Genomic DNA, 72,089 nt, shown 5'->3' with positions numbered 1-72,089 from the left:
AAATCAAAACACCATCTCAGCTAAGAGTGAAGAATCTAAACACCATCCCACCTAAGTGTAAGGAATCAAAACACCATCTAAGCTATGAGTCAGGAATCTAAACACCATCCCAACTAAGAGTCAGGAATCAAAACACCATTCCAACTAAGAGTCAGGAATCTAAACACCATCTCAGCTAAGTGTCAGGAATCTAAACACCATCCCAAGTAAGAGTAAGAAATCAAAACACCATTTCAGCTAGGAGTCAGGAATCAAAACACCATTCCAACTAAGATTAAGAATGCAAATCACCATCCCAACTAAGAGTAAGGACTCAAACACTATCTTTATTCCTAACTAAGCACTTTCTTTAGCAGTGGAGGACTTAGAGGACTTTGCATGCTTCTCTGACTACACTGTAATCATCGTAAAATGTGCACTGACAATCTTCTAAAAGTGAAAACTAAAAATATTTTAAACCTAATGTTTTTCAACAGTACCATAAAAAGTTTGTAGATTTCATCCTCGGCTATCAGAATATCAAAGGGAAATTGATGATACTCTCCAGGACGATTCAGACAATGATGGGGCTCAAGTGTTAGGCCACCAGAAGCTGGGTAGAGTGGAAACTCATCATCAAAAAAGAGGGCATGAACCTGTAAAATAAACATAACAATAAATTGAGGAAAAAAAATGTAAAAGGTGTTGGCTTTGATTTTATAAACAGTTCTCAAAGAGTCAGTGAATTCTGTCATTTAGTAATAAATGTGCAGGTCATTACAGAATTCTTTGTTCAGGTAGGAAATGTACTTTCTGTGAGGAGCCACTTTTGCTAAGAGCTAAATGATGTGTTGCTCACGATGACGACGACTCGACAAAATAAAAAATAAATAGAAATAATAATAAAAAAACAACTGCCGTCCCATCCACTTTCGACGAACATAATGGCATTTTGACAGATGGCGGCGTTGACAGCTAGCTAGCTTGGCAGCTGTGTACAGTTTTACGTCATCTGACAGGTGAGCCATGATTAGTGTAAGGGGATCTCTCGTGCACGTCGGGTTGCAACGCGGGCCGGCCTCCCAAAGCAGCGGCGTGACGTCGCTAGGAGACCAAGGCGTCGGCCGGCGCTCTTGACTCCTCCCACTCCGGGATCTCCGCCTCCTTAAAATGACTCGAGTTGCATTTGCTCGGCGTTCTAGTGTTGCGAACGTCGAGCCAGTGCAACTCGCCCACGAACCGGACACAACAGGAACCGACCTGCTTTGAGGTCAGAACCTCAGAACCACAGCACTCAGCCACCGCTGCTGCAGCACATTGCACAGTCAGGGATCCTTCCCTGCACCCCCCTATCTACATCTCTAATCTCCTGGGCACTGTGAAACCTCCTGGATGCTTGCAGTCTTCCCTGGAAATTCCAGGAGCAGCTGAGCTGGTACCAGCCATTGGACTTAACCATCTCAACCGCAAGTAACCTTACCTCAGCTGAGGCTATTCAAAATAAGTGTCAGTTGGGGGTGTGTTGAAGTTGCTGCACATATTTCTACCATTGCTAAAGTACTCACGTGTATATGTACCCTTAAATAGCATAGTACGATTCATTCCATACAGTAGGCCCTATCCCCCTGCAGTTAGTGGGGTTAATCAAGTTGTCTATCCTAGGAATACTCTTAATACCATCCTGTGAAGCGGTTACATTATCCTTGTGTGAAGGAACACTCCTGTGGTTGGCATATGATGTTATAGAGGGTTCCACCATCACTCCTAACATACAGAGTGTAAAAGTGAACCCTCGCCCTGAGCCAACTCAAACACAGGTGTTAGGCTAATATCCGCAGCTGTGATCCTATCACAACTCCTGGGCTGGACGTTACATTACACTAGAAGCCGTAATGGATCCAGCGGAATTAGCCGCTCACCTGTTCAATGTTAATACACGCCTGGAAGACCTCACTACTAAGGTGGCAGATCTACAAATCGAGAATCATAGATTGCGCACTCGCCTAGATGAACAGAGGGCTGGTGCAGGAAGGCCCAGAGATAACCCTGAACCCACGGTTTGTGCCCCAGACATATTTACAGGAGATAGGGCACAATACCGGGATTTCATCAACGCCTGCAAACTTATGTTTGAACTTAAACCCAGAACTTACATTAATGATCGTATAAAAGTAAAGACCCTCATCTCCTACTTGAGGGGAGAACCTAGATCCTGGGCTAATACGTATCTGGAAGCTGACGACCCCATCCTCGAGTCCCTTGAGGAGTTTCTAATGGCCATGGATTTGCTTTACGAAGACACAGGTAAGCAACTTACTGCCCAAAGTGCTATTAGAAATTTGAAACAAGGACGTCGACCCGTCGAAGATTATATAGCGGAATTCAAAAGATGGTCAAGAGAGACGGAATGGAATGAGGTCGGGTTAAGGAACCAATTCCGCCTAGGCCTCTCCGACTCTCTTAAAGACGAGCTGGCAAGAGCAGACCTACCCGCTACTCTAGACGACCTCATCCACCGTGCGGTCACCATCGATAGATGACTGCGTGAACGATGGGGCGAAAGAGCTTCCAGTTATACCAGCATACCTCGTAGAGGTATGCACCCAGGGATGAACCTATGGAGATCGGCACCATCAGGGGTCCCTTATCGCAAGATGAGAAACAAAGACGGCGATCAAACAAGCTCTGCTTCTATTGCGCGGGGCCCGACCACACGGTGAACGACTGCCCTCTCATTCGAAGAAAGACTGAGGGTAAGAATTAATATATATGTAACCTCCTCCCTGATCATGCTAACTCCACCAACTATATCTACATCCCTTTAATCTTACAGTGGGACCAGCAACTTCTACACGTTGAGGCCATGGTCGATTCCGGCGCCTGTGGGAATTTTATGGATATGTCCTTAGTAAGACAAAATAAAATACCCACTCAACGAAAGCATAACCCTTTGTCTGTCAGCTTTATTGATGGCACTACACTATCCTCAGGTCCCATAGCATTTGAGACGCTACATTTGATGGTAACGTCACCGCACCACCATGTGGAGTGTCTGTCTTTTGACGTGATTCCATCTCCCCTCTTCCCTATCATACTAGGACTACCCTGGTTGAGGTTACATCAACCCATACTAGACTGGTCCACAAATGAAGTGAACCTTGATTCCACGTATTGCAAACAAACGTGCTATACCTCCACTCCCATACTACAGGTGAGTACAGGACTACTTCCGCCCCAGTACCAAGAGTTCTCAGAAGTCTTTTGCAAGAAAAAGGCGGAAAGTCTGCCCCCTCATAGGGCATATGATTGCCCTATAGAGTTATTGCCCGTTAGCCCCATCCCAGTGGGTCGAGTTTACCCCTTATCTGAACCCGAACTCAAACATCTTCGGGAGTACCTAGACGAAAACCTCAGAAAAGGGTTTATTAGAACATCTACTTCCCCAGCCGCGGCCGGGATGTTCTTCGTTAGGAACAAAGACCAAAGTTTACGCCCATCATCGACTACCGTGCATTAAACAAAATGACACGGAAGAATCGATATCCGCTACCGCTAATCCCTGAACTCCTTGAAAGGTTCCAAACAGCTCACATTTTCACTAAATTAGATCTCAAGGGGGCCTATAATCTGATTCGTATCCGGTCCGGAGACGAGTGGAAAACAGCCTTCCGTACAAGGTACGGTCTATTAGAGTATACCGTGATGCCCTTTTGGCTGTGCAATGCGCCAGCCACGTTCCAAGCTTTCATTAATGATATTTTCCGAGATTTACTAGACATATGTGTCGTCGTTTATTTGGACGACATTTTGATTTACTCCACCAACCTCCCTGAACACAGGAAACACGTACGTTGGGTGCTATCACGACTCCGAGTACACAAGCTCTACGCTAAGTTAGAGAAGTGTACCTTCGAGGTCGACACTATTCCATTCCTGGGGTACATAGTCTCCCCCAAGGGTATTGAAAGGGATCAGGCTAAAGTAGAATGTATCCTTAAATGGCCTAATCCCAAAAATAGAAAGGCACTACAACGGTTTCTGGGATTCCCCAACTTCTACAGAAAGTTTGTGAAGAACTTCTCTTTAGTAGTCAAACTTCTTTCCTCTTTAACCAGTACCAAGACTCCCTATCTCTGGACCCGGCAAGCTCAAGAAGCCTTTGACCATCTGAAATACTTGTTCACTTCCGCACCCATACTCCGTCTCCCTGATCCAGCACTGCCATATATTCTCGAAGTTGACGCCTCTCAGTAGCGGTCGGGGCTATACTCTCCCAAAGGGAATCCTTACTCACCCCGATACATCCTGTGGCGTTTTTTTCCCGTACCCTATCTCCAGCGGAGGTGAATTACCCCGTGGGTGAAAAGGAACTACTGGCCATCAAATGTGGCCTAGAAACATGGCGCCACCTTCTTGAGGGTACCTTAATCCCTATCACCATCTACACCGATCCTATCACAACTCCTGGGCTGGACGTTACAATTAGTCATCATGACTTTGCCCAATCATGGCTCTTACAGAGTACTAAGCCCTGATCGGGCAAAGTCTTGCACCTGAACTGTGGTCAGGTGCAAGCCTTTAGCCAATTAGGGCTTCACAAGGAGCATTGCCTTGTAGGGCGTTCAGCGGTCAAACAGACCGCCGAACGCCCTTATAGTTCTTGTGTTCGGCGAACTCCCGTTCAACTCGAACATCCAGCCCATCCCTACTTGCCACTACATGATTACTGTGCTAACTGGAACCACAGTGCCCCAGCAGTGGAGTGAAGAGTGTAGGACAGTGAAAATTCTGCTTGTGGCTTTGCTGTGCAAGAGACTGAGGATTCAAGGGATGAAAAGCAAGACAGTTAAGTATAGTCTTCATCTGCAAGGTGTTTTGTAAATAATATTTAAATCAGTAATACTTTAAGCTCTTGCTAGCAGTGGTGGAATGAATTGCCAATCTTATAGCAAAACCTAGTAACTACAACATGAGTTCTATATACCAGCTTTTCAAATGTTTACTAAGTAATACTGCCTGGTATGCTTTCATTGGATTTAGTGTAAGCTAAAGAAGTATGAAAATTGTGTAGCAGTCATCACTGGCATTAGATAAAATAGGGTATACATGAATGTTACTTTTTCGACAGTCAGCTCCTTGTCTGGTTTCAACAACACGACACTCTGATCCACCACCCTGACACCACAGAGAGAGCCAGGAGCAGCCTGAACCTGGAGAGACACATCCGATCCTGGGAGGACCTCATCTGGAGAAAAGCCGACTTTCACCTGAATACATTCACCAAAGATTATTTGTTATTTATCAATTATTATTTTTCCCTTGTGCCCCAGTTCCCAGACCATGACAACTAATTTCTCATTGGCAGACATTTAACAGGCTTGGGGTAAACCTAGATCTATACTCAGTCTAAAAGATTAAAACAATCAACAAAAAATAAAAAGAATAGAAAGACTCGATGGACCACTTGGTCTTTTTCTCTCCTCTGTTTCTATGCAATGAAGAGAGTTCTTCAGTTCCAATGACAACTGTCTAAAAGAGTATTTCCCTGTACTTTGTAAAGGTTTCCACTCACGTCTTGTGTTTCTGAGACAAGAAGTGAGGACATTCAAAAAAAAGTGGTTCAAATTTTTGTGGGGTTGGGGTCATGTTCTGTGGGGTTCTAATTTTTCCCCACTATATATAAAAAAAGTTTTGATGAGAGATTTACTTTAAAACCCAACTAAAGCCAGCACTTTTTTCTAGTGCTAAATAAAAAGGGGAAGGGCTAGAGCCCATGTTAGGTTTTTACTGCTGTCTGTGCCCCTACTAAGCAGATTTCCCTTCATATTTTATCTTTGTGATGCTAAGAAAAGAAATGTGGGGTAAATGAGAATGCACAGACATCAGTAAAAATTTTGCAGAGGTTTCAACCTTCCCCACTCTGCTGAAAATGCTGTTGTCTATGTCCCCCTTCAATTCCTGTCAATGTGATTTGTTGTCAATTAAAATGGACCCAGAAGATCTATCTATCTATCTATCTATCTATCTATCTATCTATCTATCTATCTATCTATCTATCTATCTATCTATCTATCTATCTATCTATCTATCCATCTATCTATCTATCTATCTACGTAACCAAAACAGCCTTTCTTCTGCCATCATCTGATGTGTAGTAACAAAGAAATATAAACTCACTGATCAGGCCATTTCTCAAACAAAGTTACTGCTCACTCAAAAACAAGGTATATTTGCCAGAAATGTACTCGTATGGTGTATTGTACACATACAGAACATACCTGATTTTTGAAGCATTTCTTGTCCCTGATTTTTACTGAATCGGCTATTATCTCTCCATTGGGGAGTAAAATAAACACAAGGGCATTAAAGGTGGAAGAGTCTGTGGCTCCTACAGGAAGCTTGAAGGTCACTTCCCCATGCAGGTCTACAAGAGAAACAGCATCATAGAAGAATAGAGCTGTGTACAATGGAGGTCTTTATAAGACTGGTCAAGAAGAAGGCAATGTCAGCGCTTTGCTTATTTTTTTTCCCCCCTAGAGCATGCATATGGTTTTTTTAAAGTGTTTATCATTTTCATCATGCGTAGCCATACTTTTCATTCTTTGCCCCTTTTTGTACTCTACTCATATCATACTGTAAATCAGTGATGTTGGGCCAACTCACAGACTGTAAGTATATACAATATTTTAATTAAAGTCTATATAGCAAGTACTAGAGGTCTGAACTTCAATAACAGAAGGCAGGGATATCAATTTTTATCACAAACGTGCCTGTTGTTTTGGGGCATTTGCTGTGTCTTCTTCATTAGGGTTATTTGTTTGGAATCCTTGTTCCGGAGTCAAAATAAAGTGGTTCAAATCCTGCCTTATACAGAAAGTCTATATGTACAGTATCAGATTTACACAAAGGATTTGGACCATGAAGGATCCAAATCCTTTGTGTAAATCTGTTACCTATACAAATTCTTTTTATATACGGTGGGTTTTGAATCACTTTATCTTGCTGGATAAATAATGGTTTCATCCAAAGAGCCATGATAAAGGGGAAACTGTAATTGGCCTGTAACATGTTCACTATAAACAGAAAACAATCCTTTTGATTAAGATCGATCTGGCTTCCTTTTGTCACAGAGGTGATCGCTAGATTGACCTTTAATTCAGTTTCTTCTCACATAACACAGTCTATGTATTGGCATGCTATGGTATGAAGCACACTACCTTGTTTTTTACTGCTACCTGATGGGCCTTTTGTTGCACCTAATTACATCTTTACTGATATATATGTATATATACAGTACACATACAGTATAGAGTCCCAGAGGTAGCCACTCCACATTGTTTGTAAGGTAAATTCCGGGTGCTCATCCACAAAAATTTCCATACAAATCCAAAGTAGATATAGAGGAATTCAAGGGTCTTGTGGTGGAGATAAGTCAAAGCGTCAGTATTTTATTGCCAACGTTTTGATATAATTTGCAGAAGACTTTCTTATGTTTCATACATGGACATTTTCAGAGGGAATTTACTGAATGTGAGATAAGCTCTAAACAAAAACAAGTATAAATGTATGCATGGTTGCAATCCATCTCAAATTTCTTGGGCCAGTTCGGAAAATGGGAATTATTCTTTCCAATTTATCCTATAGCATTTATTTATTACCCTTTATTATGGACGCACCAATACCGTTTTTTCGGTATCGAGTATAAGTACTGATATTTTTTTTGGTACTCGCAGATACCTGTGCTGTGTGCCCCGATTATCAGGAACCCGGGTGGCAGATTATAATCATGTATAGTGAAAGAATACTGGATTCACTTCCCGAGGCTGCCTGGCTTCCTGGCCAATCAGGAAGCTGTGTGGCGAGTCATGAGGTTGCAGCCTGGCTTCCTGACCAATCAGGATGCCGGGAGGCAGGTCATGACGTGCCGCCCGGCTTTCTGATTGGCTAGGCAGCCTGGCTTCCTAACCAATCAGGAACCCGGGAGGCGGGTCATAACCCACCACCCGGCTTCCTAATTGGAAAGGATGCTGGCTCCACGCTCCCCCAGCACTGCCGGTCACAGAGAGATCTCCCTCTGACCAGCTGTTCCGGTATCGGGGGTAAGTTTCGGAGCATTTGGGCGAGTACGAGTTCAGCGCTATCCTTTATGAGCTGAAGTTTAACTGTAATCTATTTTTTTTAAATGGCTACAGCAGGAAAAGGGTTTTATTGACATCTCTGTCACTGTAACAAGAGCTCAGGGGAAACTTCCCAAAGGGGAACTATTTCAATGACAGCTCTTTAAGGTGAGATTGTCATCTACTTCCTGTCTCTTGATGGACACACAGCAATAAAAACCTGACAAAAATTGTAATCCGTACCCACTTTATCAGAAACCAAAACTGGTTGGCCAGAGTAAAAGTTTGAAATTTGTTAACAGGTGAAATCTTTCAATCTTTTGAAATGCATTATATTCTGAATAGTTAGAGCTAACCCCAACCATAACTGATATTGTAGCCAAGTGGCTGCCTACAAGTTAATTTATACTCAGGCTTCTTCTCTCAGGAACCCCAGTAAAGAGACTTTTCTACCAAAAATGCCACCAACTGCCCCAAACACTACGATCTCTGTAATGGTAAAACGAATGATGGTACGTCCAGCTGCAAAAGCAACATCTAGTCATGCCCTTGTGGAAGAGAGTGAAGAGACACAACTATTATTAGGAAATCTCACCACAGGGGTCTAAGGGACATATAGGAGAGCAGGTGATTCAACACGCATGCCACTACCCAATACTGAAATATAATTGTTGTGTGGAGTTGACTTTAGTTTTTTAGTTTGAATGTGACTTCTGTAGACCAAAGTCACAGCATTGGGGAGCTTTTTACCTTAAATTCATGCTTAGGCAAGTGGGGCATATACGATAACAGATATGCTTTAAAGGGACAGCCCTCAGCCTCTTTGCGAGTTTTTGCAGTACACATGAAGGTTGAAGCAGAAAGACTTCGATATCAACAAATTGGTGTGGCGTGTTTGTGGGACAAAAGAGTATTTTGGAGATCTTGGAAGACCTTTTAGAACAGATAGGCTTTGGCAGATGATCTCTAGTAAAAATGTACAATCTACACATGCCTCTGTTAGCAGCTAATTTAAGCAGGATGGCACTGCCAGCATTGCGTAGTGTAGATTTGCCAATCGGCTGTGTTAATTCGTATTTAAACTTCTTACCATATGTTTGCAACTGGACTTGATTATAACGACCAAACAGTTATATATGGATTTTGCTGTGATGCACAAGGTTCAGTATATGTTTATTAATTTCCCTACCACCTCTGGTATTTCATTCTGATACAAAGCAACAACCAACTTTTGTTATCCAGCTTAAATTTCAGTATGGCAGGATTAAATACACTTACAATAAGTGCACACATATAGTAAGTATGAAAATGATTAGTGCAAAACAAATGCTGGTCAGCTACAATACTATATTCTCTCACCTTTATTAGGACCAATTATCGGTATATCATGAGAACCGGAGGTCAGTATGGTGTTCTTAGAAGTGACCTATAGAAAATATGTTCAATTGGTATTGTAATATTAATAATAGTGATTAATAAAAATTCAACCATGAAGAAGAAAGAGCATTTTGTAGTTTCCAGACACCCCTGTGCCTCTCTACTAGTACTCTCCACTTTAGGTGGATAAAATACTGACATCCTGGGAACTCAATACTTCTTGGAATGCATGGGGGAATGTAATGACCCGGTTATTAATGGTTAATGGGGTAGTGCTCTATGTTACAGTGCCAAAACAAGATCTGACACCCAAAGTGAAGATGTCAAAGTGTGCCCCTGCCTTGAGCTGAGGTGGATGGGGCCTGCACATTTAAAAATAAGGTACCTGGGCAGATACAGGTACAGAAATAAAAGCTGCTGCCCATCATTCCTAAGGGAGGTTTGAACAAGAACGATTACTGTTATTTAAGGGTCTATTCACGAAGCAGCCGAAGGATCTAGCAGTAGGATCTAGCAGTAGCTTCGGCCTGCTCCGGTCACTATTAGAGAGATCAGCGTCCCTGGTTACCAGCTAACCAGGGACACTGATCTCCAGACAGCAAACTCTCCCGGGCACTCCGTAATTCTCCCGCTGCCGGCCGCCAAAGAGAGAAACACTGCTTCTTCTTTTTTTTCTTTATTCTGACACGGAGCCGTGTCAGAATAGAAAAAAATAAATACATTTTTGCCCATAGGAATGCATTGCTAGATTCCTATTGGCTATTTCAATTTCCAATAGCCAATAGTAAACTAGCATTGCACCCGCCCTCTGCTGATGGAGAACTGCAGTAGAGAGTGGGTGCAGTGCTAGTTTACTATTGGCTATTGCAAATTGAAATAGCCAATAGGAATCTAGCAATGCATTCCCATGGGCAACATTTATTTTTTCTATAAAACTAAAAAAAACAAAAAACAGTGTTTCTCTCCTGGGCAGCCGGGAGCGGGAGACTCCCAGAGCGCCCGGGAGAGTTTTTTTTCTTCTTTTTTTTTGACGGCAGCAGAACCACCGGCCAATAGAAAACTATTGGGCGGAGCTAGCTGTCATTACTAGCTCCGCATAATCGTTTTCTATTTATTTTTTTGTACTTTTTAAACTATTTTTCTGTTCTGCTCGGTACCTCTGAGGGACCGAGCAGAACAGCCGAGCCGAATGCTGCTCATCGGCATTCGGCTATTCACTCACTGCTGTTCGGCATCTATAAGAATAGACCGAACAGCAGTGAGAAGCCTGCCGGTGGTTCGGCTTAGCCGATCCAGATGTTGGATCGGCTGAGTCGAACTCCTCCTGCACTTCGGCCGACCCAAAGCCACATGAAGCCACCCGATGTACGGCTGATTTGAGCCGATATACGGATGAAATCAGCCATAAAAAGCCTGAAGTGAATAGCCGAACAGCGTTCGGCTCACTTCGCTTTAGGTCGGTCATTCACGCGGCTGCATACTGCAGCTTAGTGAATAGACCCCTTAGTCATAATGAGCTTGGCCAAACAGAAGCAGGATCTCATTAACATTATGGTAACCAACATTTTTCCATCTGGGAAGTAAGATTGCTTATAATTAAAAGTAAATTTTTTTCTGTGATTTGTTTCTTTTATAGGGGTACTATTATTAGGATTCTGGTACTAAGAATTTTTTTATTGTGTTGTTATAAAAATGCACAAAATGTACAAATTACCAATAAAAAAGCAAATGGAAAAAAAAACAAATGAAACAAATGATCATGTTCACAAGCTCCTGAAGGTTAGTAATCTCACCAGGTAATGTAGAATCAATGGACTGGTATTCTCCTCCAGTGCTATGCGTCTGATGATGTATTCCACATGGGCTTCCTCTTCTGGGTCACATGACAGAATGTCTCCTGCAGGTTGCAGGCTGAGGTAACTCTTGCTATCAGAATACAGGGGCAAGAGAGTCAAATGCCCATTCATATCATGTGGGGTATTTAAATCATAGAAGTATGGTAAGTGTGGGGTACTCTCTGCCATGGTGGATGCCTGCAACAGATGAACATTGTTCATAGCAAAATACAAAATGCAGAGGCTGCTTCATCCCTTAAAACATTGTCTTCTTTCAAATGTGATAAGGGGTAATTATGAATGATTTCTTGTTAATATTATAAATAATAATAAATAACTAAACATAGTGTTTAGCATTCAAATTTGTGCTTTTAATCAACATCTGTACTTACTGTTAAGTCAACTTTGTCCACCCAATTTTCTGTATTGTTCAGCATAAAAGCAGCACGTCCATTGCCATCTGTTAACAGAGTGTGTTTAGAGGTCGCATTTCCATCTTGGCAGGTTAAAAAAACTTCCTGGCCTGGGACAGGGACTCCCTCATCATTGAGCACCTTTACCTGCAGCAATACACAATTTATCCATTATATACATCTTCCATCAAGGTTAGTAGCATGAAAGTGTTCTGTGACTCACCAAGGGTAGCTAATAGGCAATAGACTGCCAAACACTGAGTACTGCTGTACACCTCGTCCCTGGTTTTCATGACTTTACATTCAGTTTGTGGCAGTGATAGGATCAAAGATTGGTGGTGTAGCGCCATAGTGTTCCATAGTGAACAATGGTGTTTACATTCTTCATTTCAATAGGTTTTTTTTGGAGCGATATTACAAGAAATATCTGCGATTCAGCATAATGTTCAATAGAAGACAATTTCATGTTTTTGTACCAGTTATTGAATAACAAATACGCAGCTAAGGCAAACAGGTGTCTTTGTTGCTTCCACCCCCGGAGTCCTGTGACACAATGGGGCCCATTTCTGATTATATGTAGGAGTCCATATTCTGAACAAACAGTAAATAAGCTTTAAACCAAGCCCTCACTGACCTGTAGCAGTGGCCAATTCATCCTCAGAGTTTACAGCGGAAGGCACCTTCACTTTCATCTCAGCTGCTAAGCTCACCCCTTCCAGGCAGGCTGTCAAGTCACTGCTTGGAAGGGGTGAGCTTAGCAGCTGAGATGAAAGTGAAGGTGTCTTCCGCTGTAAACTCTGAGCCTTCTAATATCTGCTGTAAATGCAGAGCAGAAGCTCTGGGAGGGAGATCAGTGTTCTGAGAACTGACTTGATCAACTTTACAGCAACTGTTACCAACTTTGGGACAAATTGCTTGTGTCTATAGCTACAGAGGTGGGTAAGGGTTTGTTTAACAGCTTGTTAACTGCTTGTAAATATTAAAATTCCCATAGTTTGGCCATAGTTCTACTTGAAGGGTTCCATATTAGAGGGGTGCTTTATTGTAGGGGAAATGTTGTTAAGGAAACACTGGGCTACCACACTATGCACATCAGTTCTTACTGGGAGGCTTGCAACAAAAACTACCTGCACCAGAATTCTACCACTATGAAAAAATAAATGTAGTGCAAGACTTAACTGTTCCAGTGTACGGAATCCCAGGCCTGTACATTTTCTTGGCATTAAGAAAAGATAGTATATTATTTCTGCTTGTGATTCTGGATGCTCCACGTGCGGATAATTCTATTCCTAAAAAGAAACAGTGTGAAGACAAAACATGTAACTCTTGCAAAGAAGGTGGGTGTTTTTCGAGGATCCAAATTACATTTTTTATAAATGGTTTTCAAAGCCTCACCTGTCCCCTCCTCTGTGACAGTGGCCTTTCCCTGTATTGACATTTGCATGTTGTATGTTGAGTGTTGAAGGTAAAAATTATAAGACTTCATGGTTAACTTGGCACAACCCTGCTTGTCCAGCTAAGGAGAACAAACACAAATCAAAACAGATATAGAAAGAATGGTACTCTGCAAATGATATATCAATTTTATGTATTCTAAAGGGAAATATAATAAATGTGTGCCACTTAAATATTCTACTAGATGTTTTTTGTTTATGACAGTAAAAGCATTTAAATATAATTTCTAAAGGCAATTCAAAGAAACAGGCGCACACTGCTAATCCTCACCAAGTGCTACTACATTTGTAAAATCCAGTCAGCTTCAAACTTATGATTCCTGCCTGCTGGTTGTTTACCTCTAATGCATTTCACGGGCTTAGTCGTAGATGACTACTCTACAACTGAGCCCAATTGGGTGGAGAGAGGTGAGCGACCAGCAGGCAGGGAACATAGGTTTGGAGCTGATTGGATTTTACAAATAAAGAAGCTCTGGATGAAGGTTGGCAGTATGCGGCTGTTTCTTTGGATTGCATTTGCTGTTGAGTATGGATGGCTCTTTGACCAGCAGCACCTGAAACGAATCCATGTAGTAGAACTGTGGAAGAAGCGGTGGAGGTCTTTCTCTGCATTTGAATTTCTAAAGGGTTATGTTCTACGGAGGGACTATAATCAAAAAATGTTCAGCAACACATCAGATTTCACATTTTATTAATTTCACTCTAGCAACTTAAAATGATTGGCTAGCATTATGTATTGCCTAGTGCACGTTTGCAATGCCTCATTGCATAACAGTTTCGAGCAATCAGATTAATGATTGGTTGGAACTTGAACTGCTGCAATTCGTTAAGCTTAGCTGAAAAGTAAGCACCACTTATCTCACCTTTCCCTTGAAATGAACACAGGCATGTTTTCGGGTTAATGATGGGACATAGCCAAACATGTTTCTCCGACACAAGCTGCCTTTATATTGGCCTGAAACTGACTTTCCAAAGGTGTACCTGGTTGGTGAAAAATGTATATAAGTATAATTTCAAAATGAATGTTACAGTGCCATTAAAGAACTAATTTAATGTTCAATCTGTGGTTTAGGGGAGGGTGTAATGAGGGGTATTACACTTTCCTCTGCACCCCCAGTAACTATATATTTTTACTGACGGGTTATTCAGCAAAATAGTGCAAAGAGTGTAGCATAGACTATTATTTTAGTAACCAAACTTCACCTTTTAATACAGATAAGGAGGTTGAATTACTAAAAGCATATAAGCAGTTCACTTTGCAAGGGAATTTACACTTTGCAAGAGAAGATTTCCTTAGCTTGGTTAATGTGGTGAAATTCCACTTTGCAAAGAATATTCATCATGTGAAAATAAAAAACAAATGTAGTTTTGCTTGCACATGATTGGGTGATGGAAGTCAGCAGAGCTTTACCTCATTCTCTAAACTAAGAGGAAACGTCCCCTGCAGTATAAAATCTCATTGTCTAATTTACAGTTTATCGCTTAATTTCCTCTAAAATGTTTAGAAATTAGAATTCAAGTCTTACCTGGCACATATCTTAACAGGGAATGTCTCTGTGTTGCTCAAGAGCAACCTTGGGAGCTCAAAGATGACCTCAAACCTTGGGAGCACTGTGGAAACAAAGGCACTAAACAACGTAATGATGATAATTCTCAGAGAAAGACAATTTGGAATTGATGCTCATGGTGTAGGGAGCTAAACTCAGGCGTTAAATCCTAAAATTGCATTCAAGTACCTTAACTATTAACAAAAATAGATCTTATTTGTGTATCACTCAGCTCTAGAGCCTCAAATCATATTTGATGCTGACACTGTCCTTCCTTCTGGAGGGTGGCTACTTTTGTTCCCCATGGTCCCTGTGTGTGTTGTAAAGTAGATACCACTCCATGTTCACTACTGTGTTGAACTAAAGTCTAATGTTTAGTTATCTATTTTTGTTTTGAAGGTATATTCTATCACAGGAGCAAGCTTGGAGTGGTGGCTACTTTATAACACACACAGGGACCATGGGGAACAAAAGTAGTCACCCTCCAGAAGGAAAGACAGTGTCAGCACAAGTTCAGAGTTGAGCTGAGGATCTACAGCAGAGTGACACACAAATAAGATACCATTGACCAAGATACGGCTAGATCCTTCGGCTGCTTCATGAATAGACCCCTATATATTTTCTATTGTAAAAACACAAAAATTGCAGACAAACAATAAATGGGTGATAGAAAGCAGGACTATATTAATAGTAAGGCAACTAAATAGGTCACTATTGTGTTACAAGACCCATGGACAACTTTCTTACTATCTAATTAGTCTCTTCCTGACTAAAAACATCAATCAACAACACTAACATGGAGCCAGTTCTCAATACTAAAAGAGCACAAAGACCAGCTGAAGTAGAAAGTGAAAACTTTAAAGTACAGTATACTGGTCATGAAAGGAGAATGGGGGCTGTCATTGTTGGTTTCCTAAAAATGCTAGTTGCCTGACTGTGTCTGGTTTCAATAGCTTTTAAGCACAAACCCAGAACAAGCATCTTGTAAATGAATAGTAAGTAGTAAAGTAAAGTAAATGAGGGATCCTAAAAGGCAAATAGGCTGTTTACTTTGCAAGGGAATTTTCACTTTGCAAAGAAATTTTCCTTTCGCTTAATAAATGATGTAAAGCTATGCTGAGTTCCATCATCCAATCATATGCAAACAGAAATACTGATTTTTTTTTATTATGCTTGCACATGATTGGGTATTCTTTGCAAAGTAAATTTTCACCACAGTCACTAAGCTAAGAGAAAATTCCTGTGCAAAGTGAACATCCTATTTGCCTTTAGTATATAAACCCCAAAGTTTAGACATTTTCATCTGATGACCAGCAAGGAATATTTTGCTCTATTGGGAATTATTTTAGATTTTAGCCCCGCTTGACTAATCCAGCTGAGCCCTGGACTCGATGTCCAATAATTTCATTTTATATATAAAATATCAGGTTTGGTGCATGACCATCTTTTTTTTTTTTTACCAGAAATGCATGTTTATGCCAACTTTGTTTAAATTTGGTTTCTTACCATATTCCTCCACTCTGAACTTGTGGATTGTATTCTTCGCCACAATAACATATTCCCCCAACTGGGGCTCAGAGGAGAGAGGAAATGATAGGTCAGTCATTCCCTGCCTAAGTTTCACATCCAACCATTGACCAATTCTGTTGGTTTCTGGATCCTGAAAGGCAATCAACCAATTTGGAATAAAATCTTTAAAATGTAAAAAAGAGCTTATTTTACAACCAAAAACATTCAAACATATGCCGCACGGCACATAAGCCTCAGCTAGGGCACAGTTCCTCTATGAGAATGTGTGCCACACATGTTTCTCTGTTCTTTCGTATCTATATTATGGTTTCAGTAAATTATATCTTTCTTAGTTTTTCCCCACTATTAAATGTTTGTCTCTGACAGAATATATATTAATAGGAAAAAGGGAGAAACTTGCTGACCTTACTTTAGTTGGCTGGTATGATAAAAATTTTAAGATAACTGCAACGGCAACTCAATGCTAGAGGCCTGATTTACTAATGCAAACACGTGCACGTTTGGCATGTCTATTCCAATACACGTGCGCAAACACGTGCAACCATAATTACTAAGCAAACACGAGCATTCTGAAAGGGCATCCTGCCTAGGAGTCGTATAGCCCCATATTTACCTACCTGCGCATCGTATTGCATGCGCATGAAGCCATACGCCATGCAAATAGTGGCGTGAGAAATTCAAAAAGAGTGTTTAGCATGCAATCACATATGGGAAACTTACACCAAGAATAGGAATACATTAGAATTGTAACCCGTTAACAAACAAAGTTTAAAAAAGTACCCTGAATGTAGTAAAAAACACATTTTAAAAAACTTTACCTGACAGAGCACTGACGTGTGGAGGTCTGGAAAAGCTAACTGCACATGCGATTTTTACCTTCTAAAACACGATCATGCCACGTTAGCATGATTTTGTAGTACATAGCGTACATACTGTACATTACAGCGTTACGAACAGCATTTCTAACTTTGGCATTGATTTACGCCTTTTTGCACGATTTCACGTTGTAAGCGTATGCAATTGCGCACGCATCATGGCGTGTTTTTGCTTGGCATGTTCGTGTCGTGTGTATAAACTTGGTAAATCAGGTACCACCTTTGAAGGTGGTAAGACAGTGTTTGGATAAGAAATGATCTACTTCTCCATGGGGATAGGTAAGTGTCATGGGCTCTAAACTAAAGAATGATGACAAATGTTTGACATGGCTGATGATTGGGGAGAAGAGGGGCTCGCTGGATGTACAGCTCTTATTATCAGATATGTTACTAAATACATTTATAAAAGTGTTAAAACTTTGTTTTTAGTTTTGGAGAGTATGGAAAGATTAAAACCCCTGTCAGTTTTTATTTACTGTCTGTGTACCACATGGGAAATGTATCTTGCCTTCCTATCCCAGAGATGCACTACGATGTTATAGTATATCTCCCACAGTGAGGGAAATTTCCCACTTGGATAGTTGTCCCCGAAACAGGTGTCCCCAGTGGAAGATTTACCCTTATCTCTTGTTCTGGGGACAGCTCATACATTTTGGATTTCACATCACTTTCTTCTTGGTCATAATGGCCACCAGTACAAACAGAGGTGTAAATCTCCCCAATGGGGAAAAATACAGCAATAAAACTTCACAGAGGGTCTAAACACTTGCCCACTCTAAGATTAAAAAAGTTTTGTCTAGACATACACTTTAATGTTATTATGAGGGTTTCATAATTATGATGACATTTTTTGATATCTTAACAAAAAATATCTTACCTGTAATTCTACTATGGGAAGCTAAGGGGAAGAAAGAAAACAAAGAATAAGTAGTGGCTGACACTTAAACTATGTATGGGTTTTCAGAGTTTATTTTGAATTTTGTTAAAAGCTTAGTAAAATAAGTATTGTCTGTATTGCCACAAAGTACATGTGGGTTGTTTCCTGTGGATCCCAGTCTTTTCTAGATAAAAAATATTCATTTATTTCCATATTTTAACCTGTGTGCCTCATGAAGAATACCAGAGCTTCTTATCAGTTGGACATGTTTGGTGAAGCTTCTGGTGGAGCCTTTTGGGACATGAACATGTAAAGGAGTGACAAGACCCCTTACCAGATATGCAATTCAAAGACAGAATATGATGGGTATGTGCTTAGCACTGCTTACATTAAACTCTGGGTTCAGGCTCCACCTGGGGTTTTATCTGTATTGGATTTTGTAGCTTGCACAAGTGTGTTCTAGTGTGCCCATTCGGGGTCAGGAACTGATGTAAATGATTCTATGTACTCTGGAAAGCACTGCGTTATATGTCATTGCAATATAAATATGAGAAATAACAAGCACTGACTTTCATGGACTGCTATGCTCCATCTACAATCTGCTGCATCTACAATCTTATCTCTGGTAGTTGACTATAACTTGTAGATGAGGATAGAAATGGAGACTGACTGGTGACCTGCTCAGTGTATACTTCCGTGCTACATCTACAATATTACAGCTGTATGCTTCTGATTTTATCACTCACAGAAAGGAGGTTTTGCTTTGGGACAACCATGTGTTTGACTCAAACCTGAGATGTTCATAGCTCATCGAATGCGAGAACTAAATGACCAGATTTTAGCTGTTCACCTGACCACTGAACCTCAAGCAGCTGCAATCAGAAGTCATTAATTTAGCTCTATCATTACAACTTTCCACTCCCATGGGCAACATCAGGCATTGGTTGCTAGGACCCTGTGTAGGCTGCCAGCATCCATGCGACCAATAATTCTGCTGCCTGGAGGCTTGTTTCAATTAGTAAACAAACCAGAGGGCTTCCGGGGTGATGTCACTGACTAGAGATTGTCATCGATGTCAGACAGCATCACTGAGTGGTTTGTGTATATTCAATGCCTAGCTAGGGAGCTGTTAGTTGAGGTGAGAGCCCGTTAGGTGAGGATCTACATCCCTGGGTGATGTGATTGATGATTGATTTACATTGGGGGACATGGTTTATTTTAGATATCTGGAGGGCCCCCTTATGTTAGGAGGGCTTATAGATTTCGTTAGATCCCCCCTGCAGGCAACCACATCCAGTGGGCCAGGGATGTGAGAATGCCACATTTGAACCCAAACACATTTGGCTGATCATGGGTCCCCAGAGTATGACTTCATTCTGTAGGCACAGACACAAACAGTTCCATTTTTGATGTCATAGAATACTATATTTTATGTGGGTACATATACAGGTGAAACTCGAATAATTAGAATATCGTGCAAAAGTAATTGCAGTAAGTGCTGCAAAAGGGGCCCAAACCAAGTACTGAGTACATATGCATGCTTGTACTTTTCAGAGGTCCGATATTGTTCTATGTACAATCCTTGTTTTATTGATTGCATGTAATAATCTACTTTTTTGAGGTTGTGGATTTGGGGTTCTTGGGGTTTTCATGAGCTGTAAGCCATAATCATCACAATTATGACAAATCACGGCTTGAACTATCTTGCTTTGCATGTAATGAGTCTATCTCATATATTAGTTTCACCTTTTAAGTTGCATTAGTGAAATGAATTAACTTTGCACGATATTCTAATTATTCGAGTTTCACCTGTATAATACATACTGTATATTCTATCTATCTATCTATCTATCTATCTAGCATATTTAGGGATATTTATATATGTAGTATCACTATCCTCTTTTATCACCTGGTTTGTCAACTAACCTGAGTATCTGCAGGTTTGAAGTTTGCATCCAGTGAGACAATTCGAAATTTCACTAGGAAAATATAAAGAAATCATTTAACTGAATAATAAATATTACGGTCTAGGGAATCTAGTAGAAATTTTACTCGTTACGACTTGATCATGATGTACAGCACCGTACAAAGTGTCATAATCCATAACAACGAGCCAGAAATAATTTTTCAACTATTTAACTTCATTGAAGCACAATCTGGTTGGTTAATATGGGTCATTGCAAACATACGATGTTCATGGCACTTTTTCACTTTCTTAGACAAAATCCAAAAAAATTATCATAGACAAACACTTTAGGGCATATTTATAAAGCAGCGAATAGGACTTTCACGAAAACAATCAATCACTGACATTCGAAATACATTAACCAGGAAGATTCACCTGCAGCGAATGTTTGGCGAATGTGAAACTCACTGCTTTATGAATATACCGTTTTGAGAACTGTCAGTATTAGGGATGAATGATCCTCAGTACACAGCAAATCTTGCCACTCCCAGACAATTAGGTTTTTCCTAGAGATTGCAGGTCACTGAGCTGATGACCCATTGCAGTGAACCAGTAAAAAGGTTCAAATTACCCTTTTTGAAGTATGATTTTTGGTATAACTTTTGGAGAAATAGTTTTAAGCATAAGAAGCACTCAAAGATTAAAATCACTTGTGTTCTTACATAAAAATAAGTAAAATGTTTAAAAACAAAATAGTAAAGGACGAATAACACAATACAGAATATAAAATAATGTTGTAAAAAATAGTTATGCTCTTCTAATAACATTCTTTGTGTTCCACCTTCCTTCACAGTAAAATGTAACTATGAGTTTGACGCATTCTTATATGTTTCATTTGACTCAAATAATATGACACATACTAGTACAGTTATACATAAAATACTGTTGTTTCATATCTTTATGACCTAATCAGGAAATATTACAGTGGAAAGATAGAATTCATAATTTATATTCCTTACATAATCTCTGTAGTCTCTGACTTGCCTGTCTTGATTGATAAATTTATTACCAACTGTAAAACCTTGTTTTAAACTTTTAAACATATAGGAAAACAAAAACAAACAAAAATTTGTAGACTCCATATAGTGTGCTCGTGTACAACCTACCAACCGGAACTAATTACAGTTAAAGAGACCAATCATCTAGGGTCCTCCTCAATCATACATAATACTTATTAAATACCCTATACACATAACTAGTAGTTTTAGCAAAGTGAAATAATACAAGAAAATCGATCAAACAACCCTAACCAATTTGTTTAAAGCCTTGTGTACAGGGGCTTTGTTTACCTGCATTTGATGTGCATTTGAAAAATACGTCAAATGCAAGTAAGAAGATTTCCATTTACCCCAAGGTACTGTGTGGATATATTTCCTTTACTGGCTTCACAAGCACCTAGGTAAATGAAACACATACTACCATGTGCAGAGGTCCCATAGGTCCACAAAATAAGTACCATAGAGCCACATGCGGCCCCTTCTTCAAACGCAATGGCAGTTGAGTTAGCTTAGCTTACAAAAAGCTTGAAGACATTCACACACATCAGCACCATTGCTTTACATGTTATTCTATACGTTATCACTGCTGAATCTAAGTGTTACCAGTCTGTCCAGGCTTGTATACAGATTTGTCAGTTTGGATCAAGATTTGTGGAGCAGGATCCCTTTTCTTTGTCTTCAGGCTGACTGGTCGTTTTTCACGTATGTTCTTCTCAGAATTCTTAATGGTAAGTTCCAACTCTGCGTTTTCAAAAATAAGTCTATGCACTGAATCATCTGTACGTACGTTTGGGACCTGAAATGTGTTGAAAAAAAGTAGAACTTTACTAAATGTGAAATATAAACCAAGGAAAACATATCTAAAGCCCCGGGAAAGCCTACTAATGACCAAAACCAATAAAACTCCAGTGGTGAGATACCTCTACCAGACTTCTGAGTTCTGTCCAAGTCCCACACATGCTACAAGACCAACTGTTTTTGAAATGCGCCCTAAAAGTTTAATTCCAGGTTATTATATTGAACAGGGTAGGGAAGAGTTCAAACCTTGATCCCGTTTTATTGCTTTGTTGTGTCCAAAGGGAAAATTGACATACATTTCCTGTCCCTGTGACATGACAGAAAGAGAGAAGAACTTTCTGCATTGTTAGAAGAGATCCCACATCTGACAATTGTTTCCTTAATAACTAAAAAGATTGGACACCCCATCACTTCTTATGTCTTTGACATTAGTCATTATGACAAAAAGGGGTGAAACTCGGGTGATGTTTGTGAATAAACATTAGCTGAGTGGTAGCAGTACCACTGTAAAATAACAGATCCCTGCTGGTGTCTGTAAACAAATCAGGCAGAGATCCTGAGTAACATCAAACATAACTTTTCAGGAATAAGTAACAAGGGGTATATGGGGGCCCTCTGAATTTGGATGTTTCACCTACAAACCCCAAATCCCTTTTGCTTTTTGGGGACAGGGTGTGGGGATGAGGCCCCTTTCCTCTCAACATGGGCCAAGGTGGCTTTTCTGGCCCCCCTACTCTTCCAATGTTGAAGGCCTGGTATAGTTCGAGAGGGGGTTGTGGGGGCAGACCCTTGCAACCCTTCCTTTCCTGGCCAGTCAGGATGTGAGCCTGGATAAAGGTCAAGTATACAATTTAGAAAGGGGGCTCCATACTTTTTTTTCTGTAGGGCACCCCTTAAAATTCATACCAGACCTTTATCCAGGCATTTGGGTGGCCAGAAAAGGGAGGGAAACAATTTTGTGCCTTTCCCCTCCTGAACTATACCAGAAAAATGCCTATCAAACTAAGAGGCAAAGCCACCCTTCCCCCCTCCAAGTCACCCTGTATCCATGTTGAGGGGACAACAGCATCTACCCCACAAGTCCTATCCCCCAAAAGGCATATGGGGGTTTTCATATGGTATATAGTGAAATCTAGAAACCCCCTTTATAATAAAGGGGCCTTTGCAAGCCCACCACCCCTTAAGGGATTGATTATGGGGTACAAAGTATGACTTCTTCAAAGAACATATTTGGTCAATGATGTCACCATGGATAAATGGCCAGCTTGTTTACACAAAGCAGCTGGTCGAGGATCTGTCATTTTGTGGCAGTTGGGTGAAACTGGATAGGAGCCCCTAGATAGCAGTTAAAACCCAACAGGAGTTCTAATCCTTTCCAACTTTATTTAAAACTAAAATAAAATTTGTGATACACTTTAAAGCCCATCTTCAGTTAAAACTTAGGATAGAGCATGGAGAGCTAGAATGCTTGCAGGGTTTTCATTGTAATGTCCCCCATTGATTACATTTATCCTAACTTCCTGTGTTGTCATTAGAACAGGAAGTGATATAGCCTGCAGTAAAAGCGCATTTTAATAGGATGGGTAATGGTAGAATCCATGTTTTTTTCCATTTTGGGGAGGTTTTACTGTGGTGTCTTCTGAATTTTGGCTTTAAATAAATGTGTGTAAAAACCTGAGAACTGTTGGGATACCTTCATTGGAAGACAGGTGAATACAGGATTCTCTGGGAAGGTTCTCTCTACCAATATAATGGTGCTCCCTCTTGATATAAGAGATACTTGAACTTGGCTTAATCCTTTGATTTCCTCCATATGCAAGCATGCATGTTCGGTATGTCCCAAGTGAAGTGCGTCAGGGAAAATAAAAGCATAGCGCCTGCAAAAAAACAAAGAGACAAGATATTATAATTGGAGTCAGTGGAGATTCTAGACTTCCGTCTGGCCAATGCTTTACACTCAAACAGTTCTACCTTGTTCACATATGTAGTGCTAAAATATTCAATAGTGGACATTTATCAATTGTGTTGCACAGCTAGGCAATGCTAAATAGGAGTGGTGGGGCAGATTTGAGGCCACTTTCACAACACAATGCATTTTGCACTTTAAGCACTGTCTCACAGAGCTCATTTAACTAAACATGACAGTAATTCATGAATAAAATACTACAATAGTAGCTTTCATTCATAAATTAATGTAGAGCATACGCTGAGCTAATAGCGCAATTCTGCAGATTACACAGGCATAGCCACATTTATAAGATCTTCTTGTCAGCAGGACACAGTGCTCTGATTATCATGAGTGCACAGTGCTCCTTATACAGAGTGGGCAGGTGTCATACTGACAGTGGAGCAGAATGCCACTGGCTACACAGGGAGAGCCATGGTCTCCCAGTGTAATCTGCTGGACTGAGCTACGAATTTGATAGCTAGGTCCCGCACAGTACAAGAGATGGCTGGGCAATGCAGAGGCAGGACAGGTTCCCACCGCAGCTGCACCTTTGCAGCACAATGCCAAAGGCAGGCGCTTCTTCTGCCTCAGCCTGGCCCTAAAAGTAGCACTGCAAGAGAATAAAACCTGCCCCTGACCACTTCTCAACTGTGCATCTGCTTTTAGTAAAAATCTGTCTTATCTTGATAAAAATCGGTCTCACCCACATCTATATTTTCTTGATACATTTCTTCCATTGCATTTTAATTTTGCTACTGCCAAAGCACTGCCTTTAAAGTGTGAACACCTTACAAAAAAACCACAGCCACTGCCTCTGTCTATGCACGTATCCCCTGCTGACCAAAGCAATTAGGACCAAATGTCAACATTGTGACATCTGTGTCCATCCATTATTCTTCCTTGATGGTAAAGTTGAACTTACTGGACCCATGTTTGGTCTTTGGGGCATTGGATGTAAGCAGACATGTGTACGTCTTCAGCCGATTACCCTGAACCGTCACAATCAGGCCCACCAAAATGTAACTCTATTCCATTTGGTGTTCCAGACCTAGGTGGAGTTGGGGTTAATCAGATGTAAATGGACGTATGTCTGTTTACATCCAGCTGCCCATAGACTAACACTGGGCTTCTGATCAGATCCGTCTGAAGAACTGACAGGTGGACCTGATTGAACCGAACCTCCCATCTAAAAGGGGCCTAAAGTCAATAGTGCACAATGTTCACGTAGCAATTATCTTATATAACCAACATAAAAATCAAATCTTTCCTCCTTGCAGTCATGGCCACATTTTTCGGTTTATAGACAAGATAAGGATGATTTACTAAAGGATTTGAGAATACTCACACAATACATTGTGTAAAGATATACGTCAATTATCCAATCATGTGCAGATGAAATAAGTAAAGAGGATTTTACAAGACTGGAAATTGAAGTGAATCTTTAATTGTATAACAATTCTAAAGTAGAACTGAAGCCAAAACTTTATTTTAATGTGTTGGATAGAGTGGAGGGGGATTAGAGCATCTTTCAGGTTTTTATTGCTCTGTGTGTCCCCATTAGGGAGATTGTCCTGTTCACTAATATCACTGACAGTGAAAGAAAATCTCAGAATTTGGGTTGTCATAAGATCAGGAAAAGATGGGAAATCTACCAATGGGGACATTAGTTCTGGTGACTCTGTTGACCACCAGGGGTTTTCCTAACTTTGGAGGGATTTCCTCCTTCTTCCTGTTGTGGCTATTGGACAGGAAGTGAAGGGAAATCTGCCTCGATACAGATGACAAAAAACTAATAGGGGTTATACACATGTTTTTGCTTCAGTTCTATTTTTTGTATATTCTTTATTTAGGATAGAGACATACAGTCACAACAATAGTGTAAGCCAGTTATAGGTATGACTCATAACAAGTAAATTGAGACATAGTAAGTAACATATTGATTCTATTTTAAATTAATCAGCCTCACTATCTCTGAAACTTCAAAATTCTGTTCCTGTAATTGGCTCACTCCCTCTGTTGAATATATGTACATGGCATTTTCCAGTAATTTTGATAAATTCCCCCCAGAGTGTTGCATGCATTATGACATCCCAATGATTTTAATCTTTACTGTCATGCAGATTGTTATGAATCTAGTGGGGTGTCTGGATTTATTGTTTCTTATTACACAACATTAAAAAAAGGCTGTAGTATTAAAGGAAAATGTTTCCATAATTTTGTTTCAAGATATACATAAAAGAGTTGAAGAGTTTGGCTTGATGTGAGTAATCTCATCAGAGTATGCTATTTAAAAAAATAAAAATTCCTCTGTATAGCTCATAATTAACCCTGAACATACTAAATATGCCACAATGATTAGACACTCACGGTTTAGCATCCAGTGATCCAGAGATTAGCAGTAGTATTAAACACACAGGTGCACAGCGGGGTGACATCCTATAACAGAGCTTCCAGTCCCTAACAGATCAGCCAGTCTGTGTGATGCACAACAAATGACACACACCTTCAATGGCTGGTGCTGGTTGCTTGCCCTGGCAAGGTAAATATTTGCTGCGCTCCGATTGGTCGGCTCAAGGTTCGTGTAGGTGTAACAGTTATGAAGAAGAGATTTCCACATTCCACGAAAATACTGCAAACACTGATTTACTGGAATCTGACCTACATAGGTAGTAAATGAAGACATGAAATGCATAAGGGAGACAAAGTGCAGCCAGGCCATCCTACTGCTACTGCTGAGCTCTCCAGTCCATTTCTTGAGCCTTGTGAATGTGCAAGCAATGTATTCTAACCCCCCTCCCTTGTAGTTAGACAGACTGTTCAGCACAACAAGATTAAGCCCTGCACAGAATCCCTTTTAGTGGCTTGATATAGCTGGACAATGCTTAATAATTAATGCTTTGATTGGGTGTAAACCCAAATCACCAAACACCCTGATATATGCTTTAACTTGTTATTGTGATTCCACCTTGTTGCCAAACTAAAAGTCCCCATAAAAGATGAGCCTGTAAAGCAAAAACTGTGTAGTTGCCTCTCCTGCCACCAAACACCTGTCCACTGAAAAATAATTGCTGTGTGAAGCTTCTTCTGAAACTGACACTTCTTGGAGAGTCGTGTTCCTGTGTCCCTTGCAGCACTCCCATCTGCTGATCCCTTTGTCACTTCAGGGCACATGATCTTTTATGGTGACTTTTAGTTTGGTTGCAGAGGCACTATATCATAATACCTGGAGATCCTGAGATAAAGGCCCTTGTTAATGCACTTCCTGTTATGGGAAGACAACTGTCTTCCAATTGCGTTCCTGCATTGTCACCTTATCACATGTGCTCCTGATGGATGATACAAGTTTATATACACCCAGTGCCTCATGTCCTATCTTTCCAGGCCTTGCAGGAACATTGCAGTTAGGCTTGCCACCAGTTCAGGATTCTCCCGGACAGATTTTTTGAGTCCTGAGTCAGGCCAGCTGAAACCTGGACACAAGATGTCATGATGTCAGGCAGACAGGGGCAACCACAAGGTCCTGGTTTTCCAGCTTAAGGAGTAGCTGTAGGAGGCATGGGACACAGAGGGATGCTAGAACTTGGGGAGAAAGAAGGTGTCTGAAACACAGGGCGCAAATAAGTCTTGAATGTCGCAGGGGTTCTGCTCCAGGCAGATGTGTTGCTCTCTATCTCCTCACTCGCTCCCCACTCTCCTGGCTGTCTCTCCTCACTCTCTCTCCTGTCTGTCTCCTCACTCTCTCCTGGCTGCCTCTCCTCACTCTCTCCTGTAAATTGTCAAAACAAAAATAATTGACGCACGGTGCTGGAGTGTACGGGTTTCATTGGAAGAAAAGGTGGCAACCCTAACTGCAGCCCCATAAAAGTCTATGGGGGCTGCAATACGCAGTCACGTCCAGGAGAAATAGGATGTGAGGCAACCAATTCCCTCCTGAACTTCCAAGTTTGGTGCCACATGCTGCAGGATGTAGTTTGCTCTGGTAGTTTGCTCATTATTAGATTGATTCGCCTTGATTCGGAGCTCTCCTTTCAGCCCCACATTCAATCACTATCCAAATCTTGCCGATTCAACCTCCGTAGCATTTCCAAAATTCTTCCTTTCTTAACAAATGATACTGCAAAGCTTCTAATTCACTCCCTTGTATATCTCGCCTTGACTACTGCAAATACCCCTTGTTGGCCTACCACTAAGCACGCTATCCCCTCTTTAGTCTATCCCCTCTTTGGTCTATCATGAACGCTGCTGCCAGACTCATCCACCTTACCAACCAGTCAATGTCTGCCAGCCCCCCACTGCCAATTCCTCCACTGGCTCCCACTTCCCCAACATATAAAATTAAAAATACTAACAATAACCTACAAAGTCATCTACAACTCCGCCGCAACCTACATCACCCACCTCATCTCAAAATATCACACAAACCGCCCCCTTCTCTTTTCCCAAGACCTCCTGCTCTCCAGCTCTCTTGTCACCACCTCGCATGCTCGCCTCCAGGATTTTACCTGAGTGTCCACCATTCTTTTTAACTCCCTACCCCAATCTGTCCGCCTATCTCCTACTCTGTCCACCTTTAGGCGATCTTTGAAAACGTATCTCTTTAGGGAGGCCTATTCCACCTCGATTTAACAGTACTTTCAGTTCTTCCATTGAGGAGTAAAAGGGAAACAGAGATGGGGGCAAAACAAAGCAAGTTTAAAGAGCAATACACTATATATCATTGTCATTGAAGTATATTGGAGTTCGACAACTGCCGAACGGGCCGTTGTGCGCCCTTTCGGCAGCACACCGGCCCGTTCCGGCCAGTTCTCTGATCTTGTGTTCATTTTTTGTCTTGTGCCGGTCAGTACTATGCCTTTGTTCCTGGGGGCTGCCTGCGACATTTATAACCAAAGTGTATAGTCAAAGTGCTGGGGGCATCTGAGTATCTGTAAGTGTGTATTGCCTTATAGTAAAGGCAGCTACTAGAGGTGATGCAACTCGCCACTATATACTCTGCATCCAGTCCTGACAGTGAGGAGGATTTAGTAAGTGCGTTTTAAGTCTTTGTTTTTCACAGTGCGTTTTTTGTATGTACAAAGCAGCATTTACTAGTTTTTGACTTTGCTACATGGGGTGTTGACAAACAGCACAACATTTATAATAAACCATTAATGAGAACAAAAACATAAACTATTAAAGGGACCCTGTTGCCAGACCATTTATTTCAACAACAATCTTCCCATAACGTTCTGTGTGCATTTACTGTGTTTAGGCATGTTATTTACCTGAATATGCCTTTCTTCTATAGACATTCAAAATCTGAGACTGCTGCTGGGTGCCCCTATCTTGGATGTGGTTTCAGAAGACCCAGAAGACTCAGAGCTGTCACTACACACACTATCTTAACCCAAAGCCAAAAATGTAATGCAATTCATAATTGTGGTGGCTTCATTAATTTTCCTCCACCGGCACTTCACTGAGACACGGCTCAGTCTCCAGCCCAGCAGCGAGAGCAGGAGGGGAGAGAGAGCGAGCCGACACACAGAACAGAGGGATGTGAGAGGGAACTCCCGCGTTCCCCCGTCGAGGCTGCACTCCACATTGCCCTGCTGGGACTCCGCTCCATCCTACAGTGGCAGAGAACGGGACGATTGAACTACCGTCGGGCGGGCGCTGACAGGGGAGGAGGTGGAGGACGCCGGGGCTGGGGACCAGTACTGCCGGTCTAGTCAAGGAAGAGGTCGTTGACGGTTCGGCGCTGTAAGAAGCCCGCTGCGGCAGGTAAGGAGCTGCAAGGAAAGGCCCCCTGACCAGCCCACCTGAGACCCTGCAGAGCCTGCCATAGACAGTCTCTGTGGGCTGTGCAGGATCTATGGTGGGTTCTGTGGGGCCTCAGGTGGGTGCGTTGCTATGCCTTCTCTCTCTCTCTCTCTCTCTCTCCTGGCTGTCTCTCTTCTCTCTGTCGCTCTCTCCTGGCTGTCTCTCTTCTCTCTCTCCTGGATGTCTCTCTTCACTCTCTCCTGGCTGTCTCTCCTCGCTCTCTCGTGGCTGTCTCTTCTCGCTCTCTCCTGGCTGTCTCTCTTCGCTCTCTCCTGGCGGTCTCTCTTCGCTCTCTCCTGGCGGTCTCTCTTCGCTCTCTCCTGGCGGTCTCTCTTCGCTCTCTCCTGGCGGTCTCTCTTCGCTCTCTCCTGGCGGTCTCTCTTCGCTCTCTCCTGGCGGTCTCTCTTCGCTCTCTCCTGGCGGTCTCTCTTCGCTCTCTCCTGGCGGTCTCTCTTCGCTCTCTCCTGGCGGTCTCTCTTCGCTCTCTCCTGGCGGTCTCTCTTCGCTCTCTCCTGGCGGTCTCTCTTCGCTCTCTCCTGGCGGTCTCTCTTCGCTCTCTCCTGGCGGTCTCTCTTCGCTCTCTCCTGGCGGTCTCTCTTCGCTCTCTCCTGGCGGTCTCTCTTCGCTCTCTCCTGGCGGTCTCTCTTCGCTCTCTCCTGGCGGTCTCTCTTCGCTCTCTCCTGGCGGTCTCTCTTCGCTCTCTCCTGGCGGTCTCTCTTCGCTCTCTCCTGGCGGTCTCTCTTCGCTCTCTCCTGGCGGTCTCTCTTCGCTCTCTCCTGGCGGTCTCTCTTCGCTCTCTCCTGGCGGTCTCTCTTCGCTCTCTCCTGCCTGTCTCTCTTCGCTCTCTCTCCTCGCTGTCTCTCTTCGCTCTCTTGCTCACTTTTCTGGCTGTATATCCCTGCTCTCTCCGGGCTGTCTCTCTTCACTCTCTCCTGGCTGTCTCTCTTCGCTCTCTCCTGGCTGTCTCTCTTCGCTCTCTCCTGGCTGTCTCTCTTCGCTCTCTCCTGGCTGTCTCTCTTCGCTCTCTCCTGGCTGTCTCTCTTCGCTCTCTCTCCTGGCTGTCTCTCTTTGCTGCTCTCTCTCCTGGCTGTCTCTCTTTGCTGCTCTCTCTCCTGGCTTTCTCTCTTCGCTCTTGGCTGGATATTCTGCAAAAAAAAAAAAAAATTGCTACACACTGCTAGAGCGTTGGGGTTTTGCTTTAAGAAAAGGCATCAACCCTAATCAGCTCACCTCCCGGGTGAAAGGGAACCAGGGCTGGATCTAGCAAAAAGCTGAGGGTGCAGAGAAGGGGGAGGGGATTTGACCTGTGCAGGCTGTAAAATCCATGCATTGGCCCTGGGCCCCTCCGCTGGACATCCGCCTCGCTCTACCATCACTTATCGCAGTTCAATTAAAACATTTTCATTATGGGTGTAAGTAGGGCCTCACGTTTGAGTTTTGCCTAAGGACCCACAAACTCTAGAGCTGCTTTTTAAAACAATGTACCTAATTTTTTTTCCTCTTGGGAGGGGGGGCCTTCATGGATTCTTGCATCGGGGCCCTGAGGTCACTAGTTACGCCCCTGGTGCGTATATATACATTTTTGAAGCTGGAGTTCAGCTTCACGTTATGCTATATGAATGGAAACACATCACAAATATACTATATAATAGGTGTTATGCAAACGTGGAATTGTATGAAGCACTGAGATCTTAAGGATTGATGAATTAAGTTGTACTTGCTTAGAAGAACATTATACGGATGTATACAGCATTGTGCAGGAAAACATATACATATATAAAAGAACTTCCTGTGTATCATAGATAAGTATGCATATAGAGACTAACATTGCACTACAGCGCCATCTACAGCTCAAAAGACATATCAGTATTTGCTGTTGCATTTCCAACACCCCTTCTCAACAGTGTATCCATTGTCATTTGACATTTAGCTTCTCTCGAAAGAAACGGTGATGTTCCTTTGGCAATAGGTTGGTGAGTGCATGTTATGTCTTCTGCTGCCTTTTTCCATTGATTGGCTTCTTATTTTGGTAATTTTTTATGTTTTCCCACGATGTTGGTTCAAGTATGCGGTGTGTCTTAGCAGTATATGACAGCTTGCAGGGTGGGAACTTGGTTGTCCGAGTGGATCTTCTAATTTCAGGTTGTTCAGAAGAATTTAACATGGAACTTGACTTATCCATTTTGAGTTCCACCTCTTGTTCTGACTCTTGTGCGACTTCACTTTGCTCAGCTTCCTTTGTTGGCTCACTGGGCAAATTCACTTCTCAACTCCCCGGGATCATTGTTTTTGGTGATGGGTTCTCATCGAAGTAAACGCTCAAATAAAAAATACACTCAAATAAATTTTAGTCCACACAACTGTTTTATGGTGAAATATAAAAGATGAGGTTGCATCAGAATTATGTTCTCACTCCATATGGCACATGTGTGTTTGGTATAATTGTTATTGTCATTGTACTTGACACATGTATTTGTCTCCTTAGGTGCTTCGACATGGTGACACAGGTGGTTAAAATATTTTCAAACATTTATTTTTGTTAACTTGGTAGCAATGAAAGTGTTCCATTAACATTCATACTATTAAAAGGGAGTTTTAGCAGGATCCTGAGATAATAAAAGGAGTTCTCATGTAATTTGAAATGCATTATTCATCAGTTTAATGCATGCTATGAAACATACTAATATATAACTCCAATTCCAAAAAAGTTGGGACGCTGTATAAAATCTACATAAAACCAGAATGCAATGATTTGCAAATCTCATAAACCGAGATTTTATTCACAATAGGAAATAGGAAACGTATCACATGTTTAAATTGAGAAAATGGACCACTTTAAGAAAAAAAATAAGGTAATTTTGAAATTGATGGCAGCAACACGTCTCAAAAGAGTGGGATATGGCAACAAAAAGCTGGCAAAATAAGTGGTACTAACAAGGAAGAGCTGGGAGAAAATTTTTCAACTAATTAGGTTAGTTGGCAACAGGCCAGTAACATGATTGGGTAGAAAAAGAGCATTTTAGAGAGTCAGAATGTCTCAGAAGTAAAGATGGGCAGAGGTTGAACAATCTACGAAAAGCTGCGTCTAAAAGGTGTCGAGCAATTTTAGAATAATGTTCCTCAATGTAAAATTGCAAAGACATTCAATATATCATCATCTACAGTACATAATATCAAAAGATTCAGAGAATTCAGGGTAGATATCTTGCGCAAGGGAAAAGGCTGAAACACAATATTGGATGCCCGTGATCTTCGGTCCCTCAGACGGACGTCACTGCATGGGCTCAGGAATACTTCCAAAAATCACTGTCTGTGAACACAGTTCACCGTTCCTTCCAAAAATGCAAGATAAAAGCGCTATCATGCAAAGAAGAAGCCATATCTGAACATGATCCAGAAATGCCACCAACTTCTTTGGGCCAAAGCTCATTTAAAATAGTCTGTGACAAAGTGGTCAGACACATCAAAATATGACATTCTTTTTGGCAACCATGAGTACGGCATCCTCCAGACTAAAGAGGAGAGAGGGACCTTCTGGCTTGTTATCAGCGCTCAGTTCAAAAGCCTGCATCTCTGATGGTATGAGGGTGCATTAGTGCGTATGGAATGGGCACCTAGCACATCTTGCACATTATTTTAGGATCTACTGCTGAGTGATACACAGATAAGATACATTTTGAAACACTTGAATGCATTTTTAAGATGTAACTCCTGAGTTTAGTGTTACTTTAGCACCAGCAGTTGTTGAATTGCACCCATTCTCCCCTGCTGTTTGCCCAACATAAACATTTTTAACACTTCTTACATTGATAAACCCCATTCAATTTCATAGGTATCATTTTACAAATAGTGAATCATTACTTTTATTCCCTGCTGAGACCTACAATAATAGATCTTGATCAGTCTTGCACAAATAAGCTGCATTTTTGTTATTAGCTAAGGTACTTGAATGCATTTTTAAGATTTAACTTCTGAGTTTAGTGTCACTTTAAATATATGTGTGATTGGATAAAATACATTTATACTAATTTTTCTATAGTGAGGCACCTCTATTGCTTCATTTGTTTTTATGTATTTTAGTAGAGACTAATAAAAATTAGATTAGATTTTAGCAGTTGATTGATTAGACTATTTGACCCAAAGTATCATGTTATTTTGTATCAGAGGATCTACTCTACCATTTATATATAGGTCCCATCTGCCTTACTATAATATTGAGATTAGTGATTAACACTCTGAAAAACTGTGTGCGATCCCACCTACCTCTATTTCATCATACAGAGTGACAGAATATTTTACAAAGAGCTGAACAACATTAGCCCCGGGTACTCAATGGTTGTGGATCTTTTTTACCCTTCTTATGGACCTGCATAGATAAGACATGCTGAGGGAAAGGAAATGGTTAGACACGTTTCCATGTTTTGAATAATCCAAAAGATGTAAGAAGCCTGAAGGTGTACAGCATATGGTACCCTAAGTAACATTATGATAGGTTTATCTTTAAAATAGGACATGTCCTAGTTTTCCTGGTCATAGCCTGGATTAAAATGTTGAGAATGTGTAAATAGCTTTATATCTGATGATTATAATTACTGATTATGGATAAAAAAAATGTGTGGAGGACTTCCGGTTCCGGCGCCATATTCCATTCTATACCCACACCCTCCTCCACACCTGCCCCGAAACACCTATCCCGATGGGAACATTTATGCCTGCTGGCGGCAAAAAAAGACTGTTTTGATAAACTGGTTATTACCTTCTCCCCCTTCCTTAGCGCTACTGAAGGAGCTCTTGCACAAATTAATGGCGGTTGACAAATTGGAAGCCCAATTCACCCAGGAACACACATCCAAATTTTTTGCTACTTGGTCCACATTCCTTTTAACCGAGCTATCCTCGGGTCAACTAGCATATTTAATGTCACTGTTCCAATATACAAAATGGTACCTGGAATCCAAGTTAGCAGGAACTCTGGGTCGTTTAGACGTTCTTTAGGGCCCCTTTAGATGGTATTCCCTTTCCACAACCGAGCGAACATGGGACTCCATGGTGGAAGCTTATATGTCGTATTTTATTTCTTCATATATACCATTGTTAACGGCCGTGATAAACCGTTTTCTGTCTTTGTTTTGTGTTCGTTATTCTCAATCTGTGACGATCTTCAGGGTGGGAAGACAGTCATTTTACGGTCAGGTTTTGGGGAATGCTGTTTTCGCTAATCTTCTTGATCCACTTGTGTTGGTTAACGGTTGTTAGACTGTATTATGTATCTGTTGATCTTTATCTGCCATGCATATGTTTTTCTCTCTTGTTTGCACCCTCCTGGAGGGTTGTTTTTGTAATGATATTTGCTAAAAAAAAAAAAAATGTGTGGCTAATAATTATACAGGGAAAAGCTGCCTCTTTGGCTTTGCCCCCTGTAGGCGCATGCCTATATTAAATCTGACACCGAGTATCACCAGCTTAAAAAAAAATTGTGGACTGTCTACATTTATTTTGCAACTCTTATATAAGTCACATAGACATCTTGTGTATTATATTTATTGGTCCACACTTTAGGAACCAGATTGGTCATGGACGTGGGTAAAAGGACACAGGAGAAATAGGGTGAGGAACCTTCCTAATCACCAACATATATAACTGATAGTCTGGACCCCCAAATTCAAGCTAAGTGGATTTGCCACAAATCCATGATCAAGGCAAATATGAACTAATCCCTACTTACACATATAAAAAGGTGCATATAAACTCTTGTTATACTTCAAAAACAACAGATGTGAACCAGTGCTGGTCCACTTCCAGATGAGTGTGGGGTGTTATAGGTCTTCCCCCTGGCAGCTATCAGCATGGCACCCTCTGCATCAGTAGACAGTAGAACATATTTGAGAAAATGGCTGGATAGGTTTAGCAGAAAATGAACTATTGACTTCACGATAATCATATAATAACAAAACGGAACAAAATTGACACTTTGTATCGTAAATTTATTGTTGCATAAACGAACCTGGACATACTATAGACAACATTACAGCAAGCGTGTTGCTTTCTGGAACATTTTAGTTAAGTGTGTTTTTCCTATTTTCATCATACATTTCCTGTAGTATCTAGAAAACAAAAAGGAGAGGAGCACAGATATATCTTAAAATGTTGTCAAATAAATGTTCTGTATGTCAGCCATACACTGTGCCAATTCAGAAGACAATGCAATATATGTGATGGTTCGCGTATATATGATTTAAAACTCCTGAGATAGGCCCTGTCCCTTGACCACATCATATCATCGCCAGACCATAGAGACAAGAAATAGGAAAGGGGTTGGCCATAACATTGTATATAATTGTTCCTGAGGTCATTAAAACACAAAACACAGTCACATCTAAGCCTGCAATGGCTGCTGTGTACTAGCCTAGTAGACAGCGGCCAGTGCAGACTTAGATGTGACCAGAGGCTGTGTTCGGATCAACTGCCTATGAGGAAAATATCCACGATCACCAATGTGATGATCTCATAGGCCGATATTAACCCATGCGCATAATACAGTGCTCTTGTGAGTATATTTGCATATGTAATTTTTGTTTTAAATGTTCTACACATGAGAGCGGCGCTCTGTTTCTTTTTTAGTAACTTGCACAAACAGAACTGTTCTCAGCAGGAGTAGGACGCAGATCAGATGATCAGGAACTGCAATGTCTAAAGACCTTGAGTGGGTGAAGATCTTCACTGGGTGGTTGTCTGTATTGAATATTTTTCTTCAATAGTTATTTTCAGCCTTAAGCATAGGGAGTGTTTTGGGGACTGACTAAGCTCCTTCCTCTAGAACACTGTTAGTAAATGGAGCTCTGTGATAGTCAAAATAGGAAAAACTGAGAACAGAATAACTGCACTTACCAAAACTACAGGGAGAGTTGTATTCTACAAAGGCTTCTTCATCTAAAAAAAAAAAAACAGCAACAAGTAAGATTCTGTGAGCCAAAATGTTTTAATTAAAACATATAATAACTGAAATTATATATGTAGCAGCAGAGTGCTGTACCATGTTAGCAATCAAATGAAGATGTACATCTGGAATTTAAGTGACATCCTTTACTGACTAACTTATAGTATATGTAAACCCTAACAATGAACTCTCCTCATTTGCGCCTGTTTGGTAATAAATAATGCTCACATATAATTGCAACAGTAAAATATAATGAGAAGATGCTAATTAAAATTGTGTGTGAGTATATTTTTAAATATATTTTAATTAAAATAGTTTGACATTGATATACTACACTATGGTAGTTTCAGCCCCAATAATTTCTGTTTCATCACATTAGAGGTTAAAATGACACCTGCCAGTTGCCGCAAATGTGGTTTTCCTTTGGGAAGCTCCATTCATTCCAAAACTGAATATTAAAACCAAACGAAATGTCAAGTTATGTTTTTGGCTAACTTTTAGTCAAGTCTCTGATGATGTTCTGACCATGCATTTGTATACAAATTTACCAGTGTATACCCAGTTTAAATAAAGGGTCCGAATTTAGTTGGGGTCAGATACACTTCTCATGGTGAAGAAGGTTGTGATTGTTGCCTGAGGCTTGCAACACATGAACTATGTGTATAAAAATCTAGGTGCCTACAATGGTAAATATTTTTATTTGATTTGACATACTGTTTTCACAAGTTAATCGAGTTAATAGATTACTTGTTTTCACAAGTTAATCTATTGGTGAGGCTTATTTTACCATATGCTCTTTTTAAAGTGTCCAGATTTATGACAGGCTTAGTCTAAAAAATGGAATCCTAATGTCACATCTCACCTGTTTCATAATAATCATAAACTCTCACTGTGGCAGGTTTCAGGCCTTTAACCTCAATGTCCTGTTCCATCTGGATGTAGAAAAGTACAGGGTCATGCCTAAGCTAAGGAGGCAAAAAGACAAGAAGGAGGTGTGAATATCTCCATGCAATAGATGGCAAAACAATACTATAATAACTGCATACAAGTTTAATAGATAATAGATAATATTAATAATAGATAAGCTACTTGGGCCCAATTAGCTGCCGGTTAGGGCATTCCTAGCCCCCCAGCTGACTATAAACAAAGCATGCTTGTGCTGACCTAATTTACTATGTCACTATTCAAATGTCATTAACCTAATATATCTATGCAGCCATATAAAGTCAATGACATCACTGCACTCCACCCCTTTGCTTACATCAAGCTGCGGGTGGAGATCTTGCACAAAGTTATAAAATTAAATTTGAACACTGTCTGTCTTGATAAAGGGTTAAAGGTCTAGAAGGATTGTATGTTAATGAGGAGAAGCCCAGTCTGTCCCTTATCTTTCTCCAGGAGCAGCCAGAGTGTCCTGTCACTTTATAATTGAGAGAGAAGCTTGCAGTCTGCCCAAAGTCTGCTCCACAGAGACATATAAAAGGTAAGAAATATGATATATTTATATATCATATATAATATACAGTGTATATTGTTACATAAGGAAAGGGGAAATCATCGATTGGCGATCTATTTCCCCTCGGTTCCTCTCATATGCGCAAAACTAGTTTGACTCCACACTCAGGTTTTCAGGATGACTTTGGGTCTGTGTAATCCAGATCAGATTTTGGTTATCAGCTGTGATTGATTATCCAGGTGAGATAAAAGGGAAGACTGGAGAAGGATGGTGCTATGGCCTGGGACTCAGAAGGCCTTCTGAGAGAGAGCTGCATTTTGGAGAATCAACTTGCTGGAAAAACTTTTTTTGTGTGAGGTGGGTGGGAGAATCTCACCACCTGTTAGAGAGGAAGACTGTTTAGTTGGTGCATGGATGGCAAGTATTTATTTTTCTGTTTAGTTTTTTTTTCATCTTGCAACCTTTTTATAAAACTGACTGCAAGTCAGATTTTAAAGAACTTGGCTGACTGGACTACCATTTTCCATGTCCTATATTTTCCTGCATTGTTTAATAATAAAAAATGTTTAAACTTTTATTTTATTTTCCGCAAGTGACAAGCGTTGCCCGATTATCCAACAAACGATAGGTCAACGGATCCGGGTTCCTGACACTCATTGACTGACGGACGGCACAATGACCTTTGGTAATATATATGCACAGACAACACACTGTGCGTACACCGTGAGAGCCGGTCCCCTAGACATGAGCAGCCAGCAGGATGCAACTCGGATCCATGGATGACACGGATCGGAAAAAAGCAGGTAGATCTCGGGCAATGCAAGATCACCACTACGGACAAGGTATTTTAGCAGTATGCAACTATATAATGTGTTCAGCATATAGCAAATTGCACCTGGGCAGCATGGTGTGAATCACGTCGTTAGGACGTCAGAGGAGGAGGCATTAACTGCATTGTGATTGGTGGTTTGATTTTGTTTCACCTGTATTCATTGTTTGATTTTGTTGCTTGACCCACTCTCTGTTTGCCTGAGGACGGGACCGCATGGTCTCGAAACGTCGCTAAGGAGATGTGTGTTATCTCAGTCAATAAACAGCATTGACTTTAATATCATGGAGTGCTAGTGACTACTTTCATCTATCCGACTCTACAGGCCTGAAAACCTGAGACAGTATTGTACAACAGCAAATGGAGCAACTAAACTTAGGGTGTTCATATGCATGAAAAAATGAAGCCAATCAAAAAGTTAACCTTAATAATCAGTGTGCATGCAGAAGGTTTGGTACAGAGGAATGAATCAGACACTGTGCATGTGCTGTTTATAGATGTAGCTGATTAGACCTGAATCAAAATCCAAGATCAGCTTAGGATCTTGGTTACACTGGGGATATGTATGAGGAAGCAGATAGAAAGCCTAACCCTTTCCAGTACTACTGTCTTTATTAGCTGCAGCTTGGCACTGCATGCTATTGCTCAGTCTATGGTCTATAAGAACCCCAAGATCCATCTCCTTTTTCCCCTGCAAAACCCCTCCCAAGGTTTGGATTAATGCTTACAAAGCATTAGAAGGAATGTTTTCATATGAAGGAACGGGAAATGACGCTGAAAAACCCTTACCATGGAATAATATGAATAACTATAGCAATTACAATACCCAAATTGAGCAAACAAACTTTACTGTTAAGGTGCCCATAGTCATGAGGTGATGAGCTTATCCTCTATCTTCCAAGACGTGAAGAGAAAAGCACAGAATTTCACTGATTATTGGAAATTATAGAAGGAAAAACAAGTTTTTTTGACTTTTTGTTTTATTTGTATTATAATCATTGTTGAAATTTTTTCACCTTATTGCACAATCATTTGTTTAACTGTGATATATAAGATGCACATGATTAGATCTTTTGCACAATGATTTGTTAGAAATTTGACGCACATGATTGTTTTATGTTTATCACTTATAAAGCATTAAAAATTAGGTATAGCACAGTGCATAGGGATTTGGTGTTGCAGATTTTGTCTGTTGGCATTGCAGCATACCATTCATATTGTAAGACGTATACCTGAGTGCGGTTAAATAGGTAATTTATTGTTTCATGATTAATTAAAGCTGAAGTCTAGTCTGTGGTTTTTTTTTTTCTTCCCTGCATCAACATAACTACCTTATTTTAGACCAAGTGACACAATGTCATAACTGGGTGTCTATGCTTCTTTATGCAACGCAGGCAGATTATGGCTGGATGGATTGGCTGACAGGGTGCTGTTCCTGAAAACATCACTCACTCTTAAGTGCCTTCAGTCCTGATGCAGGCAGTGGGAGGAGTTATATAAATATATAGAATATAAAAATGCTTTTACAAAGTAGTGGTGATATCATGCTTTGCGGCACAAAGCATGTGCTCAAACTACAGCTGTGGGAGGGGACCACCAGGCCCACCCTCTACAGGCTGCCTGCTGGCAACTAAAGGCGGGTGGATAAGAGGCCAGACACCGTGCACAAGGAGAGTGTGAGATTGGTCTTTATCAAAGGAAGTTCTTGCATAGAGGCAAAATACGGAAGTTGTTTCATGATGGATTAATGCACAGAGTACAAAGGACTTTAGTACCATGTATTTTGCATCCAAATAGAGAAAACTACTACAGCGGGGGTATTAAATCAAAATTCAAAGAAGAGCAGCGAGTAAAATTTTCTTAGTGCAGAGGTCTGAATCGTGGTCCAGATAGGTCCTTAGACAACTAGAACCCAGGTGAGAAGAGGCTGCAGGAGGCTGTCGGGATTGGGTGAGCATATCTTCTTTATTTGGTCCTCTAGACAAAATTAAGCAGTTAACCCTTGTAGTGCGTTGGTATCACTGCAAGGGTTAACTTTTAAAAAATGGAGTTCCTCTCCAATGCGACACAGTCAATTTAGGTTACCGTATATACTCGAGTATAAGCCGTCCCGAATATAAGCCGAGGTACCTAATTTTAGCCAAAAAAACTGGGAAAAAGTATTGACCCGAATATAAGCCGAGGGTGGGAAATGAGGCAGCTAATGGTAGATAGATACCATTAAAATACATTAATATTTATTTAAAAGAAAAATAACCTAGCTCTGTAAGTGGAAAAGGGGGTACAGGGCTACATATCATGTACTACGGATCATTTAACCCATTCATATTAGCAGAGGATAATTGTAAATCTATTGTTCAGTGCACTCTATATGTAGTATATAGTACATGTACATATAGAGTGCCTGCAACAATACATTTACAATGATCCTCTGCTAACATGAATGGGTTAAATGATCCATAGTACAGGGCTACATACAGATCATTTAATACATTCATGTTAGTATAATTGTAAATGTATTGTCTGCACTGTATTAGCAGTATATACTCTATATAGAGTATATACTGCTAATACAGTGCAGACAATACATTTACAATTATACTAACATGAATGTATTAAATGATCTGTATGTAGCCCTGTACTATGGATCATTTAACCCATTCATGTTAGCAGAGGATCATTGTAAATGTATTGTTGCAGGCACTCTATATGTACATGTACTATATACTACATATAGAGTGCACTGAACAATAGATTTACAATTATCCTCTGCTAATATGAATGGGTTAAATGATCCGTAGTACATGATATGTAGCCCTGTACCCCCTTTTCCACTTACAGAGCTAGGTTATTTTTCTTTTAAATAAATATTAATGTATTTTAATGGTATCTATCTACCATTAGCTGCCTCATTTCCCACCCTCGGCTTATATTCGGGTCAATACTTTTTCCCAGTTTTTTTGGCTAAAATTAGGTACCTCGGCTTATATTCGGGACGGCTTATACTCGAGTATATACGGTAAGCAGGGTTATTTTTTATGAATTTGAAAAACGACCTGAAACCTGATGAAAGTGTGCTAAAAACCTGGTTAAAGTGACAGAAGGAACACCCATTATATTTAGGATTGCCAACCCCCGGCTAAAAAAGCCGCATGTTGTGTGTCGCAAAAAAAAGGTACATGTATATTTTTTAGTGATTGCCGCGGGGATGTCGCCCCATTGAAATCAATGGGGTTGTCCCGGGTGTCGTGCAGGTGTGAATCTAGCATTAAACTTAAGTCCCTTGTGGCGAATTTGCTACTGTGTTCATACTAGTACTTTTAGCATGACTATTGCACTCTAGAACTGCTCCTGATTCTATGTGAGCATACGGTTCAGCTAACACCTGTAATATAATTCAGTGAGTGCAAACATGGCTTTTTATCTTCGAGATTATCTCAGGGATTGCTCATCAAGGATGCTATTTCCACTGTCTGATAAACCAATAGCTAGTAGAAAAAAGATATCTATTTATCTGTGTTTTAAAAATAAATGGCAAAAAGTGGTGCAACAAGCAAGGGAAATGTCACATCAATAATGACTTTCAGATACACTCTGCAATAATCACTCAGACTATATGTTCATGGTAAACAGACTTTATTACCCCTTTTGTATAAGAACATTATAGTAATAGAAGAGGTTGGAGATTTCAGTACTAAATTGCAAAGCATGTTATCTCAAAAGCTGATTTCTTTCACGTGGAATCTGTTGATACATTCATGAAACACAATTCTTGATTATTTATGGAAATCGTGAGATATTTCGTAAATTCATATTCGTCAATTAAATCTGTTTTCTTGCTGATTTTTCATCATAGATGTTATTTTGTCTTCAACTTGAATTGCTGAATATGTCATCTACAAAGCAAAGCAAATACAAAAAAGGGACTGTTATGTTTAATATTTTTCCTGGGCAGGAACTGCAGGACATCAGATTTGATAATGTTTAGAAATGCAAAGTGAATACAAAAGCAGTTGTTGTAAATTCTAGAATTTTCAAGTTATTAGCCCTGAGGCCCCTTTCACATGACATTCCTTTCAAATCTGTCTTTCAGTTTTTTTAGGTGGATCTCAACGAAAGATCAATGTTAGTCCAGGGGCAGGTACATATAGAGGTGAAACTCGAAAAATTAGAATATCGTGCAAAAGTTCATTTATTTCACTAATGCAACTTAGCCATCTACCAGGAGATTTTGGAGCACTTTAGAGCTGCAACAGTTAATCGATTAAAATCGACGATTGAAAACGTTGGCAACGTTTTCGATCGTCAATTCGTCGGCTATCGATTGCTTAGCCTGTTCGGGGCTCCGCACACGGCCTGAGTCACATGTCACACGCTGCTCCTGACGTGCCCACCGCACAGGCCGCCGCCACATAAGCCACGCCCACCGAACAGGCTGAAGCCGCGCACGCCGCTGGTCTCCTCCTAGCCGTGAGCTCCCTCAGTCGTCGCATAAGCCACGCCCGCCGCTGGTCTCCTCCTAGCCGTCCCTCAGTCGCCGCATAAGCCATGCCCGCTGCTGGTCTCCTCCTCGCCGTGAGCTCCCTTACCCGCCGCTGGCCCGCAGACAATCGAGGGCCCACCTTCTAAAAGTAAGTCAGGAGTGGACTACACTAGAAATGTAACTGTCGTGATCTGAATATAATGGCATCAGCTTAATTTAATAGCGAGTACTTTTCAATTTAGTCAGAATCTCTCAAGGAAACCTCTTATTATTGAAAAGGGAGGGCCCTTTTCAATAATAAGAGGTTTCCTTGAGAGATTCTGACTAAATTGAAAAGTGCTCGCTATTAAAATAAGCTGATCCTTGCCTGCCCTCAATACAAACTAGTGCAACTTGAATGATGTTCCATTTTGCTCATGTGGTTAGCACTTTCCTCCCTGTTCACATAGGAAAGGACTAGCACCTGTTCACTAGAGCTGCAACAATTATTCGATTAAAATCGACGATGGAAAACGTTTTCCATCGTCGATTCGTCGGCTAAAATTCATATTAACCGCTCACGCCCGCCCACGTTGGTTAAGCCGTTTGCGCCACGCCCACCGCACACGCCGGTAAACCCGTTCACGCGACGCCGCTTAGCCACGCACACGCTGAGGACATGCGTCTGGCCCTCTACTCCCGGCGAGCTTCCCGACTAACCGCTGCCCGCCGGCAACCAACAACGCCGCAGCCCGCCGACAACACTGTCATTCAAAGTAAGTCGAGATCAGCCGGGAGCTTTTTAATGTTTCCTGTTGTGTTTTTTTTTTTTAAGCGGCACACTGCAGAACATTAGTAGCTATAGAGGAACAACAAACAGCCTGTATAATGTATTATTGCTGGGATTTGTTGTTCCTCTATAGCTGGTGGTATTCTCCATTGCGCTGTGCAATGTATTATTGCTGGGATTTGTAGTTCCTTTATAACTGGTCAGTGGTAATCTGCATTGCACAGTATAATCATTATACAGCGCAATGCAGAATACCAGCATTTACAGAGAACTACATATCCCAGCAATAGTACATTATTGTATAATGTTGTACTATTGCTGGCATTCGTTGTATTCCTATATGGCTGGTGGTATACTGCATTTCGCCGTATTATCATTATACAGCGCACTGTAGAGGACTACAAATCCCAGCGATAATAAATGATATACAGCGCAATGCAGAATAACGCCAGCTATAGAGGAATACATCAGATCCCAGCAATAATACATTATATACAGTGCAATGCAGAATAACGCCAGCTACAGAGGACTACAAATCCCAGCAATAGTACATTATGGTATAATGTACTATTGCTGCATTCCTCTATAGCTGCTGGTATTCTGCATTGCGCCGCTGTATAATGTACTATATTGCACACAACACTTTTTTTTTTTACTTCCACCGTGCCAAGCTTGCTCCCGTGATGGACTACAATCTCAATAGAAACTAGTAGTCCATCACTGGAGCCTTTTTTTTTTATCCGATTAACCCGATTGATCGAACTTAATAATCGGCTAACTAATCGATTATGAAAATAATCGTTAGCTGCAGCCCTAGAGCACTTCATGCTTTCTTCCGCAGACGAGCTCTATGGGGATGCTGACTTCATTTTCCAGCAGGACTTGGCACCTGCCCACACTGCCAAAAAAATTCTGAAATTGTGGATCTGGGTTTTCATGAGCTGTAAGCCATAATCATCACAATTATGACAAATCATGGCTTGAATTATCTTGCTTTGCATGTAATGAGTCTATCTCATATATTAGTTTCCCCTTTTAAGTTGCATTAGTGAAATAAATGAACTTTTGCACGATATTCTAATTTTTCGAGTTTCACCTGTAAATGGATGGGTGTCCAGTTGCATTCACAAGCCTATAGACTTAACATGGGTTTGTTCAGCTCCATGGAGTGCACATTGAATGTACACAGATGTCACACAAGTGCTATCAATCCATTCATTCAGCTCTAATTCAGTAGGTGACCTGTTCATGGTGTCCATGCTGAGTGGCACAGACTTCACCCATGTTCACAAGATGTTATAGCCAATGCTTTTTGGGGGTTGCTAATGTCCCCCTTCATCAGGGCTTTAAAAGCTGTAATCCATCTGCCCTTACTGGCCACAGAGTTTGTGTTATTATTGCACAGAGGTATAGCAGTTGGTGGAGCTTATCTATCAAGCCAGGGAAAATCAAGTCTCAGTAAGAATCATAAAAGAGACATTATTGACCCAAAAAGGTAATAGCTGGACTATTAAACTTTAAAATGAAGTGCATGATCACTATGAACAAGATCCAAGAGGAGAGAAACTTAAGAGGCTGACCACTTCTTCTGAAAATGCTAGTTACCTGGCTAGTGGCTACCATGCTGTCCCGGTACTCAATACTTTGATTAATTGACCCCTCAACAAATATGCAGACCCCTCAACAAATATGCTGATCAGGACTTCTGGTTTATCTCTGACATCTGACCGGCATATTTGTTTCAGGTTACTGACTAGAAAGTACAAAAGCCAGAGGATCACAGAACAGTCAAACAAATGGTATTTTTAAATGGAAGTCAGCACTAGCACCCTTTATATTTCTCTCTGGCCTAGTTTAAATAAAAAAAGTGAATTCTTACCAGTGTTACAGGGATGATTGTATTCTGCCACTGCTTGCTCATCTGAAAGGTAAAAGAATAACACTTTAAATTCCATAATATAGTGTATTTTTGTGTATTTGATTATTATTATTTGTGCAAAGTTGCTTAAAATGTTTTTTTTCTGTCTGTTTTTTTCTTTCTATTAAAAATTGAAATAATGAGGCTAATGAAGGCATTGGCCACCAAAAGCACCAAAACTACCTTAATTCCTCCTTCCCTATTGAATTTTGCTTGAAACTCCTGATTAACACAGTCTGCTGTGAATATATTATATAACTTTATACTAGGGATGCACAGAAATTTCCGACGCCGAAGCATTTCTGTTGAAAATGGTAGTAGGCAGAACCTACTACCACTACTATTCCCTGCTGTGTAACCTGTCTTGGACAGAGCACTGCTTGTTAATTACAGGCGGAGCTGCATCCAGCTTTTGACAGGTAGTTAGGTTACATAGCAGTGGGCTTCCCCACTGCTTGTGTAACCTAACTAGTGAGGCCAGAGCTGTCACAGGCTTTACTCTTTGTTAGAGGCGTGAGCTCTGTGGATGGTTTGGACCAATGACATTGATCTCCATGCCTCAGCAGTGACGAGCAAGTAAGAGACAGGGAGGCTCCTCCCTGTCTCCTCCCTTCCTCCTTCACACTAGCAAGGGCTTTGGCGGGACATGGGCGGGGCTGGGCGTGCTTGGGGGGAGGCTAGGTGTGCTGGGGGCGGGGCTGGAGAATGCCTCCCCAGGAAGCAAAGGTACCGCACGTCACTGGTACAAGACAAAGCAAGTGACTTAAAATGGAATCAGTAATATGCAGACTACTCATTCAAATGCCCACTTATCTGGGTTCCCAAAGTACTAGATAATAAGAATGATTAAAATACTATGCTGCCCTGGTACTCCAAAATGCTGTCTGGATTAAAAAGAAAAGATAATAGATCAAGCATATCCCTCTACACTTTAAAAATATTTGTTTTGTGTTCCTTATATATGAACACCTGGACTAAGTCTGGACCATCTATAGGCATGAACATTGCACCAACTATTAGAAGAGAAGGCTACCTGTTTCATAGTAATCATAAACTTTTGCTGTGGCTGGTTTCAGGTTCTTGACTTCAATAATCTACTCCACCATAAAAGAGAGATTTATAGTATCATGTCCCACCTATGAGAAAGATAACATTACAGTGAAAGAAAGAAATGCAGCTAGGTTCTTCATAATCAAAAAAGAGCAGCTGAAATGACAGGTTCAAAGAAATGTGAAGTAAATTATGCCAATAAGTTGGATTCCAACGGTGGTAGAGGAGGACTAAATGAAACCGTTTTACAAATATACTCAAAGAAGACATTTTAAATAAAAAGATACTGAGTGTAATTAACCACTTGCTGCCCGGAGCCGTGAATCTCTCCTTCGATCTAACAGGGGAGACCCTCCACGCTGGTCCAGGGCTCACACGGGGGACAGCGGAGCTCGGGAAGCTGACGGTGGCACCGGCAGTAGCAGAGGGGGGGGCGGCACCATACAAGCGATCCGACACCTGTACAGATGCCGGATCGCTTGTTTTTTAACAGCAATCGCCGGCTGTTTAAAACTGCACCATGAACAGCAGCAGCCCAATTGTTTTTTTATTTTTCTTTATTTTTCTTTTCTTTAAAATATGTATATATTTTTTTAATTTTCCTATTTTTTATCATTTTTAAAATTATTTTGCAACTTTTTATTTTTCACATTCTTTTCACTTATCTTCTATTCTGCTCGGTACTATGGAGGTACCGAGCAGAATAGCCAAGTCAAATGCTGCAGGTATTCACTCACTGCTGTTTGGCCCCTATGAGAATAGGTGCGAATGGCAGCAAGTGAGCTGCCGGAGCTTCGGTTCAGCCAATCTAGATCTTGGAACGGCTGAGCCGAAGTCCTTCTGCACTTCGGCTCAGCCAAACATGCAGAGCATGTTCAGCTGACTGAAGGCAGCCGATGTATGGCTGATTTTAGCCGTTGTATGGCTGAAATCTGCCATACAAGGCAGGAGTAATTAGCCGAACAGCATTCGGCTCACTTCACTTCGGCTGGGTTATTCACTCAGCTGCTTTGTGAATAACCCTGTTAGTGTTTATTTGAGGAGGAGATGTACATTGATTTTAGTTATGGTTTATTATTGTGACGGACTGAACCGTCACTGGGGCTGCTGGAGGAGCCTGAGGGCTAACCTCCTTCCTAGAGACTATGGACCAATCCCTATTTGCCCTGTTTCGAGTCCTCATTTGCATGGCCGAGAGGACCTAGGTGAGGACTGGAGGATTGTTTGCAGTTGACCAATAGGAAGGTGGTCGTTTGGGCCACCTTCAAACTGTTGTTTTATATAAGTGTGTGCATCCAATAAACGTGATTCCTGTTTGAACTTACATAAGGCCTGTCTGGTGTTTGTTCTGAGCTATTACCACTGGATACGAACGGCACATAGCTGTAGTTCGAATCCCGAATTATCGGACGACCTAAATATCAGATGCTGCGGTCTGAAATCTGGGGAGTGCTGGGAGAGTGGAACCGAGCGAGCAAAGGGCTCGTTACATTGGTGGCAGCGGTGGAATCTGCTCTCCAGTTACTGGGAAACTCCAAACCACCACAGGGAATGACCAGCTATGCAGCCTGCAGGAGAGAAACGCTGAAAGACCTACTTGAGAGCCGAGGAGGGACCACTGGGACAAAGAACAAGGCCACCCTGATCAGTGAGCTAGCCCAGATGGATCAGAGGGATGGTAATGCTGGACCCCGGTCAGTTGGAGACTTGTTTCAGCAACGGGTTCGACAGCGGTTGTCATTATATGGTGCCAACCCATCAGAGACCGCCATACAGAATGCCATTAGAGACATCCAGCAGCAGGATGAGCGACAGGAGAGAGAACTAGAGCGGCAATATAAGTGGAGAATGGCGCAACTACGGCAATCAGAGACAACACCTAGGGATACAGTGCCTTTCCGTAAGTCAGTTGGAGACTTGTTTCAGCAACGGGTTCGACAGCGGTTGACATTATATGGTGCCAACCCATCAGAGACCACCATACAGAATGCCATTAGAGACATCCAGCAGCAGGATGAGCGGCAAGCGAGAGAACTAGAGCGGCAATATGAGTGGAGAATGGCGCAACTACGGCAATCAGAGACAACACCTAGGGATACAGAGCCTTTCCATAAGTCAGTTGGACAGATGGATCAGAGGGATGGTAATGCTGGACCCCGGTCAGTTGGAGACTTGTTTCAGCAACGGGTTCGACAGCGGTTGTCATTATATGGTGCCAACCCATCAGAGACCACCATACAGAATGCCATTAGAGACATCCAGCAGCAGGATGAGCGGCAAGCGAGAGAACTAGAGCGGCAATATGAGTGGAGAATGGCGCAACTACGGCAATCAGCGACAACACCTAGAGATACAGCGCCTTTCCGTAAGTTGCCCTTTCGGGCGTTCAAACTATTTAAGATGGAGATCCAGGTAGAGGAGGCAGACAGCCTCTCTCCCCTGCGGCAGAGGCAGTTCCAGGGAGAGGAGGCAGAGGGCCTCTCTCCCCAGTGGCAGAGGGAGTTCCAGGGAGAGGAGGCAGAGGGCCTCTCTCCCCAGCGCCAGAGGGAGTTCCAGGGAGAGGAGGTAGTCGGCCTCTCTCCCCAGCGGCAGAGGGAGTTCCAGGGAGAGGAGGCAGGCGGCCTCTCTCCCCAGCGGCAGAGGGCGTTCCAGGGAGAGGAGGCAGCCAAACTTTCTCCCCAGCAGCAGGTGGAGCATCTGCAAAAAGGTGCAGCGGATGCTTGTTCCTAGTTGCAGTCTTTGTCCCAGGGAGGGGAGGCAGCCATTCTCACTCCCCAGCGGCAGGCCATGGTGCAGGGAGATGTACGGGCCCTCAACACCCCCCAGCGGCAGTTTGTTTTCAGGAAATCAGATGCCGGATATTTAAATTTGTCTTGTCCGACTAACACAGGTCCAGACCAGTTGGGGGTCTGGTACCTGGTTAGTCTACTGTCAGGAGGGGAGAAATGTGACGGACTGAACCGTCACTGGGGCTGCTGGAGGAGCCCGAGGGCTAGCCTCCTTCCTAGAGACTATGGACCAATCCCTATTTGCCCTGTTTCGAGTCCTCATTTGCATGGCCGAGAGGACCTAGGTGAGGACTGGAGGATAGTTTGCAGTTTACCAATAGGAAGGTGGTCGTTTGGGCCACCTTCAAACTGTTGTTTTATATAAGTGTGTGTGTGCATCCAATAAACGTGATTCCTGTTTGAACTTACATAAGGCCTGTCTGGTGTTTTGTTCTAAGCTATTACCACTGGATACGAACGGCACATAGCTGTAGTTTGAATCCCGAATTATTGGACGACCTAAATATCAGATGCTGCGGTCTGAAATCTGAGGAGTGCTGGGAGAGTGGAACCGAGCGAGCAAGGGGCTCGTTACAATTATATTATACTCATGCTTTTTCTACAGTCAAGAAGAGTGTGGTAGACCAACATCTCCCAATTAAGCCAATCATGGTCAGATTGGCAAACAATCATACTGTATGCCTATGGGCATCAACTGCTCTGCATAGTGACTGCTAACTCCATAAACAATATATTCTCAGGCAAAATGAGCACCCATTCTATTTAAAAATCCTTTGCAAAAGTGATTGTGTGGAAGTTGGAGCTTCTGAAAACTGTGTGATGTTTATAGGCAGCCGAAGGTTAATCAGCAAGGAGAACAACAAATCAACTTCCTAAGCTTGAAACCTTTTCAATGCTCTAAAGAAAGTTATTCGAACCTGATTCAGATATAAAGTGACTGTGTCCATCTGTATTTCACTTCTCTGTATCAGTTGGTCCTTCTGCAGCTGTGGAAAAAAAAATAGGTCACTATAAGAAGGTTGAAGTCTTCAATTATATTAGCGTTATGAGTAGTAACTGGGAAATGAGTCCAACATATACACTGTAGTGCAATTATTGGCAATTTCCAAATCTATGAAGACTATTGGCATAATACACTAAACCATGACACATCTTTAGATGTCCACAGATCCACTGGTCCACAGATTAGTTAGGATGTAGGTCCTTACCTTCTTCACTGTACTCTTGACCGGAATGTGTCCAGACAGCATCTTCACCTCTATAATAGCCATGTTGGATTTATCCCGGGTTCCAGTGTATCTATAGGAATATAACAACAGGGCTTGCTAAAAAATTATTTGACTTGCTAACTTAAGCAAAAACTTAGATGGATTTTTAAAAAGCATCATTCAATCCAATTGTGTATTAATTTAAAACATAATTTAGTGTTAGCCGTTGTACAGAATCTGTGTTGACATCCACAGCACCCACAACAGTTGTTCAGCATTAGCAGGCAATCAGCCTAAAGCTGCCCATACACCTAACGATTATCGTACGATAATCGCGGGTGAGTGTATGGGCAGCGTGCGACCGCAATGACTATACGGCCGCACGATTTTCGTATTACAAGCACGCTAGAAAACCTGCTGAAAATCGTACGATTTTCGGCGGGTTGGTAGCGCGATCGCAAGACGAAAGCCACAGGGCCCGAGGTGCGCAAGCGCACACTGCCAGCTTACCATTACTATCATCTGTAAGCCCTCCCCTCAGCGGGGAGGACTTGCGATGATCGCAAGTACGATCTGCCTGTCCAAGATATGCAGGTCGTATGAACTTTTAATCACCTTACAACCATCGCACAATGAAAGTCATGCGATGGTTGTAAGGTGTATGGCCACCTTAACACTGGACATGCTTATGGGAGGAAAGAGCAAATTAATAACCTTAATAGTGCCCTGACAGTAATTATATTGTCCAATAACAAGCTGGAGGGCTAAGGAAGCAGAACTCTACAGTAGACATGTGCGATTCGTTTCGTTACGAATCGAAATTCGTACGAATTTTCCTGAAATTCCGAATTTCGGAGCATCCGAAATCCGAATGGCAGTTTCCGAATTATATCCGAAATACGAAATTCCGTTAACGAATTTCGGAACTAATCGAAACAGGAACTAATATTACCCCTGTAAAATGTAAATGAGGTTGAACAACATGACAAGATTTTTTTTTTAATCCGAGATACGGATCCGCTGCTGCTGAGAGTTGCATTACAATACACAGGCAGGAAATACGAAATTCCGTTGACGTATTTTCGTTCCGTTACGAACATTCGTTATATTGAAGGTAAAAAGCAAAGTACATTTATATTGGAGTTGATGGTAGTTTTTTTTAAAGTCCGAAATACGGAATTCGGAATACGGAATCCGTTAACGGAATTCGTATTTCGGATAAAAAAAACAACTACCACTCCAATATTAACAAAGGTATTTTGCTTCTTAACTTCATCATAACGAATTTTCGTAAAGGTACGAAAATATAACCGCCACTAACGAAAATTCGTATTTCGTACGAATCCGAATTGAGTTCAGTTACGAATTACGAAATAACGGATATTCCGAAACGAAACAGAACACTTTAAAAGTGGCACTAAACTCAGGAGTTAAATCTTAGAAATGCATTCAAGCACCTCAATTATTAACAAAAATGTATCTTAATTTTAACCAAAACCGTATTTAGCAGTGCTAAGAAGCGCTTCTCATTGGTCAGCACAGTTAGGTGACTGCGCTGACCAACGAGTGCTTGCAATTTCAGAATACATGGCACAGGTGCAGATAGGACACCCATACTGGCGGACAGGAAAGTCCGTTTGCTGAAAGGTAAGTATAGCAGGGAGGGAGAGGGGGCCAGATTTGTGCGGGTAATTCCATTTTCTCAAATTACTTGGGAAAGTGTATTTAGCCTTTAGGGCTGGTGGAGACTTGGACGATCGTGGGACGTGCATCCCGAGACCGTGCGATCGTTTGCAGTTGCATAGAGTGGTTGCTGCGCGGCCCCATGGGGTTACATCTGCATGGCAATCACTGAAAAAGGTACATGTACCTTTTTTAATCAATACACGTACTGCGCAGTGTTTTCAACCGAGATTGTGAGCGGTATTGTGGTGGGAAACCACACCATCTGCTTAGCGCTACTGGGGTGCCATTAGAAAATAATGGCACCGCCAGCGCGTTCGGCGGTGGTGTGCAATTTCGCGACCGCCTGACTACCCCCACGGCAGGATTGCCGTGTGGTCATGGATCACCCAGGTATGAACCTGGCCTTAAAGTGACATTAAACTCTCAGATTTTTTAACATAAAACAATACTGTAATGTGTGCCTTACTGTAATCCATGGTTGTTTCACTTCTCTTTGATGCTCTTCCTTTTAAATCTGTATCTGTTCTCATGCTTGGGGAGAGCTTCCCTTTTCAGCAGACTGCCTTGTCTCACACGGTGTCTGTGTATCCGTTTGTATAGGCTGTAACCTGAGCCAGCACTACAGGAAGAGGCCCTGAGCTGAAAAGGGAAGTTCTCTCCAAGCATGAAAACAGATACAGTTTTAAAAGGAAGAGCATCAAAGAGAAGTGAAACAACCATGGATTACAGTAAGGCACACATTACAGTATTGTTTTATGTTAAAAAATCTGAGGGTTTAATGTCACTTTAATGCACATTATGCGTGTTAGAGAGCATTGCTGCCCGGCCACCACAATATGGCACACAGTGGAATGGGGTCACCACTCCGCTCACACACACAATGTCCTACGCATGCGTTCATTTGCATGCAGATGGTGAGGGCAGCGGGGTTGGTTTTAATTTTTATTAACTTTTTTTTTACTTTGTAAAATTTTTATTTATCTTATTATCATTTACTTTATTTTTAATTTTCATTTATTTTATTATTTTTTACTTTATCACCTTTTTTATTTTTTACATTTTTTAAATTTGTTTTACATTTTTTTAAAAAACTTTTTTCACTTAACTTTATTGCTATCACAAGGGGCTAACTAGCCCCTGAGTGATAGCATTTGGAGGTGATAGGATCTCTTTTTTGAACCTGTCACATCCAATACAGGAGTTCTAGCACAGTACAGTGCTGGCTCTCCTGTGACAGGAAGGCTGCGAGTGCAGCATTCCTGTGTCAGTGCTCACACAGAGCAGAGCAGAGCAGAGAATGGATGATCTCAGCTCTGCTCCCCATCCTGATGTAATCAGGCTGCTTACATGTGATTTTGAGCAGCTGTATAGGCTGATCCCTGTACATTTAGCCCCGCTGCTTGCCCGAAGCAGGGCTAAATGTAGAAAAAAACTACCCGCCCGACGCCTGGAACTGCATGTCTCGGGCGAGAGGAATTCCACACCCCTGCATTCTGCATATATGAGAATATAAATGATATCATGAGATTAGAGTTTTTGAGTTGTATTTTAAAAATTCTCAAAAGAACATGCTCCTTATCTATAATAAAATTATGGTTTGCTCACAAATGATTGTGTATTGAGCATAGAAATAGGAGCATAAAAGGTTGGTTCACCCGTAACTGCAATTTCAGGTATAAGTGGACACTATTCGGAGGATGATATAGCACACAGGGAAAAAGTAATTTTCTAATGTGCTAATCAGTATAGGCCAAGCTTATAACCTGAAGCTCTTACTGTGTCCCACCATGAATTATAAAAGAGAGCAATAATAACTCACGTAGCACTGATAAGAATCTCAAAATTTGTCACTGGATCCCCCAGACACTCTCTGGTTAAATGTGGTGTCACCTTTAATGAAAAGCTGATGTCTCTTCTGGGTGGAGGGACATTGTATCTCAGGACTGTCTGTGTAATGAAGACAAGAAATTAGTTAGAGGAAATAAATAAATACCGGTAACAGAAAAGAAGGCAGAGAGTTGGTGCCTTCTCACCTGTACAAAAACACAGCCGTTCCCTGTGGCTGAAATCATGTATTCTCCGGGAACAGTTGGTAGTGTTGCTCTCTGGAGGAGGAGACGGTTGTTTTTGTCTACATGGAACTTCTCCAGAAATCCTGTGCTGGAAGTGACAGTCGTAGTCACATCACCCTTATCACTGAATGTGAGCTCTGAGTACTTGGCCAGAGCTTCAAGAGCCATAACTGTGTCCTACATAGAAGAATAGGAATGTTAGTGAAGGTCCAAATGTGTCAACCAGGGAAAAAGATAAATACATAATCTGATGAGACTAAATGCAATCCACAATGTGTGATATGCAAACGAATACTTTTCATTGGTGTAATTAAATCAAAGTATTGGAGTAAATTTGAGTCTGGGTTGTGGTGGATACTAAACAAAGGCAATCATACAAAGCACAGGATGTAAAAAGTTAAAAAAAAATGGTATGGAAAAGGCTGCCCCCTGCCTGTCCTGACTTCAGCCTTGAAATACTCTATTTATCCTAAAACTTTTGGGAGTGGGGGGTCAAAGTAAGAAGGTAGATCTTCTCGTGCCTTTTAAAGAATGTGGAAATAGGATCTTGGGAAGGAAGACATTATCCCAGACAGGGTCTTGAAGAAATTCAGCACATGGACAGGTGATATAACTTGCCAGGAACTACCCAAAACAGTTGACAATGAAATGCGCTGTAAGTTATCAGATGAGCAGGCCCGGATTCCCCACAAGGCCACCGAGGCCCGGCCTCGGGGCGGCAGCCGTGTGGAATCCCCCGATGCCCGGAATATACGGTTCCGGGTGCCGGGCGGTAACTTGCCTTCTACATTAAGTCCTGCTTTGGGAAGGCAGGACTAAATGCAGTGTGGGGAAGCCGCTTGTTCGTTTACAAGTGATTGCGGCGATGTCTCCACGATCACTTGTAAAATGTGTGCAGCCTGTCCGTCCTCCCCTCCCTGCACCTACCTCTCTCCTCTGGTTCCGTCCTCTCCCTGGCCGCTGAGTCTCTCCTCACTGGTCGCCGATGTGGGGAGCAGAGCGGCAGGGTTAAAAGTAACCCTGCCACTCCGTGTACACAGTGAGAGGGGAGAGCTGTGCTCTTCCTCTCTCAGCTGTCACAGGAGTTTCAGCACAGTGCTGTGCTAGAACTCCTGTATTGGAGGTGACAGGTTCAATAAAGAGAACCTGTCACCTCAAAAGGCTATCACACAGGGGCTTGTTAGCTGGCTCCTGTGTGATAGCAATAAAGTTGAGTGAAATTTTTTTAATAAAAATTAAAAAAATAATAAGAAATAATAATTAAATGAAAAATAAATAAAAAGGAGATTAAAAAGTAAAAAATAATAAGAAAAATAATATTAAAAAATAAGAAAATAGTCATAAAAAATAAATAAACAATCATAAGATAAAAAAATTAGAAAAAATAAAAAACGTTAAAATAAAAATTTAAAAAAGTTAAAACACAATAAAAAAGTGATAAAAAAGTTTTTAAAAAATAAGGAAACAATAAAAAAAAGTAAAACTAACACTGCCACCCCTGCCATCTGATTGCCATTCTCTGTTGATGATGGGGGGGGATTGGCGGGGAGGGGGGCGCATTGCGAAACCTGGCCTTGGGACGGCAGGGAGAGTATATCCGGCCCTGTAGATGAGCCTTGATGAATCTAGCTTGCTGCAAAAAGACATCACTGTATTTAGTCAATGGTTCACCTGTGTAGATGAGAAGCCTCCATAAGGGTTCTGCTGTTTTCTAAACCAGTTTGCAATCCCTGCAGTTTCGACCAGGTCAGGTTCAGGCCCATGGAGTAGAGCCAGGAGGACATAGGCAGACATCTCCACCTCAGCAGATGGAGCTCTGTGCCAGTATGAATCTTTCTTGGGAGGATCAGAATCCCGTTTCCAGTGGAGCTGTCCATCTGTAGATACAAAGACACAACATTAATTATGTATCATGTATTATTATTGCAACACTAGGGTCGAACTGAGAAATATGTTTTATTAATACCATTAGTTTTTGGCAATAAAAACAGACTGCTTAAAGTTTGAGTTTATATGTTTTATTTCACTTTTCAGCTGGTGTACAAGGAAGAATGAGAATTAAATGCAGACATCTTGTAAATGATTGTATGTTCAAAACAAGTCTACATTTTTAAAAATTAATTTGTCTAATGCAGGTGTTTACATTTGCCTAATGTTCTCTAAATGATCTATTTCTCACCTCCTCGTACAGCCTTTTTCTCCAGTTTGTCCAGTATAGTCTTTCTGAACTTTGTCTCTCCACACAGTGTAAAGGTGTAGGCGAGCAGAGCCAGGGTGTATACATTGGTCACATCACTAGCTGCCTTTTTCAGACAGGACACTGCGTCCCTGACCAGAGGATCCTAGAGGGAGAAAAAAAGGATACAAGAAAAAGCTAATTGATGAATATAATAGTATCTGTAATATAATTAATACATTTTTTTTACCTCTCTGAGCTTAGCTTTTCAGAGGGATGATCAATTTGGCAGTCTCATGGAATAAATAAATTATCTCAGTTTTATGAGAATTCTACTGTTAAACCCTTTTTAATGTTACCAACTGAAGTTAAAATTCCTACAAAACTCAGACTTGTGCTACAAACATTATTCCCTCATGTTCTCTTCCTTACCAAGATGTGAGGGAAATTTGTTCTTCTTCCAGCACTAAGGGGTAATAACACGAGCTTAGCTACATTTATTGGGAGAACACCTTTCTTATGATGGTCAATCATGGAAAAAGCTATTGACAATTGCCAAAGAAGTGATGACTGATGATCATTGGTCCACTATACTTGATTATTGTAGTTAGTTCTTTGATTCTCATGAAATGTTATGTATACAAATTCAGAGCTCAATTTAAATGATATCAGTCCATCTGGAATATGTGGTTGAATACATTTTACCCCCAATTCTTGGTTGCCAAAATCCATGTGACCTTATCCACTATATATACGATCATATTTATTGGTAGTTAATACCACATTTACTTGCCTATTTCTTGGATGCATTTTACAGTACATTATTCCATGGTGATGCTGCTCTATTGTTTCTTGTGCTGTGACACTGTAATCTGTGATATAACTGTTCTCTTATTTAAAAAAAAATGCAATTTGCAACCTAAATTGGTCACTCTAAATTAGTATCAGCAAAGGCTAGCCACTGGCAAGTCCTCAATGGGCCTATAGCACCAAAACCTTTTCAACTAGGGTAAGGACGAGTCCATCCAAAACTCAGTTTCTTTTATCTTTTGAAAGATTACCTTGCTGAGAAATCTGTGATCAAGTGATTTTTATTCATTTTATATTTTAGAGAAAATAACAAGACGAGCTAGACCAGGCAAAGATGGGGGAGCACCCAAAACTCCCAAATGGACAGGGACAGAGTTGGGAATTATGGCAAGGAGATCTTGCTGTTTTAATATCCAAGACATGCAACAAGATTACTGCTCAAGCTTTAACACCTACTATAAGCCAAAGGATTTCAAAAAGGGAGCAGATTTTGTAGGAGATTTTTTTTTTTTAGCCAGAAAGCCATGTAAAACCTTGGGCTACTTACACTATTAATTTAATTGGAAAATGCTTTATAATGAGCTACAACATTTACAGAAATAAGTCATCAATAGTAATGATCACTTACCTTCAGAGGTACACCACCCTCTATCAGAGCAATTGTCACATAAGCAGAAAGTGAGATATCATCTTCCACTCCTCCCTGCAATAAAGATCATAGCTTCCATTTAATGTCTACTGTAAGAAAGGCTTATTTAAAAGGAAAATGTAGCAAAGTTAAGTTTCTTTTACTTTATGATGGCCATTGTCCCTGGAAGGACATTTGTCAAGGTTTTTTTTTTGGTAGCCTTTCTTGTTTCCTCCACACAGAAGAAGTAAACTTGATTGTTGTAACCAATTGTAATGGATGTGGTTAAGTATGATTATGACAAAATGCCTATCTCAATAGATCAATTGTAATATATATGTTATTGCTCCTGTTCATATTAATCCTTAATCAAAATGGCTGCCTAGTTAGTTGCTCAACTTAGCACCCATCCCTCCCCCTCCTATCCGAAGTACGCACTAGAAATAGGAGCCAAGATGGCGCCTCCTCTTCAGGACAACACCCAAGACAAAGATATAAATATACTGGCAGGAAGTTATATATGAATGGATCTAACCAATTATAAGCTAGAATGTTTTTTGCAATGCTGCTTTCTGCAATGCTACGTTTAAATATACACGTCCAGCTGCCTACATAAAACCATGTAAAAGCGGAAGAATAAAACAGAAGTATCTTATACACTGAACAACTTGTCTCAGCGTTCCTTTCTTCTCTGAGTGTACACTCTATTGAATTTGGTCCAGGGACAGATATATGTCGGATTCTTGATGTCCGAGTCCTTAACACAATCAGATTTCTTACTTCATTTTACCAGAGAATAAAAGATTTGATTGGTCACTGTGGACAAGACCTACACGTTTTGTAAAAAAAAAAAAAAAAGTTTTTTCGTAAAGAGAACTTCTAGGCAAAAATGTTTTAAAGCTGTTAATAAAGAAAGCGGATCTTTGGAAACAGTTGATAAAGAGAGATTACCTCCTTTTACATATAGAGGTTAACAGAGTGGAAAGTGTTCTACAATTCTACAAAAATGGATAGATTTTGTATGAGTAGCCTAAAGGGGGGTTTTATTGGAGCATTGTATCTTCTCCAGGACTGGGCTGAACTGGTTTAAAACATTGTTATGGCTACTCAGTGAAAGGCAATATGACCTTATTTGCCCCTTTCTGGTACACACAGAGTTAATGTTTGAACAGGAGAAAATTGTGTTTCAACAGAAACTAGTTTTAGTTCTTTACAAAATGAGGAGTCTGCATTCTTCAGTAAATTAAATCTCATCTTTGTGTGAAACCTAAGACCTTAAAACTGTCCAGCTAATTTCTTTCTTTGTAGCTGTTCTATTGTCCATATTATTATAATTAGTTTTGTACACATGTATGTCTTTCTATTGGTTTATGCCAATCGCCCCTTTCACTGTCCGCATAATCTTTTGTTTTAACAATAAATCTTTGAATATAGAGTAACTACACAACTTGGTGTGACTCTTTATTCCCAAGTACTTGTCTGAAGCTGACAGCACAATCAAATCCCGGGAAACCCTAAAGAGAAAGTCCTACCAGGAGACTGATGGTTCAAGTCCGCTCAGTGTAACTTTCCTGAGGAACCCTGATACTCAGAGGTCGACACTCAATTCTACAAAAATGGATAGATTTTGTACAAGTAGCCTAAAGGGGGATTTTATGGAGTATTGTATCTAAATCTTTAGACCTTTATCTTATACTTGGTGCTTCTCAGTAATACATGTAGAGGTTTTTTATGAACAAATCACAAATCAATTCTCCCTTTGAAGTTCTGTGAGCATTCGTTTTGTGTGAATGGAGGCAGAGACAAACGTTCTTAGTATATTTTCTTTTCAGGTCAATGTAACATTAGGAAAATATCACATTATGGCCACTAGCTGGAGCAAAAGAGCACAGGAAAGTTGTATTTTTGGTGCTTCTCAGGCCCATTTAGTGGCTATAAAGCAGATTTTCATAATTTTACATTCCACTGAAAAGAAATACTAAGAATGTTCATTTTTGTCTCTATTTGCACATAATGAACATTCACAGGGCAAATGGATCTGCGTATTGTTTATAAATAGACCCCTTAGAGTCCCCTTTCTTTATAATTGGTGTTGTTCTATCTATGGGATAATAGCATTTGAGAACTTCAATTAACATTTAAGGTGCAGCAACTCTATTCCTATATTTTATATCATAAAGAGAGTTATTACTATATAACAGTACTAGGTAGTCTTTTACAAATTTCTTGAACTTATGTTACAAACCCAAAAATCAAATGCTGTACATTATAAATTAAGGGCAAGGAGGGTTGTTATTACATGTGTTAATAACATTGGCAGGGTTATTCACAAAAGGGTGAAGAGTTTGGAGAAGCAGGAGAAGTGAACAATCTAGGCCAAAATAGCTGATTTGGAACAATTCTCCAAATCATCACATTTTCCAGTTCAGCTCTGTTGTCCTAGATTGTGCGCTTCTCCTGCCTTCTCCAAACTCTTCACCCTTTTGTGAATAACCCTGTAGATCACTATGATTATATATGAATTAACTAGAAAGGCATTCAGATCACCTTCATAGCATTATTGAATAGTGTTCCCACGCTACGGAAGCAGCCAGTCTTATTACGATTCGTCTTCAGCCAGGTGAAGGATTCATTTAGGTGACTTTCATCTATAAATATATAAGGCCGAGCTTGGCTGAAGGACTTCACTACAAATGCTGTCAACCTGTAAAATAATACAATCAGTATATCTAGGAGAATTGTCTATAATAATAATAATAAACTAAGCTGACAATATTAATTGTGCTTTCAAACAGACACTTACAGGGCTATTCACAAAAGGGTGAAGAGTTTGGAGAAGACAGGAGAAGTGAACGACCTATTCTCCTCCAATTCAGCTCACTTTCCAGTTCAGCTATGATGTCCTAGATTGTTCCCTTCTCCTGCCTTCTCCAAACTTCACCCTTTTGTGAATAACCTTGTAAATGTGATCAACTACTGTTTAGGAGAATGATATAGCCCATAGTGAACAAACAGCTTCTCCATGTTCAACCTCCAGTGGAGAGAACTTTTACCACGGAGATACTCTGCTGGAACCAAAGTAAAATAACATTATGGAAGGACAGCTATGTAGCCCAGCTATCAGCTAGGATAAATTCAGCATGAATGATATATCATTAGGCAAACTTTTTTAACAAAAAGAAAAATAGGCATGCGTCAGACCTATAAGAGAACATATATAATATTAATTATGAAGTGTTTTTTTCTTGTTTATTGATAGTGTCCCTGTGAATAGTTTGTCAACAGAATAAAAACAAAACAACTATGGAGTATATTTATAAACTATTTGCAGGGCCCTTAACCCAGCAAATATCTGAACGATCGTTGTGCAGATATATGCCAAAACAAATGTTCTTTATTTGTTTCTTCACAAGGCAATGTATTTTCAAATGTTATTTCCCCCATGTAAAGTTGCATTATGGTCTTAGTATCACGTACCTGAGGAAAAGACCGGAAGACGAGGAGGCGTCTCTTGCAACTCGCGTCCTACAACCCCTGGAGTTTGGAACAGAAGGCAGCAGGACAGTGAGGAGCACGAGTGCCACGGATTGGAAGCAGACACCATGCTAGAGACGTTTTGAAGTTAGGTCAGCAGGCCAAGGAGCAAACTGGGCGGGCAGCGCAGGAGCAGACTTGGGAGAATGAAACCGTAGTCAAGAAAATCAAAGGGCAGAGCCAGCCGGGCAGCGAAGTATAAAAGCAGAAGGAAAGAGCATGCCCAGACAACAGGCTGAGGTCAGGGGCAGGTAGCAAGCAGAAGGGTAGTTCAAGGCAATCCGGGTCAAACAAAGCATAGGCAATCCAACAGAGACACAGGCACCAGGGAACATAAGCTGACAAGACCATCAGCAATGTGGTGAAGACAGGCTCATTCTTATATAGTCACTAAATGAGGTAACAACATCACTTCATGTGCGACAGCTGTTTGCGCGTCTGGTTTGCTCGTTCATGCACACTAGAGCATGTTTCCCTAGATTGTGTCTTTGCGCATGTGCGGCTGCCATTTTTTCCTTACAGATGGTGGTGAGGAGCACGAAAAATAATTATTTCCTATGCTCCTCTTTCTCCATCTAGTGTCCATAAAGTGATATTACATGAAAACATTTGAAAATTCATTGCACTTGTTAAGAAAAACACAAAAGGTTTGTTTCGGCATATATTCACACATGCAAACATTGAATGTTCACAGATATTCACAAGGCGAAAAGCCCTGCAAATTGTTTATAAATAGACCCCTTTGTGTTCTCTCAGATTTACAGTATTTACTGGAAAACATTGATCTAGGCCATTGCGTTTACCATGTGTTACCCTGGCGGTCAATCCCTGGAAAGCTACTGTATGATCCATCATCACGTTTGTGGAGCAACTGTCGCTGATATCCTAAACAAAAAGCAAAAGCATATTGTATACTTTACATTCATTATTATGTGATCTGTAACACCAGCAATAAAAAAAACAATCGTGACCGTTGAGAAGGATAGGCCTAGAGAATCCCAAATTTCCTTGCACCATAAAAGACACAAACAACAATTTACATAGTTACATAGTTAGTCAGGTTGAAAATAGACAGATGTCGATCGAGTTCAACCTATAGAGATATGAAAAAAAAAAAGCCTAAACAGAACGCTATGCCCACAATTACCCACTGTTGATCCAGAGGAAGGCAAAAAACCCCTATAAAGCACGGTTCAATTTGCTCCAACAGGGGGAAAAAATTCCTTCCTGATCCCATGAGGCAATCGGATATTCCCTGGATCAACAATCTCTGATGCTTAATATATCCAGTAATATTCTGTGCATTTAGGAATACATCCAGATTTTTTTTTTTTAAACCATTAACTGAGCTAGCTAGAGCTAGCTCCTGGGGGAGTCTTTTCCACATTTTCACAGCTCTAACTGTGAAGAATCCTTTCCCTATGCAAATGTTAAACCTCTTTTCCTCCAGACGCAAAGATTGCCCCTGTGTCCTTTGCAGTGACCTTAAAGCTCACTATATGGACCATTTATGTATTTATACATGGTGATCATGTCCCCCCTTAATCGCCTCTTCTCCAGAGAGAACACATTCAGGTCAGATAATCTTTCCTCATAGCTGAGTTCCTCCATGCCTATTATCAGTTTAGTTGCCCTTCGCTGCACTTTCTCCAGTTCCACAACATCCTTTTTGTGAACTGGTGCCCAAAACTGAACTGCATATTCCAGATGAGGTCTTACTAATGCTTTGCACAGGGGCCGGATGATGTCTCTATCTCTGGAGTCTATACCCCCTCTTAATACAAGAAAGTATTTTGCTTGCTTTAGAAACTGCGGCTTGACATTGCATGCTATTATTCAGTCTATGGTCTACCAGAACACCCAGATGTTTCTCTATCATTGACTCCCCCAAACATAATCCCCCTAGAGTGTATGATGCATGCATGATTTTAGCCCCAAGTGCAGAACTTTACATTTATCAACATTAAACCTCATTTGCCAAATAGATGCCCAATCACACAGTGCATTCAGATCTGCTTGTAAGTTGGAGACATCCTGTAAGGACTGTATTCAACTACATAACTTGGTGTCATCTGCAAACACAGAAATAGTACTTTTTTTTTTTTTCAACATGAGTTTTTATTAGAAATTTTTCAGAAATATAAAAGTAGTAAAAACCTGGTCATAATAGTAAGTTAACAAACGGAAGGGCATAAGCAGAGCCCTGAAAGTACAGTAACAGTAGTTATGTGGGGTAACATTCGTTTGGGCACACATGGACAAGGTAATAGTCGTATGTGAACAGCTGCTGTATTCCACCAGGAAGGAAAATATGACAAACATTAGGGTTGCAGGTCATACCTAGAGCAGACCATTATTATCGGATCAGAAGGAGAAGAGAAGAAAGAAAAGGTTATAAAAAGAGGGAAGAAGGTAAAGGAAGAGAAAGGGTGGAAGGAAAAGAGGCAGGGAGGAAGAAGATGGTGTGAGAGGAGGTTCCGGTTCAGAGACATGTTGTTCACAGTAGGATATGCCGAGATAAGGTCCATAGAGGTGGAGTAGTTTCAAGCTCTTATCAGGTCCGGACCAAACTGTGGTGGAAGGCATACCTGGATCCAAGGATCCCCGATTTTTTCAAATTTATGCATCTTGTTCTGCCTTTTAGCTGTTAATTTTTCATTCACAAACACAGTGTGCAATCGAGCTTTTGTTTCTGAGAACAGTAAATTAGGGGATAGCCAAGCTTTAGCTATTGTTTGTTTAGCTGCAGTGAGGATGTGTGTCAGAAGGATAATTGCGAGTTGGTGAAGTTATCAGGTCTCAAATTAAGGAGAGCTATAGCCGGTTGAAAGGGCAGGTTAGTACGGATGAGTGTGCGCATAAAGGCAAATGTTTTTTCCCAAAATCTTTGTGCTATCGGGCATGTCCACCAAATGTGGAGCATAGTGCCATGAGTGTCACAGTGTGTAATGATCCGTGCAAACTCTGCGGGAGGGATAGGATCACAACTGCGGAGGTAAGCGTAAATGGTTCAGTTGAAGGGTTCACTGTCACACTTTAGTGTAGTGAGTGAAGTCGGAACCCCTTACACATCATATACCATTTGGTTGTAGGAGGAATTAAATGGCAGCGGTGAATTCCCACAACCCTCAATTCTACAGCATTGGGGCCTGTTGGGAATTGTAGTTCTCTCCCCAAGTTTACTTCACTAGGGAGGTCAAAGAGACAGTAACTCTATTGCATTTATGACAGTCCAGAGAAGAGGGTAAGGCAGTTTTTTAGATAAGAGAGTTTAGTTGAATTCACTACCCCTAACCTTGATGTCAGTAGGTGCAAACAACTCGGCAATTGATTACAGCATGTGGTAATGGCTACTTGCTGTTAGGTGGAAAGTCCATTCACAGGATGGGAGGCTGCATCCAGGCTGCCAGAAATCCAAGGGGTAGATGTGTAGGTCCAAGAGGGGTTAGCAGGATAGCCAGAGACCGGTGCAGTTTAGGTTCCTAAGTAGCTTGCTCGACGTACTACTTTGCTAGAACGTCGAGCAAGTGAAAGCCTACGGTTTAAATAGGCAGAGCAGGTGATTGGGGGGGCGGAGCCGGAGACGAGACCCGACCCGAGCGTCTCCTAGCAACGGGACGCCGCTGGGCCGGGCTCGCCGCGTCATCACGCCGACTCAGCTGTTCGGCAGAAGGAGGAGTGGAGCGCGGAGGAACGCCCGCCCGTCGCCCGGCAACAGGACGCTGTTGACGGGGCCGTCCCTGCCATGTTCTTGGGCTACGGAGCGGGGTCCGATCCTGACACAGTGACAATAGCAATGGGGAGATGATGAGGGGAAGATGCGGGCGAGTCGATAGGGAACATAGTACCAGCGCATTAAAACTTTATAATTGGTTTCCACTGCCGTTGCGCATTGAGAGGAGGTCCTAGTCGTTTGCCATATTTGTTCCCATTGTTCGGTATCTATGTTGATATGGAGACCAGAGCCATGTTGCCATTGTGTCATGTATGTGTGGGTAGGAAGAGTGGAGGGATGAAGTAGAGACGAGTAGAGTGAGGATATTACTCCCTTTGCATGAGGAGAGTCTAAACAAATGCGTTCGAAGGAGGTTAGTGGGGAGCGGACTGATCTTGAGCCAATCATTGAGGATAAGAAATGTCGAATTTGTATATATCTGAAAGCATCTGCAGTGGTGAAGTCATGTCGGGGTACATAAGGTTGCAAAGGGTATGATGCCATTGGAATCAAGAAGAGAATGGATGCGAGTGGTGTTGTTGGCGGACCAGTGAGAGAAAGAGGCTGGATTGTCTATGCCTGGGGGCAAGGCCGCGTTATAAAGAAAGGAGAGGAGGGGAAGGTGGGGGGAGATTAGGTTGCCAGAGTTCTTTACTGAGTCCCATACCTTCAGTTAGTGGCGGGTGATCGGGTTGTTGATGTGGAGGCGATTCTTCGGGATAGACCAGAGCAAGTTGTGCACTCCGAGCGGGTCACAGTCTACAGCCTCTAAAGAGATCCATAATGGCACTTCAGTTGAGGTGTGGTATTTTGTTAGAGGGGCAATTTGTGCCGCTCTGTAATAATGAGCTATGATAGGAACACCCAGACCACCCAAAGCTCTTGAAAGAAGCATTGAGCGTTTAGAAATAAGAGGGCTACGACCCGCCCAAACGAAGTGCATCACCTGCCTCTGTAGTATACGCATGGTATGAGAGGGTATAGGACCAGTAGGACTCTGAAAAAGTACAGTAGTTTTGGGAGGAGGGTCATCTTAATAGCCGTTATACGTCCCATTAGGGAAAGAGGGAAATGGGACCAGGTAGAAAGAAGGGACCGCAAGTGTTGAAACAACGGAGGGTAGTTAGCTGAGTACAGTGACGTATAGGTAGAAGTCAGGTGGACACCTAGGTATGGTGAAGCGGAAGTGGCCCACGGAAAAGAAAATGACGATTTGAGTTGATGGACGGTTGAGGTCGGGAGTGAAATGTTGAGAGCTTTGGACTTGGAAACATTCACGGAGAGACCTGATATGTCGCCAAACGAAGAAAGGGTTGTAAATAGGTTAGGAAGTGAGACAAGTGGTTGTGATAAGGAGATGAGGATGTCATCAGCAAACAAATTCAACTTGTCGTGATGGCCAGCTATGGGGATACCAGATATGTCAGGATGTTCACGGATCAACTGCGCAAGGGGCTCAATGGCCAATGCGAAAAGCAGCAGGGACAGAGGACATCCCCGTCTAGTTCCTCTACCTATGGGAAAGGGGGCGGACTTAAACCCAGCATAGTGTACTTTGGCCGAAGGGTAGGAGTAAAGGGCTCCTATCAGTTTTCGGAAACATAGGTCCAAATCCCCACCTTTCCAACACGTAGATGAGATAAGACCAGGAAAGGGAATCGAAAGCTTCTTTAATATCTAAGGAGAGGAACATAGAGGGGATGTTTCGTGTTTGTGCTAGGTGAGAGAGGAGGGATGCTCTGCGGATGCTGTCCGTGGCCTGACGGAGTGGCATAAAACCAATGTGATCCTTATGTATGAGTTGGCCAATCCCTAAGTTGAGTCTGTTGACCAAGATTTTAGCTAGGATTTTGATGTCTAAATTAAGGAGGGATATGGGACGAAAGTTGGTCCAGGAAGTATTGTCAGCGCTGGGTTTGGGGATCATGCAAATTGAAGCAGTTAGCGTGTCTCTGCCTAAGATGCCTTGGGCTCGTAGGGCATTAAAGGAGGAAACCAGGATAGGGGCCAGAATGTCAGATAACTTTTTATAGTATATAGCTGGAAACCCGTCAGGGCCTGCTCGTTTATTTGTTTTGAGGGACTTTATAGGAAGGAGAACTTCTGATTCCGAGACTGGGTCTTTCAGCAGTTGTTTTGATTTCCGCAATATGGCGTCAGTTTTATAGGATAGCAGCAAATTCAAATCTCTGCACGCATCTTCAACTCGGCGACGATTGGTGAGTGAAGGGGAGAGAGAGAAATCTGCTGAAGCCTGGAGAAAGGTTGCTTCTAGGGTTTTTTGTTTGTGTAATCGTTTGCGTTTAATTTTGGATGAGAGTCTTATACATTCCCCCCTGATTACTGCTTTGTGGGCTTCCCAGAGTGTTACTGGTGATACATCTGGCGTAGAATTGTGAGTTAAATACTCTATGATAGCTGCATGGATGGAGGTAATGTGTAATTCATCCGACAACATGTATTCGTTAAGAGACCAAGAAGGTGAGGTAGGAGAGGTTAGTATAGAGAAGAGGGATATAGTCACCGCAGAGTGGTCCGACCAAGAAATGGGAAGTATAGAGGCAGATCTAATCAGAGGGATTGAAGATTGTGTGAGAAAGATATGGTCTATTCTGGAAAAGGAATTGTGTGGGGAGGAGTAGAAAGTCTAGTCTCGTGTAGTAGGATGCAATTCCCTCCAAGTATCTATCAGGGCGCATTGAGCTAGGAGCTTATTGAAGGGTGAAGGGGATTCAGAGTTGTTGGAAATAGTAGAGGATTTATCGAGCATGGGGGAGAGAGACATATTCGAGTCACTGCATAGGAGGAGTAGGCCCTTTTGATGATGGGCTGTAGTGGAAGGTGATGAAAGAAGGGAAGAGGATTAGAGTTAGGGGCATAATATGACACAATGGTAACATCTTGGTCATTGAAACGACCGATGAGAATGAGATAACGTCCGGCAGGGTCAGCAATTTCTTGGTGAAAGCCTATCAAGACTCCTCTTGTTTTTTAAGTAGAGGAGGCCGTATATATGTGTGGAAAGTTTTTGTGGTAGCATTTGGGAATAGAGGAGTGTGAGAAGTGGGTTTCTTGCAGACATATAATATCTGCGTGTCTGGAGTTCTTTTATGGGGGGAGTTAAGGCCCTTAACATTCAGGGTGATCAATTTAATGGATGACATCATGGAAAGTGAAGATAATGCTCAGCATAAATTTGAGACGTAATAGCTGTGGAATGAATGGGCAGTGGAGTGTAGTCTCGTGAACTGGAGGGGATAGACAGGAAGAGGGGGAGAGGATGAGAAAGAGACTGGAGAAAGAAAGATGAAAGCATAGTGTAATGCAGTAAAACAGTAACAAATCCGGTATAATCAAAACAGTAACAACAGAAGACTGTCTGAAATAGCGAGAGACAGGTTAGCTGTGTCTCTCTATCAGGCAGTGGTAAGACCCGCAAGGGGGCAAATCCCACCGATGTAGGTCTAAGAGGAGGCAACAGTGACCGTCGCCTCAGCACACAGGCATTAAATAATATTAAGTATAACAATTGAAAAACAGCCCCAATAAGCTAGGAGCATATATACTGTAAAAGGAAGACATCACAACAGTAACACAGATATCAAAATTCACTCTAGGCTGCAACGAATAATACTTATCGAACTGTAGATGAGATCCATTAATCGTGGAGGTTAAGTGAGAGCGTCAGCGACTTCTCAAACAAGGTAGTCCCTATGTCGAAGTGTAGCGTAGGTCATCAGCCTGGGGAATCCATGTCAGTGGGTGGAGGTAGAGACATCTTTTTACGGACAGCTTTCAATGGCGAAGACATCAGGGCTGATGACGGTTCTGATCTGGAGGTTTGTCTGCGTCGTTTGGTTTGAACAGATGACTGGGACTCAGTTGGCGGCAGCAGTTGTAGGTCGGCTAGGATGCGGCGAAGTTCCTCAAAGGTCGATTCATGGTACAGGCGGCCATTGTGTGAGAAGAGAAGACGAAACGGAAAGCCCCAGCGGTAGGTGATCTGATGTTGTTGTAGAATCTGGAGAAGAGGTTTAAGCTCTCTGCATTTGGTGATCGTTGAAGGGGCTAAATCAGCAAATATCCGGTATGAATTGCCTTGAAAAGTCAGCGTTTGTTGGTTGCATGCTGCCTGAAGGATCGCTTCTTTAGTGCGGAAGTATAAAAATTTCGCCACCACATGAACTCTTTCCATTTCAAGGCGTTCAAGCGGGATAGATGGGGTTAGTTCCTGCAGCAGTGTAGTGATGGTCGATTGTAGATCCATAATATGCTCTGGGATGCCTCTGAATCTTAAGTTTGAGCGCCGTGAACGATTCTCTAGATCCTCTATTTTAGAAGACATGAATTGATTATCGTCACGGAGTTTATCTAATTCATTGACCTGAGTGCTGATGGTGTGCTCAGTATGGTCCATGCGAATCTCTAGATCAGCTGTTCGTTGGCCTAATTCACGAATTTCGTGGGAAAGCTGGCTAGTGATTTGTTTTGTTGTGGATGCTAATGCTTTCTGTAGCATCCGATCCATCTTGTTTAAGGGCTCTTGTTGAGAGGACTCACGTGTGGGAGAGAGTGAGCTGGTGTCGCTGTCATCTGCAGCATCATTGTGTCTTATGGGTGATGAGGCAGCAGGTCCTGTCAGGGCTTGTGAGGACGGCACCATCTTGGAAGCTGCTGTCGCCAGGGCCTCTTTGATCGAGGGGCCGTGAGTAGGCTTCAGTTTAGAACCGGGTTGGGACATCGGGATCCCGATCAATAGCGTTTACCAGCGGTGATGTGAGTGTCTCTGTCTGCGAGGGGGGGCGCTTCAGATGCCTGTTAGTGCTGAGGCAATGCGGGTTCAGGGCACTTCTGACATCCGCCGCTGCGCGCATGCGCCTCTAGAAATGGTACTTTTAATCCCAAATTCTATGTCATTTATAAATAGATTAAACAGTAAGGGGCCCAACACTGAACCTTGGGGGACACCACTAACAACCTCAGACCATTCAGAGTATGAATCATTGATCACCACTCTCTAAATACGGTCTTTAAGCCAATTTTCTATCCAATTACGTTAAAAATAATCTAAATATGCATATAAGGGACGATATCGCGTCAAATAATGGGGAGGACGTGGAAACCTTATGGCTGGAGCTAGATATGACGGACACTAACCGTAAACTTCTCGTGGGTATTTGCTACAAACCTCCAAATATTGGGGAAGAGGGGGAAGTCAACCTTCACTCCCAGATATGAATAGCTTGGAGGGAGGGCAATGTAGTCGTGATGGGTGACTTCAATTACCCGGACATCAATTGGGCCAATGGAACCTCGGGTTCAGCGAAGGCGGGCCGATTTCTGAACATGTTGCGAGACAATTTCATGGACCAGATGGTGGAGGTTCCAACCAGAAAAAATGCCATCCTTGATCTAATTGTCACTAATAATGCAGAGTTAATCTAGGATATTGTAATTGGGGAGTCACTGGGTAATAGTGATCACAATGTGATTACTTTTAATATTGAATACAGAAAAGGGAAGTGGACTGGACGGACTAGAACCCTACATTTCAGAAGGACTAACTTTGATAAGCTGCGCAACCTAGTGGGGGAAATAAAATGGGAAAACTTATTTCACAACCTAAACACAGACCAGATGTGGGATTGTTTTAAAAACACACTACATACTGCTATTTCAAAGTGTATACCTTTAGGGAGCAAAAGCAAAAGATCAAAGACTAAACCTATATGGCTTAATAAAACTGTAAAACAACACGTCAAGGACAAGAGAGCGGCATTTATAAAATATAAGACGGGGACTGCATTGGCGGGACTGCATTGGCGGGACTGCATTGGCGTTCCTTGGCGTTCCTTAACTACAAAGAATGTAACAAAAAATGCAAACTAGTAACCAGGGCAGCTAAAATTAAGTGCGAAAAGCATATCGCCATAGATAGTAAAAAGAACCCCCAAAAATTCTACCAATATATTAACAGTAAAAAGGTGAGAAAGAGCAGATAGGCCCAATAAAGGAAGAAAGCGTGAAGCTAGTCACAAATGACAATGAGAGAGCCGAGGCGCTGAACTCTTTTTTCTCCTCAGTATACACTCAGGAGGGAAACGGGTTCGACATACATGATAAAACTCCCAGTTTAACTCAAAAAATACCCTAGTGGTTGACGGAAACCGGGATACAACAAAGACTTAAAATGCTCAGTGCAAATAAAGCTGTGGGTCCGGATAACCTACACCCCAAGGTACTTAAGGAACTAAGCCAGGTTATAACTAGACCATTATTCCTCATTTTTAAGGACTCCTTAATGACTGGTAGGGTCCCTAGTAATTGGCGGAGGGCTACGGTAGTACCAATACTCAAAAAGGGGGCAAGGTGCCAACCTGGGAACTATAGGCCGGTCAGTCTAACATCGGTAGTTTGTAAACTGCTAGAGGGAATAATTAAGGATTATCTGGTAGAATTTGTTCAAGAAAATGCAATAGTTGATGACAATCAGCATGGGTTCAGGAAAGACCGTTC

The 72,089-nt window shown here is 41.6% G+C and overlaps 2 protein-coding genes and 1 long non-coding RNA gene across 4 annotated transcripts in view; 1 reads left to right on the top strand and 2 right to left on the bottom strand.

The window, feature by feature from the left end:
- LOC108784768 (pregnancy zone protein-like) overlaps window positions 1-24,680 on the bottom strand; it is a 47,886-nt gene extending 23,206 nt beyond the window's left edge. The window contains exons 1-16 of the mRNA XM_018553663.1: window positions 24,637-24,680; window positions 23,460-23,643; window positions 21,572-21,764; window positions 19,931-19,983; window positions 18,005-18,025; window positions 16,229-16,382; window positions 14,702-14,786; window positions 14,039-14,156; window positions 13,117-13,237; window positions 11,701-11,768; window positions 11,267-11,506; window positions 9,456-9,522; window positions 6,258-6,403; window positions 5,097-5,246; window positions 1,093-1,239; window positions 480-635 (exon numbers count right to left, since the gene is read on the bottom strand). Coding sequence (XP_018409165.1) covers window positions 480-635; window positions 1,093-1,239; window positions 5,097-5,246; window positions 6,258-6,403; window positions 9,456-9,522; window positions 11,267-11,506; window positions 11,701-11,768; window positions 13,117-13,237; window positions 14,039-14,156; window positions 14,702-14,786; window positions 16,229-16,382; window positions 18,005-18,025; window positions 19,931-19,983; window positions 21,572-21,764; window positions 23,460-23,643; window positions 24,637-24,680 — 1,947 coding nt within the window. The remainder of the gene's footprint in view (window positions 1-479; window positions 636-1,092; window positions 1,240-5,096; window positions 5,247-6,257; window positions 6,404-9,455; window positions 9,523-11,266; window positions 11,507-11,700; window positions 11,769-13,116; window positions 13,238-14,038; window positions 14,157-14,701; window positions 14,787-16,228; window positions 16,383-18,004; window positions 18,026-19,930; window positions 19,984-21,571; window positions 21,765-23,459; window positions 23,644-24,636) is intronic.
- A 17,912-nt stretch (window positions 24,681-42,592) lies between these two features.
- Window positions 42,593-60,903, bottom strand: LOC108784791 (alpha-1-inhibitor 3-like). 2 transcript variants are annotated; one of them, XM_018553696.1, is made up of 11 exons: window positions 60,872-60,903; window positions 58,325-58,399; window positions 56,890-57,052; window positions 56,382-56,587; window positions 54,672-54,887; window positions 54,458-54,585; window positions 50,953-51,043; window positions 50,662-50,730; window positions 46,939-47,041; window positions 45,867-45,908; window positions 42,593-42,631 (listed from the first exon to the last, which is right to left on the bottom strand). In XM_018553696.1, the coding sequence occupies exons 1-9, from the start codon at window positions 60,875-60,877 to the stop codon at window positions 47,000-47,002; spliced, it is 996 nt and encodes a 331-aa protein (XP_018409198.1). In that variant the 5' UTR covers window positions 60,878-60,903; the 3' UTR covers window positions 42,593-42,631; window positions 45,867-45,908; window positions 46,939-46,999. The 2 variants fall into 2 exon arrangements, with proteins under 2 accessions (XP_018409198.1, XP_018409197.1); XM_018553695.1 differs by lacking the exon at window positions 42,593-42,631 and having other exon boundaries at window positions 45,852-45,908.
- On the top strand, window positions 54,717-70,552 carry LOC108784792. Its single transcript, XR_001941093.1, has 3 exons — window positions 54,717-54,726; window positions 65,415-65,417; window positions 70,458-70,552. It is a non-coding gene; the product is annotated as an uncharacterized LOC108784792 (long non-coding RNA).
- The last annotated feature ends 1,537 nt before the right edge of the window (window positions 70,553-72,089 follow it).

The sequence above is a fragment of the Nanorana parkeri genome, unplaced genomic scaffold (assembly GCF_000935625.1).
Source record: "Nanorana parkeri isolate BGI_ZX_2015 unplaced genomic scaffold, ASM93562v1 scaffold127, whole genome shotgun sequence".
In the NCBI taxonomy this organism is placed as follows: Eukaryota; Metazoa; Chordata; class Amphibia; order Anura; family Dicroglossidae; genus Nanorana; species Nanorana parkeri.
This window is presented reverse-complemented; position numbering and strand designations above follow the sequence as displayed.

Bases quoted from the DNA above. Each gene is read 5' to 3' on its own strand.
- LOC108784791 (XM_018553696.1), bottom strand. The intron at 54,888-56,381 runs GTGAACCATTGA...TCTTCTATGTAG, and splicing joins GAGGCTTCTCATCTACACAG to GACACAGTTATGGCTCTTGA. The intron at 54,586-54,671 runs GTGAGAAGGCAC...TTCATTACACAG, and splicing joins ACGGCTGTGTTTTTGTACAG to ACAGTCCTGAGATACAATGT.